Raw genomic sequence first — 72,089 nt, forward strand, 5'->3', positions numbered from 1 at the left:
AGTTTCATCTTTCACTGCGGGAAGAGCATATTTCATCTCATCTGGTAGGGGCATAATCAACTAATCAACGAACACAGAAACGTTTTGAAAAGGAATGGCTATTGGCGGACTTTCGTATTTTTACATGAAGACATATTGTAGCTTAATTTGTCTTAATCTTGTCTGTTTGGATTAAATGCTTTAAGGTTTCTAAAATTTAAATTATTTTAAAGATTTCAATATATAAATTCATCTTTTAGTTGATTTTCTGTACGATGATTATTTTTTCAGTTTAGCATTTTGTAAAACAGAAGGCGCTGTATTTCAAAAATGTGATTGTTTAGTCCTCGTCGTTTTGTGTTTTCGGCATTGTCATTTGATTTAAAGTTGTAAGTTTTGATATTTTTTAAATGATTGATAGATAAATCAGATGTAAACTGTCTCGTAAAAATGTTTTTAACTACGTGAACATATTAAATTTGAGGATGTAATGCTAAATTTACAGCTGGAAAATATTTGTGCTGAAATATTTTCTGTGAAAATATTTGTTTTATTCTATGAAATGTTCATATAGCAAGGTGAACAAGAAATTCAATCAATTTATATTCCCGAGTAGTTAATGAAAGTTTCTTAATTAGTTAATCAAGTTTTCTTCTATTTAGGAGCAGTGTTCAAATTTCCAATGGAAAGAGCCATGCTCTGAAGAAAAGGCGCCATTTCGAAATAAACTGAGGATATCGAGGTGGAGCGTTTTTCTGTTACAACGTATACAGAATTTTGCTGTACTTTTATGTCATTTGACTTTTCAAAATGAAGTTAGTCAGGTAAGTTATAATTGCAGATGTTCTAAAGATTAACCAAATAATGAAATAAAGTTGACTGAATGGTGAGAAAAAAAAAAAAAAAAAAAAAAATATATATATATATATATATATATATATATATATACACACTGCATGCATTTTCTTCTACCCCCACAAAAAAAAAACAAAAAAACTGTGCCTCCTGGGAAACCCCCCCCGCACAGTTTGGGAATAGTATTAGGCATATAGTGAAAGGAAGTCACAGGCTTTTGCTACACCTGCCAAAGAAAAAAGAAAAACAACTCTGGGCATATCAGTGAAATTATTTAGCTTTTGGAGTTTTGCTGCCCTTGATTATAGAATTTTATAAATTTCTTTGTAGTCACCAGCTAGTGTAGGTTCTTGGCATTATCTGATAAATTTCCTTTATTAGTTCTGATAATTACAGGCTTGCCCTGGGACAACTAATGAAACTGTTATAGGGACTTACGTTGTACGAGAACTTTTGGAATAAAGTACAACTCATAGGAAAACAAATAAATTAATGACATATGAAATGGCTAAAACATAATATTGCAAATGTTAACATTGCTGATGCAATTAATGTAGTTCATGAGCACATAAAGCCGGATAAAGTATTTGTAAATTTAGTAGTTGAGCCAATTGCTGTTGTTGAGTCAGATGACAAGATCATTTGTTCATTTCTGTAGCATTATAGCCTTTGGAAGTAGTGATTCCAGTGGTTCTTATTTAGCTCTAGGATTGTAGATTTGAATTTGAGATTTTCATAGAGCAATGCACATTGTTGGTTACTCAGAGGATAGTTTTCACAGAGCAGTTGACGGTTTGCAAGGCAGCAGAGTCTGGCCTGGCAAGGTTTCTCAGCAGAATGCTAGGCTTAGTGCTACCACATGGGACAATGTGATTAGGCTCAGAGGTTTGAGGATGAGCATTCCTTTATATTTCAAAACAGTACTTACATTATTTTGCCGTCGAATTACAGGGATATGAGCCATCAGGGCAGTGCACTTTGATATATTTAAATATTAGCATCAATTCCATAGCCATGTGAAAACTGAAAAAATTAACATGATGGGACACAGCACATAAAAAAAAAAAGCAGTCATAAACTAGTGGCTCCCTCTAGTTATCATTGAGAATGGTGCAATTAGCACTCCCAGTAAATATGTGGCATGCAAAATTTGTTGCACAGCATACATTTTTCAGAACACAGGTACACACAAATTATATCTGTAGTGGTCATCCTTTCTTGAAGAATAGTCTGTGCATTGTTTTATGAGATTTCAATACATACTACTTCAATTAATAGTTTTACTATCACAACTAATACTAAGCTGTATATTATTTTTTGCTAGGTTACATATTTAAGTGTTTTTGGCTATAGTTACAATGCTTCCCAAAAGTTAACTGCAGGGGTCTCTTGTTCTATCCTCTGTAGTTCATTTTTGTTGGTAATATCGTGTTTACCAATAACAGCATTTTATCTGGCAACATAAATTTTCAGTAATTATTATCCAGTGATTTTGGAGGAGTATCCAAGCTTATGGTAATTAATTATAGAGAAGTCATACATTCACAAACACAGTGGGGGACTTCTATAAGCTGAAGCCGCCTCTGTAGTCAGGTGGATGTAGGGGGAGACTGTCTTTTTCAAGTGTTTTTTCTCCAAAACATAATTTTAAATAAATAACTTAAAACTGAAAATATTTCTCAATTAATTTTTTTTTTTAATCTATAAATCATTTTCTAGTAAACATGTTACCCTATAGTAACATTATCTCATTTCATCCAACCATCATGTTTTATTTATTTTTTTTTTCACAATACTGTATTTCATTACAGTTGACCCTTGAACAACTTTGGGTTAGGGGTGTCGACACCCGGCGCAGTCGAAAATCTGCATATAACTTTTGACTCTCCAAAAATTAATAGCCTACTGTTGACCGGAAGCCTTACCGATAACATAAACAGTCGATTAACACATATTTTGTGTGTTATATGTATTATATACTGTATTTTTGCAATAAAATAAGCTAGAGAAAAGAAAATGTTATTATGAAAATCATAAGGAAGAGAAAATACATTTTCAGTACTGTACTGTATTTATCGATACCGTAAGTTTATGTTGTGTGTTTACAAGATGAATCGTCTGTCTGTCAGTACCTAAATCAATATTGTCTTATATGATACAAAACACTGTAGAAGTCTAACACTAGGCATCAAAAATGAAAAGTTAATGTGAAAAAGAAATTCATATTTATTTACAGGTATAATGATTCATGCATTGATAATGAAGAAGCAGCAGTATAATTGGTTTATGGTAGCCTAGCCTATACACTATGACACAAAAACGTCTCATACATTCTTGCCGTACAGTTATTAGATTTTCACACAAAGACACACACACATACACAACAAATAAGTTATTAGCTGTACAGCATGATGATTATTTACTATTCATTAAGTGGAAGTGGATCATCATAAAGGTCTTCATCCTAGTCGTCTTCACGTTGAGGAGTAGCCAGGTGGGCAGGAGCAGCAGTGCGTAGCACACGCTTCTTGATTAGACCAGGGTTCGAGCCCATGGCCACCAAATACAGAGGATGTGGAAAGGTCAGAGAATGACCATCACATATCCCCGGAGCAATATGGCCTTAGTTGCTAATGCTCCTAAAAACCAAATAACAACAACACATTGAGGAGGAGGAAGAGGGGTTGGTCTTGCTGTCTCATGGGTGGCAGAAGCGGAAGAGGTGGAAGGAGAGGCAGGCACACTGTGTAACTTCACAGAAATACATCATAATTTCTGTGTGACTTTTTTGCTTTTTCATTTCTCTAAAAATGTTTCTATACGGTACCAATCCTTCCACCGTTTGCTTTAGTTTCAGTGCCGTATCATAGAAGGGTCCATGTCGTAAAAGAAGTCAAAAGCAAAAGTCTTGAATAATCGGAATCCTTCTGCCAGATTGTCTAATGTCAGTTTGTTTTCTGGCACTGCTTCTTCCTCATCATCTGGCCCTGGTTCGGAAGCACTCATCTCCATCAAGTCGTCTTCTGTTAATTCTTCTGGTGTGGTGTCTATTAGCTCTTGAATTTCTCCAAGATCCATATCTTGAAACCCTTCACTCCCACCTTTTTTTGCCATATCCACAATCTCTTTCATGATTTCCTTGATTGGCTCTGTCGTAAATCCTGTGAAGTCATACACAACATCTGGACACAGTTTTCTCTAGCAGGAATTTATTGTTTCGGGCTTGATGGCTTTCACAGTTTTTTCTGTAACAATGATGGCATGTTTGTTGTTTTGGTTTTTAGGAGCATTAGCAACTAAGGCCATATTGTTCCAGGGATATGCGGTGGTCATTCCCTGACCTTTCCGCATCCTCCGTATTTGGTGGTGACGGGCTCGAACCCCGGTATAATCAAGAAGCGTGTGCTATGCACTGTTGCTCCTTCCCACCTGGCTACGGAGGCGCCAGAAAGTTGCGGAGACAGAAGATACTTGTTAACCGACTTGAATTTCTGCAGCTTGTAGTTTTCAGAAAATACAAGTGAAGGAGGGCTATTCCAGAAAACAGAAGTTGAAGTGTGAAGGAAAAAGAAAAGTTGGTTCTGTGGGTTTGAAGTTGGACAGTAAACAGATGCGGACTGGTTGTGGCACATGTTTGGAAAAGAGAGAGAGGATAAATTATAAGATGCCAATTCCGAAGAGCAGTGCTCATGGAAGTATCTATAGAAAAATGATACAGCAGAAACAGACTATCTATAAGACAAAACATGGGGAGAATGTAAAAGATGGGTCATTAATTAACCTGACTACCCTCTTTTGAATGGAATCTAGAATCTTGAGTGAGGTTTTGGGTGCACCACCCCAGATGTGGGAACAGTATTTCACAGTAGGGTTGATTTTGCAGTTGGATAGCAAGTTCCTCTCACCGTTCACTGATTTGATGATAGATGGCCCTCTATCTTCTATTTTATCAACTAATGCTGGATTTCCTCAAGGTTCTGTACTTTCACTTCCTCTTTTCCTCCTGTACGTTAATGCCCTTGCATTTTGCTGATTACAGAATATTCCACTTTCCAGGCCAACAAACTCTGCTCTGCACAAACAACTGTGACTTGAATATTCACTACTAGTTCCTTAAATTCTGAATTCTCTAGTGGGGGAAAACATTTAACTTCAATCTCTCAAAAATGGAAGACTGCTGCACAAATTGGAGCAGTGTGGCATTGGAGGCAAATTGCTGCTATGGATAGGGGGATGGTTGAGTGGCAGAAGATAAAGAGTGGTAATCAATGGACACTGCTCAACGTGGACTAATGTTATTAGTGGAGTTCCTCAGGGTTCAGTGTTGGGTCCGTTGTTGTTTTCGGTGTTTATGAATGATATTGATGATGGGATATCAAGTTTAATGTCCAAGTTTGCAGATGATACAAAGGTTGGCAGGGTTGTTAAGGACACTACTGATGCTATGCTGCTGCAACAGGATCTGGAAAGGTTGAACAGATGGGCTGAGAGGTGGCAAATGAAGTTTAACATTGACAAATGTAAAGTACTACATATGGGATACAGTAACCTCAGAGCAACGTATCAACTCTGCGGTACTACACTGACAGTGGTGGAGAATGAAAAGGACCTGGGGGTAATTGTGCAGGCAGATATGAAGTTCTCCGAGCAGTGCAGACGAGCTGCAAGAGTAGCTCATGGTGTCTTGTCAATGATATACAGGAATTTTTCTAGCAGGGATAAGGAGGTGATTATTCCCTTGTATAAGGCAATGGTTAGGCCACATCTTGAGTACTGTATACAGGTCTGGAGGCCTCATTTCAAGAAGGATGTAGAGCTGCTGGAACGGGTACAGAGAAGGACAATAAGATTAGTGAATGGAACAAAGGGTTGCTCTTACGAAGAAAGGCTTAAGTTTTGCAAATTACAGAGTCTGGAGACTAGGCACCGGCAAGGTGATCTGATAGAGGTGTATAAGGCTTTGAATGGTTTGAGCATGCTCAATGCCAATGGGATTCTTCATCTTGCTCAGAATAATCACCTCAGAGGGCATAAATTCAAATTGAGGAAGGACGGATGTCGGATAGATGTGCGGAAATTTGCCTTTGGCCAGCAGGTGGTTGGTTGGTGGAAACGACTTCCATCACTTGTTGTTGAAGTTGATAGCCTAAACAAATTTAAAGCTCAACTGGACAGGTATTTCGAACGAACAGAGGGGTGAAATGGGAGTGGTGTGTTTTTTTTTTTTTTTTTTTTTTTTTGGCTGATGCCGAATAAGCTTGCTTTCTTGCATCATATGCCTCTACTAATGCTAATGCTAAAAACCCAGTGTAACTAAGTGGTCAAACACAAGAGTGCAGTAATGCAGACTTGTTCAGACTGTGGTTCAAGCTTCACTGCTAAATATGGTTAATGGTTGTATTCTTTGTCAAAATATTAAAGAATTTGTACTTACTGTGGATTTCTGCATCCCCTGATACCATCATGTATTTTGATTCTCTGCCAATAATCTCATCAGTTCATCTAACATCCATTTAAGTCCAAAACTTGAATGGTATCTCTTAGTTGGAATAAGAAGCTTAGTAGTTTCTATGAAAATACTTCCTTGAGTGTTTCCCATTTAGAATTTGTAGTTGGTATCATCACATGTTGGGCCCACTGAAAAGAATTTAAAACTGTCTAAAACCATTACAGTCACCTTTACAATAACAATATCCCTTTCCTTTGCCTTCAACAGCAGTTACATCTTTAATGTAACAAAACAGGTTACATCTTTAAGTATATCCCGCATCAATACACTATGACCACTGCTGCCTAGTGATTCCCCTATCTGGAATGTGTACTGCTGATAATCAGATCAAGAGCATTGTTTTCTCTTGTTGCCCCTCTAACAACCTGGCATAGAAAAAAGTCATTTAATAAATTGAGAAATGCTCTGCTACTGTATAAGTAACCACCCACAAGTTACAGTCAGTATCTGGAAAGCTAAAATTCCCATCTGTAGGACATTGATTTAGCTCTCCATTTATCTGTGTACCTGTTCATTACAGTCATCGTAGAGTATATAACATACTCTACTCATTTTTGTTATCCCAGAGCTTGTATAACACTAAACTGACTCATTATTACACTGGCCACCCACATTAACCAAGAGCATAACACCCTTTCCCCCTTCTGTGTCAGGCGCACTATAGCCTCAGCAGCTTATGCACCATTAAACCTCCATAACACACACACACACACACACATACACCCTTCTGTGTCCTTTATGTACACATTGTGCCCACCTGTTAAAATTCTGCATCCCGTATGTCTGAGTGGCACACTTTTTGATATCTCTATAATGTCTGCATTTAATGACTTAACCAGCACTTCAAGTTTATCAAAATTACAGTATATTCCAAAGTTGGTGTACAATGCAAATATATGTGTGCCTGTTTTTGCTACTAGTAACCCTAACACAGCTCATATATATATTTGCTTAAGTAGTATGAGTTCCCAGAGCAGACCCTGTGATACCCCACACCACCATAGTTTTCTGGCTACTTATCCCAATAGAAGTAGTATAAGAATCAATTGCACCTCTACTTGCAACTCCCCCCCCCCAAAAATACTGTCTAAATAGCATCAGCAAATATTCTTACACTCTTAAGCGTATCTCATCCCTGTAAAAACTTTCTCCTGATAACAAGCACAGATGATGCTGTGACTTCTACCCTATGAGCCTTTAAAAAATTGTTTCCCAAGGTTTTCACTTTTGTTTAAAACGTTGGTCTCATTTTACATCTACAAAGATGCAAAGGTCATCTGAATGAAAATTGCATCAGTTAAATAAAAGCTGTAACAAGGAAAGTGTATGTAAATTGTCAGTGTGGTCCCCAGTAAGTTTGACACACTTTCTACAATGCTACACTAGTTCTGGTTTTCTTGAGAGAAGTTTGGTGCTGGAGCCATTCATGCACTGCCATCTTGACATCTTCACCTGATGAGATATCCTCTTATTACATCTTTTAGTGGTTAAAATAAAAAAAAAATGACATAGAACTGTGTTGAATATGGAGGAAGCGGTAATACTTAATCTTCATCTTCTGTATCTAATTCATTATAGAATTGGTGGTCTGAGGATGGTTGTTATGCTGCAAGAATGCACCTGAATACAGCGAAGCACAACATTTTTCTTTCATTGCTGACTTTGATTGGTCCAAAAACAAGTTTTGGTATTTATCACTTTTTATTGTTCCTTTCTTCATACATATATGGTCTCAGATACTGGGTAATATTTTCTCAGCTGACACTTGGGAACATGCATTTTTTGGTCAAACAGGTGCCTCCGTGGGCAGGAGCAGCAGTGCGTAGCACACGCTTCTTAATTAGACCGGGGTTCGAGCCTGTGACCACCAAATACGGAGGATGCGGAAAGGTCAGGGAATGACCACCGCATATCCTCAGAGCAATATGGCCTTAGTTCCTAATGCTCCTAAAAACCAAAATAACATAACAATAACTTTGGTCAAATTGAGCTCGTATGGCACTTTTGTTTACAACATTGGTCTCGTTTTGCATCTACAAAGATACAAAGGTCATCTGAATGAAAACTATCAGTTAAATAAAAGCTGTGTTTCACAAAGAACAAGGAAAGTATGTATGTAAATTGTCAGTGTGGTCCCCAGTAAGTTTGACACACTTCCTACAATGCTACACTAGTGTTTGGTTTTCTTGAGAGAAGTCTTGTGTTTGGTGCTGGAGCCATTCATGCACTGCTATCTTGACATCTTCACCTGATGAGATATCCTCTTATTACATCTTTTAGTGGTTAAAATAAAAAAAATGACATAGAACTGTGTTGAATATGGAGGAAGAGGTAATACTTAACCTTCATCTTCTATATTTATATATCTGATATCTGAACTCCTTATCTGATTCATTATAGAATTGGTAGTCTGAGGATGGTTGTTATGCTGCAAGCATGCACCTGAATACAGCAAAGCACAACATTTTTCTTTACTTGCTGACTTTGATTGGCCCAAAAACAAGTTTCATTTGTCACTTTTTATTGTTTCTCTCTTCATGCATGTATGGTCTCAGATACTGGGTAACATTTTCCGCTGACACTTGGGTACATGCATTCTTTGGTCAGATTGAGTTTGTATGGCACTACTGTGAATGTGTACATTTTCTTTGTTTAATAATGCACTTAGATTTCATCTTCAGTCACCAAATGTTCTTAAGTGTCTCCTGAGAGAGCCACCTTAGAACATATGGTGACTGAAGATTTTTGTTTCGTTTTTTTTTTTTTTTTTCCAACTTGCTGATGTATATAATTATCATTTAAAATAACATTTTAATATATAACAATGTGATATGATTGCTGTAAATTTATTAAATCTAAATTTGCAGTTATATTGGCATTGATATTAGGCATTACAAAGCTTAAGTCCAGATTTGGTTATAACTGTTCTTAAATAATTTATTAATTTCAGTTCTGAAAATGCTCTTTCTCTCCTGCATTAATTATTAGTGGCATATGATGTAAGAAAGCAAAGCTTATAAAGCATCAACAAAAAAAAAAAAAATAATAAATACTCCCGTATCACTTCTCCACTCTCCAATAACATTGGTTGGCATCAATTTCCTCCTTGAAATAATGTTCAAAAGCTCAGATATGTACTTAAAAGTTCTCATTACCCTCATAATCCATTGTTAAAGCTTCATTTCTTACATTCTTATTTAGACTTTTTTCTGAAAACTTGGGAGCAGTCTCTGATGAACATGGTGAAAGGTTTCACCAAGATGTTTTTTCTCAAATGGAAAAAAGATACTAGTAAAAATGAAGTCCAAATATGTTGGCAGACTACTGTTGGAATCTCATACGGGAAACACCAGTGGACAGTTATAAAAGGCAAAAAACGACAAAATAAGTGTTTTGTTATTGTAAATAGAATAAGGTTAATAGACCCATTGTCCAATACTTAGTATGTAAAATCTTTTTAAAATATATAAAATCTTTTTACTAGAAACTTAAGTTTTGACTTTAATCCCTTTTCCCTTGAAATTGGTGGGTGTTACAGCAATATGGTTGAATATCTGAATTCAGCAAAGTCAAATCTACAAGAATCACCCTGAATTTTAACAGGGAGCAAGATTTTTTTTTTTTTTTTTGCTGACCAGTGTAATTTGTCTAGTCCTTTGAATTTATTCGACCTGCACAATATCGGGTGGATGTTTGTTCCAACAGTCAACCACCCACTGGGTGAAGGCAAACCTCACATCTATCCTGCAACCATCCTTCCTCAATTTGAAATTTTGCCCCTCATGTGTTATAGTGTGAGCAAGATGAAGAATGCCATCAGTGGATTGAATGGTTTTAATGGTTTGAATCAATCCATTCAAAGCCTTAAACTCGATCAGATCAACTCACAGGTGTCTAGCCTCGAGATACTGCAATTTGCAGAACTGAACTTTGGTAAGACCACCCTTTCATTCCCTTCACCAATCTCATCATTCTCTGCATGCAATACACAAAATATGGCCTAACCATTGTCTGGGATAATCACTTCCTTGTCCCTGCTATCAAAGTTCCTATATATTATAGACAAACTCCATGGGCTGTCATTTGCAGCCTGTCTGCAGTTCTCAGAGAATTTTATATCTATCTGCACAATTACCCCCAAGTCTTTCATTTTTCACTCCACTGAGTGTGAAATTAAAGTACCACACAGTTGGTACATTAATCTGGGATTACTGCTATCCATATGTAGTACCTTGAATTTATCAGTATTAAAATTCAACTGCCATTTCTCAGCCCATCAGCCTAATATGTTTGGAACTTAGATATCATTAATAAATATAAAAAACAACAATGGCCCAGCACTGAACCCTGGGGGACTCTACCAATAATATTAGTCCATGAAGAGCATTTTTCTTAATAACCACTCTCTGTCTTCTCCCACACAACCATCCCTTTATCCAGAGCAGTAACTTGCACTTAATGCCACAATTCTCCAATTTGTACAGCAGTCTTATATTGAATAGTAGTATCAAAAGCTTTCCTGAAATCCAAATATATCAAAATTGTTTTTGCATCCAGTTCCTTTGTTACTGCATTTATGATATCCAATCAGATTGGTCAGACAAGATCACCCCTTAACAAATCCATGCTGTGACTTGCAGTATAAGCTCATTCCTGTGTAGATGATTCTGCATTACTTCTTTAACCAGACTCCATTGTTTTCCCCGGAACAGAAGCTAACAGTTTAGTAATTACTCATATCATCCTTTGAACTCTCTTTGTGAATCGGGGATGCATTCACACATCTCCAGTCCATAGGGACCTCTCCTGTATCCAAAGTGTCTAATAATAATGGCTAAGGGTTTGCTTACCTCCTCTAATATACTTGGATATAACCCATCCACCTCGGGTACCATTTTTACATTGAGCTTTAACAATTCCTCTTCCACTTTCCTGTTTTCACAAAACCATTTAGCTCTCTTTTAGATTCTAATGAACTTCTGGAATTCCCCATGTGTGAATATAGGTGCAGAATACCTATTCAGTTTGTCAGCAACCTGGGCAGGATCACCAACAATTAAATCATTGTATCATGAAGTGAGTCAACATGATTCAATCCCTTCCTTCTATTGGTAATATAAGTAAAGAATACTGTTGCATTTCTTGGCATTCTTTGCCAGAGACTCCTCACAGTCTGTCTTAGCTTGCCTAACCTCCTCTGTGATGATTACAGACTAGTTTATATCTACCATAGGCTTCTATATCTCCAGATAATTTATGCATCCTATGCATTTTTCTTCTCAGCCACACATCAGTTCATCTGACATTCATTTAGGTCTAAGCCTGGAATGGTATTTCTTAGTTGGTATTGAAAGCCTAGTAGCTTCTACGATTACTTCCATGGATGCTTTCCAATTAGCATTTGCTGTTAGCAACATCATCAGTTAGTCCCGTTGTATAGAATTTAAAAATTGTCTGAAGTCATTGTAGTTACTGAAGCATTATCCTTTGCCTTGTTCCTTGACAGCAGTTGCCTTTAAGCCCCACATCAGCAAACTTGAGATATCTGTTCCAACGCCTTAGTCGCTAATGCGCCACTAAAATCCAAACCAAACCAAATCTGTTCCAACTGTGGATCTCAAGATCATACCAATCAGAACTGTCCAGCCGAGCAACCGAAGTGTCCAAATTGTAAGGGGATCATTCCGCCTATTCTAAGAACTGCGAATTCTGGAAAAGCGAAAAGCAGATTCAACGATATAAAGTAGAACACTCCGTCACATACTTACCAAGAAGCTAAGAGAACTGTACTGCCGACTATTTTAAACAGATCTTCCTATGCACAGGTCATAAAGAATCGGCGTACAATAGAGACGCAAACAGATTTCACGATTCCCCCAAAGAAGTCTATTTCGGATTGGGCACGAGGTCTACTTATCACATCCCAGCCAAAACAAAAAGAGAAAGTCACAAACACACCACTATCTATACCTCCAAATGCAAAACACTCAGAAACAAAAGCCACAGAAAAACGTAATATCATAAGCCAGAAGCCAGCGGAACAAATGGATACAGAATTAACAAATCAAGCAGAGGAATCAGTACTAGAGATTTTCGCGGAAGAAGAGATGGATACCGGCAAACCATATTTTCCAAAGGAAAAACATAAACTCGAAAAGCTTAAAGCAACAGCTAAGAAACAGTCTGACACTTTCTCCAAAACCAAATAGTGGGGGTTATAATTCCAATGGAACTGCAGAGGTTTCCGTAATAATATACATGATATATATGATCTGATTGCACAGCATACCCCGCTGTGTCTTTGCCTGCAAGAAACATATCTCAGACCTCAAGACTCTCCCACAGTAAAGAACTATATCACATACCGTAAAGACAGAGTAACAGGCGGCACGACCCATGGTGGTGTGGCAATTTTGGTAAATTCACACATTCCTTCCCAAGTTCTTCCACTAAACACAACCCTTGAGGCGGTTGCAGTACGCATAGCCATTAAATCTCTCATAACCATTATAACAATTTACGTTCCCCCAAACCAAGAATTACAACAACAAGACTTGGAAGATATATTAACTCAGTTACCTCCACCCTTCTGTGTACTGGGAGACCTCAACGGACACAGTCCTATGTGGGGAAACACAGCCGTAGACCGGAGAGGAAAACAGATCGAAAAATGGATAGAACAGAATACTTAACCCTGTTGAATGATGGCACACATACATACATGCATCTTCCATCCGGAAGCAGCACAGCTATCGACCTATCATTATGCTCCCCAACATTATTTCCAATACTTGATTGGTCTGTACACAGAGATCCTCTCAGCAGCGATCACTATCCAATAATCATTTCCATGATATCAGGAACCACATGTCAGTCACGTAGAAATCCCAAATGGAAAGTAAATGAAGCGGATTGGGAAAAGTATAAATCCATTGTAAAATTAGATGCAGATATTATCAAGCAAAAACCGTTAGATGCAGCAGTACAATATGTAACAAATAAACTAATCCAAGCTGCTGAGCAGACTATTCCAAAAACATCACCACACCTTCCAACACATCCAAAACCATGGTGGAATGAAGAATGTTCACACGCTAAAAGAGAGAGATAAAACATGGAATAATTTCCGAAGATGTCCCACTACAGAGAACCTAGTATTATTCAAAAAGGCACGAGCGCGAGCCAGGTATGTTAGAAGAGCCAGTAGCAAAGCATCCTGGATAAAATTTGCATCCACTTTAACAAGTTCCACACCATCTCAAACTGTCTGGAATAAAATCAGCAAAATGAATGGCAGATACCAGATTAATCCACCTCCAATCCTAAACTGGAATGGACAAATCACAGCACAGCCTTCAGAAATAGCCAATGCACTGGGCGAAACCTTTGCCAAAATATCAGCAACCACATCATATACTCCTGATTTTCAAATATACAAGGCAAGAATAGAAAAACACAAACTGAATTTTTCCACAAGAAATGACGAACAGTACAACCTTCTGTTAACTTTCCATGAATTAAGAACAGCTCTGTCGCACACAAAGCAAAGTGCTGTAGGACCAGACCAAATTCACTACATGATGATAAAGGAACTTGACCACCAATCCCAAATGGCATTACTTGAACTGTTCAACAAAATCTTTCTAGAAAACCAGTTTCCAGATAGTTGGCATCATGCAATAATTCTGGCCTTCCCAAAACAGGGAAAGGATCTTTCTAATCCATGCAACTACCGTCCAATTGCTTTAACAAGTTGCCTAGGCAAAGTTATGGAAAAAATCATCAACGCTCGTTTAATGTGGTATTTGAACAGTAATAATCTTCTCAACTCGGCACAGCATGGTTTCAGGAAAAATCGCTCAACACTAGACCCACTTATAAAATTAGAAAACAGTATACGGAACGCCTTCATCCGAAAGGAACATCACGTCATGATCTGCTTTGATATAGAAAAGGCTTACGATACGGCATGGCGTTATGGAATCCTTCAAAACCTATACCTCCTTGGTTTACGTGGACATCTTCCTAAATATATCCAAAATTTCTTGCAACACAGGACATTCCAAGTTAGGCTGCAGACAATCCTTTCAAAGGTTTTCATCCAAGAAGAAGGAGTGCCTCAGGGGTCTGTGCTTAGCACGACCCTGTTCGCTATTAAAATAAATACAATAACCGAGCAAATTCCAAGAATCGTTGACGCAGCTTTATACGTTGACGATTTCAGCATTTCCTATCACTCTCAGAATATGCAAAGTATAGAACGGCAGCTACAAGGAACAGTAAACAAAATAAGCAAATGGCTTCCGGATTTCCACACAAAAAACTGCGTGTATACACTTCTGTAGAAAACGAAACCTACACCCTGATCCTGAATTGAAACTTGACGGACATATTATCCCAGTAGTACCAAGCATAAGATTCTTAGGACTTCTTTTGGATAAGAAACTAACATTCCTTGATCACATTAAACAACTCAGGCTTTCTTGCTTAAGGAAATTAAACATTCTCAAAGTTCTTTCCGCAACAACTTGGGGAGCAGATCGATATACACTTCTCAAACTTTATCGATCTATAGTTCGTTCCAAACTAGATTATGGAGCAGCTGTTTACGACTCGGCTAAACCAAGTGCTTTGAGATGGTTAGACCCCATACACCACAGTGCACTCCGTATAGCACTCGGCGCTTTTCGAACTTCACCTATACAAAGCCTTTATGCAGAAGCCCATGAACCTTCATTACAGCTTAGACGACAGAACTTGTTATTGCACTATGCCGTCAAGATAAAATCTACCAGTGATCATCCAAATAGAGATTTTCTGTTTTCATATAACTGGGAAAACATATACCAAGCCCATCCATGGATGAATCGACCTGCCAACATCCGTCTGAAAGATTTACTACTAAGCCGAGAGCTTGATTATGACAACATAGCTACCGCAATTACACAGACCATTCCACCATGGTGCATAGTTCAACCCATATATGATATGTATTTTCAAACCTGGGGGGAAAACACTATCCAGAAAAAACTACCAGCAGTTATATGCAGCATACAAAGAACAATATCCACATCACACTTTCATATATACGGATGGGTCTAAATCAGAGACTTGTGTAGGCGCTGCAATTCATTTTGAGGATCGTACCTTCATCCAACAACTCCCAAAAGAATGCAGTATTTTTACTGCTGAATTACAAGCCATTTCAATGGCTATAAACCAAATCAAACATAAACAGATAGCAAACAGCATTATTTTCACGGACTCGCTTAGCTCTGTTACTGCCTTGCAGAACGCAAATACCAAAGGACACCCAATCCTACAACATATCCAACTTTCAGTATCAAAGGTATTACAAAGAAATCACAATATCAGAATCTGCTGGATCCCAGGCCACACAGGAATAACTGGAAACGAAAGAGCAGACAAAGCAGCAAAAGAAGCTTCCACATCTGATTATGCTTTTCATACAATGCCATATACAGATTACAAGTCCTTGATCCACCAAAGCAGTATAAAACAATGAGATCAGACTAACAACAAACTTCGCCTAATAAAAGAAACACTTCGACCATGGTCTACTAGCTTCCGATCGAATAGACAGGAAGAAGTGATCCTCGCTCGATTGCGAATCGGGCATACACATATGACTCACTGTTATCTACTCAGAGGTGAAGACCCCCCCCCCTCAATGCCAAAACTGTCAAGTTCCGCTGACTATACAACACTTCATGGTAAACTGTCCAAAATTTCATAGAGAACGCAAAGAGCCTTTCAATCAATAATGAATAAACAAAACAATCTAAAGCTTAAAACGATTTTAGATGACCGGCCAAATATAACCGAAGTTTTCTACTTCCTTAAGTTAACTGGATACTTTCAAAACATATAAAATTAATAGTACACCTTTTATAGAGAAGCTATACAAATATATATAGCAAAGTCTTGGTTCTGCCATAAACCACAAGTAAAGTAAAAAAAATGCTGATATACAAAACTCTCCTACCTAGGCTAGGCGCATTATAGCCTAAGCTGCTCTTGCGCCAATAGCTTGTAAATAACAACAACAACAGCAAACTTGATCACTGTCACCCAAAGGGTCCTTTACTTGCAGGTTCTTAATATATGGAGGGTCACTGCTGATAATCAGATCAAGGGTATTGCTTCCTCTTGTTGCCTCTCTAACATGCTGCCATAGAAAATTGATGCAGTAAATCCGGAAAAATCTTGCTAGTATGTGAGCAACTAACTCACAAGTTCGTCACAACCCATATGTCCTCTCCCCGCCAAGCCACAGCACTCCCACTTCTTTGAACCTGTTACTTTTCTGTTCTAGTCTGAAGCATGATTAAAGATAAGTTAACATAAATATATTTTTAATGCAACCTCAATATTGGAAATAATTGTATTTCTTCAACTTTTTTTCTTGTAAATTTCAATATACTCTGCTATTGAATTTTGTTTAACTTTCAGAATTAAAAAATTTTCACTCTGCTCTTTAAAACATGTATTCAGTATCTTAATTTATTGATAGTGTTCACATGAAAAGCAGAATACACATTCCCTGAAAAAAAGGAAAAAAAAAAAAAAAAAAAAAAAGCATTTTCTCCACATATTTAGATAATTATCAGAGAACTTTCTTGTCTGTGTTCTCTTTTCCTTTTCTTGCTTCTAAATATGTTGGTTCAAAATCTTCATAGGATTCTTTTAACAGATTTCTTATTTAAATTAACTCATGAAAATCTCTGCATGAGTTATATTTCAGTGAAAATCTCTTTATTCATTCAAGCTCAACAAATGAAGCATAACATTGATTCATTTTTTTTTTAAATCCATCTAATTATATTAATTATTTACAAATTTGCACCTTTTCTTTTGGTGTCTTGATTCAGTGATATCAGATGTATAATGCATTTACAGTTTTAAAGCAAAGAGGAAATTGAGTAGTACGTAGATTTTAATACTTTCCTCCTGAAATAGGTTTGTATGATATTTGCTGTCTTCAAATTGAGCTGAAAAAATTATACAAATTTTTCAAAAGATTAAAGAATCATGAACACACTCAGATGCTTTTATGCCTTTTTCCTCTTGCTAAATTAAGGATAAGCATAGCACATGGTGTGTATATGACTTGCATGCTGACTTCTAATGACTTTTTGAGCTCCATTATACAAATCAGATGTTTGCTGTAGGGAAGAGTGTGATGAATCTCCCAAGGAAAGAACAAAAAGAGCACTTCAACCAGTGCTGCTTTTGTTCTTCTTTCCTTGGGAAATTTATTGCTTTCTTCTATTTATGTGTTCAGATAGTATTATCATATGATGTGTCACTTTGAAATAATTACAAAAAATTGTGCTTCACTCTAAACTCAAGGCACCTCCGTAGCCAGGTGGGAAGGAGCAGCAGTGCGTAGCACACGCCTCTTGATTAGACTGGGGTTCGAGCCTGTCACCACCAAATACAGAGGATATGGAAAGGTCAGGGAATGACCACCGCATATCCCGGAGCAATATGGCCTTAGTTGCTAATGCTCCTAAAACCAAACAAACAAACAAACTCTAAACTCACAATAAAATCACTTCAATCTGTGAAACCATTGTATTTAACTAAGATTGCATGCCAAAGCAAGTGCTTCACATATTGTGAGGCATTCTTCTAATGTCACATACCATGATGTTATAAAATAACCTCACATTTACAACAGGCCAGTGTAAATGTCAGTTTCTATTGTTGCAAACAGTTGGCAGAGCGTCAACTATAATACACAGAACATATTAATATTCTTTCTTCGTATCGGTTTTGTCTGTTGTCAGTTATTTTCTAGGTTTCTGTTTCTTTCCACTTCACTGATTCCCAAGCTCACCTTTATTTCTTGCATATAGAGTACCTCAATTCCTTATACGGAAAGGGATCTCAGTTGTCATCCATGTTATAGGACCATTTACATCAGTGGCTGAAAGCCATGCATTATTTACAGTGGGGTCTAGGCTATCTTCATCAAACTTTCTCTCATCTTGAGGACATTTCTCCGTAGATTTTGCTGAATTAAACAACATTCAGCAATTCTGAATTAGAGAATAGGTTACAAATTCACCTATTCTCTAATTCAGTTTTTGCTGAATTAGAGAATAGGTGAATTTGTAACCCATCTGAAAGTACAGTCAGTTCTGCTACAAAGTGCCAAAGCATTATGGCACTTTGTGCATTAAAAACAACAGGGCTTATGGGAAAAATAGGGATAGGGGAAGAGCACTAAAAAAAACAAAAAAAAATGTTCAGTCTGGTAAGTAAAACACTAAAAAAAAGTGTTTGTGGGAAAAATAGGGATGGGGCAGAGCACTAAAAAAACAAAAAAAATGTTCTGTCTGGTAAGTAAAACACTGAAAAAAGTTAGAAACCCAATAAAATTGCTACAACAGGTTTAAAGTCTTAAATTTCTAATAAATAAATATTACAGTAAATATAGCATTGTAATACATACTAATTGATATTTCTGTTCACTGACTTTTTTTTTGGATTGTAAAATTTAAAACAGTAAAAACAATAAAAAATCAATAACGATGAACACAGCATACACAAATTGCACAAGTGAGATACGCAGCAACAATTTCGCGCATTAAAAATAGGAAGCTTAAAAAATGGGAATGAACAGAAGATTCTGAAAATTTATTTGTTTTTTATATGATTAAAGATTTTGTGGAAGGGGAAACACATTTCACCATATAAACGTAAAAACCCACAGAATTCCAGCTATTGGCATTATGGGGAATGCAATAAGATCGACTTTACTATCCGTTTATAATTATATTGCACTAATGAAAAAGCCCAATAAACTGGGACCTGCAAATTCTTTTATGGTAGTGACCTCCAGAAATGTATGCCTCTGCTCATGCTTCACGAAATTTCTGTTCGAACTGAAAAATGTGAGCTCCTGAAAACATGAGTCGGCCCGCAATATCTTGTGATACAGTGAATGACAACAGTGTGTCCGAACAATACAACTACAATAAATAGGAAATATAGCTCTGACACCTTTGATGTTTGACATTTTTTAAGCTTCATAAACTTATATGTATTGCTGGGCAGGTCGCTACGTTCAGCTTGGCGCTGGATTTTGCATTCACCTGGTGTTACCCTCAGGCAAAATCGCACATGAGGCAATGCGAAAATCACATTACACTCGCATTGTTCCCTAATATATCAGTCACATTGGAGCAAATGCGCATTGTAGCAGAACTGACTGTATCTTTAAAATATATTAAAGTAAAAAAATATACTGTATTTGTGTCTTTAACTTAAAGGATTATTAACTTTTGAGGAATTTTGTAGATGAGTTTTAATTTTATTTTATTAAAAGCTTGAATTAGAATTTACACTTGGCATAAATCCTGGTGCAACAATTACTGTTATAACAAAAATATTTGCAAGTTCTGAACAACTTGGTTCTCCTATGAATCACACCCTTACAAAATGTGCTACTTGTGATGCATATCTGGAATGCCACAAAATACAGCAAAGGATGTGTTTGTTTGTTATTTGGTTTTTTAGGAGCATTAGCAACTAAGGCCATATGCGGTGGTCATTCCCTGACCTTTCCGTATTTGGTGGTCATGGTGTGTGTGTGTGTGTGTGTGTGTGTGTGTGTGTGTGTGTGTGTGTGTGTGTGTGTGTGTGTGTGTGTGTGTGTGTGTGTGTGTTGTGCAAAGAGTATGAGGAAATTAGGTGCAAACTTGGTGTTTTCACAGATATTTGAGACTTTGAAAGAATTAAAATGGAATGGGGGCACATCAAGCTCCCAGCTGCTAACTCAACACCAGAGCCTTCACTTGTGCATCAAGCAGCACAGCAGTAATTACCAGGGCAGAATGCACTGGTCCCACAGGAGGTAGTTATTGTTGGTGATGCCATTGCCAGGGAAAATTTGCAAAAGGATAGGTGGAATAGGATCAGGGTATGTCTGCCAGGGGCAAAAGTAGATGACATTGTAGAGCAGATATGTTTTAAGGGCACAAGAGATCTGAGGACTTAGTTAACAAATACAGGGCAAGTTTGGGAAAAATTCACAAGTTAAGATTACATTTGGAAATAACTGCAATTCTGCCTAAACACAATAGGAGAAACTGTGCAAGGTTCAGGGAGCAGAATTTTTTTCAGCGCGGTCTGTGATTGTTAACAGGAGAGGCTGTTTTTACAGGGACAGGATACACTTAAATATAAGGGGTGCAAGAATTGCTGGTGCTATCGAGGCAGTGTTAGGTGGATCAGAAAACTGATAAGTTTGAAGAGATATACAGACTAATAGAGTAACTAGAGCTGCAAGCAGAGCTGAAAGTGATTCTTGCACTGCTTTTACTGGAACATGCAGCAGCCTGGAAAGGTGTCAGGGATTTCAAGCTCTGCTGTGGGTCATTACAAAACAAATAAATACCTGGACTGTATTAAAGTAACTAACAGTAAGAATGGTGCATGTACACTAATGCTGAGAGCACAGTAAATAAATTTGATGATTTTTACATGCTGATTCAGTCAAATGCAAATGCTACTGTGGGAATATTGGAGACATGGTGTCACTCAGATATAAGGGATGCAGAATTTGAATGTGGGGAGTATAATAGGTATAGAAAGGATAGACAGAACAGGAGAGGAGACATGCTCTTAGTTAAGAAGCATATTAAATCTAAGACATCTAAGTGCATCTAGTCAACATGGGTGGCCAGTGCAGTTTTTTTTTTGTTAGCTGGCGCATCAGCTTCTGTGGCCATAATGCACTCCCAAAGTTTTTGCATTTTACTCTGATCCAAGCCTGAGGCAGGATTTGAACCTGCAACCTTTGGATTGCCAGGCAGGCACTTTACCCACCTGACTAGCCTGGTCGGTGGCCAGTGCAATGTTGAATTCAGTATGGTGTGACATAAGTAATGGGAAAACAAAAATGAGAGTTGGAGTGTTATTGTTATTTTTTTAGTTTTTAGGAGCATTAGCAACAAAGGTCATATTGCCCCGGGGATATGTGGTGATCATTCCCTGACCTTTCCGCATCCTTAAAGGTGGCTCCAGGGAAATAATAGGATCGCTGGTTAAAAAGTAATCCAGGACCATCTAGACAGGAATGCAATTATACTGCAATCTCAGCATGAATTTGTTAAAGACAATCTTGTTTGACCAATGTGATTGGATATGAATGATGCAGTAACAAAGGAACTGGATGCAAAAAATAATTTTGATATCATATACAGTGTACTTGGATTTCAGGAAGATTTTTGAATACTGTTGCACATAAAAGACTGCTGTACAAACTGGAGCAATGTGGCATTAAGGGCAAGTTAATGCTCTAGATCAGTGGTTCCCAACCTACTGAGATCTACGGACCCCTTCAAAATTAAAAAAAGATTTGAAGACCTATATATATGCATATGTGTATGTGTGTGTGTGTGTGTGTATATATATATGCATATGTGTATGTGTGTGTGTGTGTGTGTATATATATATATATATATATATATATATATATATATATATGAAGAGTGGGTTTTTTTAAAAGAATATTCAGTTTTATTTTTAAAACAACTGAACTTTATTTTTACATAAATATATAATAATAACTTTATTTATCATCAATTTGTTATACATAGAACGAATAATTTGACCAGTTCCAGAGGATCCTGAAACGGACCCCTCTGGAACTGCTCTACGGGCCCCAGTTTGGGAAACGCTGCTCTAGTTAATGGGGTAGTTGAGTATAAGAAGAGATAGAGTGGTTATAAATGGACACTGCTATTCAGCGACTAATATTTTTAGTGGAGTCCCCCAGGGTTCATTGCTGGCCCATTGTTGTTTTCTGTATTTATTAATGACATTGATGAAGATATATTTGCAGATAATACAAAGGTTGGTAGGGTGTTAATGACAGTAATCAAGGTAAGCTACTTCAACAAGATCTAAAAAAATTAGGCAGATTGGCTAGGAAATGGCTGTCCCTGTTTAACATTGACAAATGTAAGATACTGCATATGAGTAGCAGTAATTCTGGATTAACATAAAACTCTGTAGTAGTAAAACTCACGGTAGTGGAAAATGAAAAAGACATGGGGTAATTGTACTTTTGGATATGATGTTCTCTGAGTAATGCAGACAGGCTGCCAGGACAGCTTATGGAATTTTTGTCAATGATATCTATGGAATTTTTGGTCCACTTGATATCGATGGTTCGACTGTTGATGATCCTGCTCAGATAGCAAACAAACTGAATGAGTATTTTGCATCTACATTCACACATGAGGAGTTATTAAGGTTTGAAAATGCCAAAAGGTTAACAAATTGTAGCAGGGTGCTTAATGATTTTGTAATAACTGAGAGCAAAGTAGAGGAGAAATTGTTGAAGTTAAACATAAGAAAGGCACCTGGGGTGGATGGGATCTATCCAGTTATATTAAAGGAGGCAGCAAAGGAAGTAAGCAAACCCTTAGCCATAATTATGAGAGCATCCTTGGACTCGGGGGAGGTCCTCACGGACACGAGATGTGCAAATGTATCCCCAATTCACAAAGGGGGATCGAAGGGTGACATGAGTAATTACAGACCAGTTAGTTTAACTTCTATTCTGGGTAAAATGATGGAGTCACTGGTTAAAGGGTGCCTCCGTAGCCAGATGGGCAGGAGCAGCAGTGCGCAGCACATGCTTCTTGATTAGATCGGGGTTCAAGCCCGTGACCACCACATATCCCCGGAGCAATATGGCCTTAGTTGCTAATGCTCCTAAAAACCAAAATAATAACAACAACAACAACACTGGTTAAAGATGCATTGCAGGATCATCTAGACAAGACTGCAGCAATAATTCAGACACAGCATGGGTTTGTTAAGGGAAAGTCTTGTCTGACAAATTTGATAGGATATTATGATGTGTTTACAAAGGAACTGGATGCAAAAAATTATTTTGATATCAAAAGCTTTCCTGAAATCCAAGTATATGATATCAAAATTATTTTTTGCATCCAGTTCCTTTGTAACCACATCATATTATCCTATCAAATTTGTCAGACAAGACTTTCCCTTAACAAACCCATGCTGTGTCTGAATTATTGCTGCAATCTTTAACCAGTGTTGTTGTTATTTTGGTTTTTAGGAGCATTAGCAACTAAGGCCATATTGCTACGGGGCTACTGTATAAATGGTATTAAGGGTAAGTTGCTACAATGGATAAAAGGATGGGTGAGTGGGAGAAGACGGAGGGTGGTAATCAATGGGTGCTGCTCTTCGTGGACTAATGTTATTAGTGGAGTCCCACAGGGTTCGGTGTTGGATCCACTGTTGTTTTGTATATTTATCAATGATATTGATGAAGGTATGTCAGGCTTAGTGTCGAAGTTTGCAAATGATACAAAGGTTGGCAGGGTTGTTAATGACAGTAATGGCAGTGTGCTACTGCAACAGGATCTAGAAAATTTGGGCAGATAGGCTGAGAAGTGGCAACTGAAGTTTAACCTTGACAAATGCAAAGTACTGCATATGGGTAGAAGTAACCCAAGAGAAACGTACCAACTGTGTGTACTACACTTAAGTGGTAGAAAATGAAAAGACCTTTTGCAGATTGCTGGTGCAGTCAGATATGAAGTTTTCTGAGCAATGCAGACCGGCTGCCAGGGCAGGTCATGGGGTTTTGTCAATGATATAGGAATTTTGCTAGCAGGGCAAAGGAGGTGATTGTCCCTCTGTATAAGGCACTGGTCAGGCCACGCCCTTGAGTATTGCGTACAGGTCTGGAGGCCTCATTTTAGGAAGGATGTAGATTTGCTTGAGCGTGTATAGAGAAGGGCAACAAGATTGGTGAGGGGAATGAAGGGATACTCTTACCAAGAGAGGCTTAAGTTCTGCAAATTGCAATGGCTGGAGACTAGGCACCTGCACGGTGATCTGATTGAGGTGTATACTTTGTAAGGCCTTGAATGGGTTGAGCACGCTGATTTCTGAAGGAATTCTTCCACTTGTTCAGATTATGAACCTAAGGGGACATAAATTCAAATTAAGAAAAGACAGATGTGGAATAGATGTGCGGAAATTTGCCTTTAGCCAGCAGGTGGTTAATTGCTAGAACAAACTTCCATCTGTCATTGTGGAAGTTGATAGGTTAAATAAATTTTAAGAGGAACTGGATAAACATTTAGAGGGAATGGTTATGTGATTTTTTTTTTTTTTTTTTTTTTTGGCTGATGCTGAATAAGCTCATACACTTGCTTTCTTGCATCACATGTCACTACTACTATATACAGGAATTTTTCTAACAGGGATAAGGAAGTGATTATCGCATTGTCTAAGTCAGTGTGATTAGGTCTCATCTTGAGTACTGCATACAGGTCTGTAGGCCTCATTTTAAGATGGATGTAGAGCTGCTGTCACAGGTGCAGAGAAAGGTAACGAGTGAAAGGAACATAAGGGGTGGTCTTACCAAGAAAGGCTTCGTTTCTGCAACTTGCAGCTGGAGATCACGAACCTGTGACGTGATCTGACTGGGGTGTTTAAAACTTTGAATGGATTGAGCAAGCCAATGCTGATATCATTCAGCATTGATATCAGCCTCTTACTCAGATTACACACATGAGGGGCATAAACCCAAATTGAGGAAGGATGGTTGCAGGACAGATGTGCAGAGGTTTGCCTTTAGGCAGCAGATAGTTGATTGTTGGAACAAACTTCCACCTGTTCTTATGGAAGTGGATAGTGGGAATAAATTTAAGGAAGAACAAATTATCGGAGGGTGCGGACTGATGATATGGGAGGTTTTTTTTTTTTTTTTTTGTCCGAAGCTTTATAAACTTGCTTTCTTGCATCATGTGCCACTACTACCAATAATAATAATAAAAACTCTTGTTAATAGTGAAACTTCGTGAAAATCATGAATAAAGCGCAATTTCATCAGTAGTCTAAAACTAATTATCCTTTAGCTCGGTTTATCCCATATTAACCTTGTGGGTAGCACACTGATTACAATAGCCATTATTCTACATCACATATAAAAGGACTGGATTTGAATGTCATTGAGATGAGAGGAATTTATGAGAATCCCCCCCCCCCACACCATGGCTTAGTTATTTGGCCTCAGGTTAGGGTTACGTGGTTTTTATCATTTGGGGTTGTTTTTCCCATCCAGGAAGTGGGCAGAACAACTAAAGAATACATGAAATTACAGGCTTTATCCACTAGCATTTCTTTACCTTAAGTCCCTTGTCACTTTAACACACACAACTTGCAGACGTACCCCATATTGTAAATACAGTTATGAGGGGAATAAAGTAAATGGGCAACATCATTTACTTTAATTAGGAAATGATGCCAAAAAAAAAAATTGGTATCATGCCCCTAAGTTTTCAACATCCTTCACGGATTGTATTCAATTTGTTTTTTTTCTTTTTTATATATATATACACCAATGAGCCAAAACATTATGACCAGCGAGTCGTTATGCAAATCAAAGCAACTGTGGTGCATGTGCTGGTTGGGTCATGGTATAAAAAACACCTGATATTGAGCTCTGTTAATCAGTGTTACTCTTATTCTTCAGATGGGAAAGCCAGCGGATTTAAGCGAGTTTGACAAAGGCCAAATTGTAATGGCCAGATGACTGGCACAGAGCATATCTGAAACGGCACAGCTGGTGGGATGCTCACAGTCAGCCGTGGTTAGAACCTACCGAAAGTGGTCCGAGGAGGGGGAACCCACGAACCGCCGGCAAGGTGTTGGACAACCACGGCTCATCAATGCTCGAGGTGAGCGAAGGCTCTCCCAGATGGTACATGGCAACAGAAGGGGGGTGCCCGGGCCCAACTTGTCGGTAATTGGAATGCTGGTGACGGAGTAATGTGTCACAACACACAGTACATCGAACCCTGTTGAAAATGAGGCTGCGTAGCATAGGCTGCTCCAAGTGCCCATGCTAACCATGGTTCACCTGCGACAGCGCCTACAATGGGCACGTGAGCATCAAAACTGGACCTTGAGTGATTGGAAGAATGTCATCTGTTCCGATGAATAACGTTTCCTGTTGCACTGTGTGGATGGCTGGATATGTGTGCATTGTTTACCTGGGGGAAGTGATGCTGCCTGGGTGCACCGTGGGACAAAACACTCCAGTGGTAGCGTTGTCATGCTTTGGGCGATGTTCTGCTGGGATACCCTGGGTCCAGTCATCCATGTGCTGGGCACTGACGTCTATCAACTACCTAAACATCATTGCTGACCAGGTACAGCCTTTCATGGCAAGGGTCTTCCCCTCTGACAGTGCTATCTTTCAGCAGGATAATGCACCATGCCATACTGCCCAGATTGTTCTAGACTGGTTTGCGGAACATGAGGAAGACTTCCAGGTATTGTCCTGGCCTCAATTCCTCAGTCTTCAATCCCATTGAGCATCTGTGGTTTGTGTTGGAACAGCAACTCCGATCTGTGGCATCTCAACTACAGACCTTACAGGAGTTATGTGTTGGTACCCACAAGACACAATTAGAAATCTTGTAGCATCCATGCCTCGCCAGGTACGAGCTGTTCTGGCTGCACGTGGAGGACCAACATCATATTAGGTAGGTGGTCATAATGTTTTGGCTCATCGATCTATATACAGAGCAATTCACTACCAGTGCGACAAACTTGCAGGAGGTGTAGGGCGCACAAAGACAAATCGGAATTACATAGCATTGCAGGGTCCGAAATGCCTTCGTCATGCGGTAGAGGATGTTGAACAGGAGGTCGCATGAACAGCGATCCTGCTGGAAGTCAGCATTTGCAAACTGTTTCTATTGAAGAAACCAAGTAGCAAAAGTCCTCCGGAGTGGATAATCCACAGGCTCCAATGATTGGACGCATTGCAGATGGGATGAACTCATTTGGTTTGTTGACAGTATCCTCCATACAGTGGATTGGGAAATACCCAATTGTTGGCCTATCACTCGAGTACTCGTATTCGGATTGCCTTCTGTAAGACGTAGGACATTCTCCTCGTTGTCTGGCGTCTTCGTCGTTCGCTCTCGATTCATGATACCTCTCATGAAACAACCAGTCTCACGTAACCTGTGCCATGTGCGAAAATCGTATGATGAGGAGCACACCTGTGCAGGAAACATTCCTAGTACAAGCGCAGAGCAGCACGCCTGTTACAGTCCGCAGCTCCATACGCGAGGTGCATGTCGGCCAGTACAATGTTTGAATACTTGTCCATCGTACTGCCTCGGGAACCAGTTAGCAAATGCTGACTTCCAGCAGGATCGCTGTTCACGGGACCTCCGTGTTCAATGTCCTCTACTGCATGACGAAGGCATTTCGGACCCTGCAATGCTATGTGATTCCGATTCATCTTTGTGCCCCCTACACACCTCCTGCAAGTTTGTTGCACTGGTAGTGAATCACCCTGTATATATCAACGGTGGTGGTACAGAAATTCAATTTTTTTTTTTTTTTTGCCATTACAAAAGATTCATATTTTCACATTCCCATAAGTGGTTCACTTATTCAACATAAAAAGTATTGGAATTAGTACCGTAATTCAACTCTTTTTTTTTTTTTTTTTTTTTTTCTCTGAACTCAAATTTTTGATTGTATACTAAAGTTGAATTTTCGTAGTAAGTGAAAAATATTAACACTTAAAGACAAAAATTGCTGTATTAGTGTGTGAAAATTAATTAGTTATACCGACTATACTGTGTTTCTGAATACTGTATGTTGTTTATTAAAATTTTATATACTAACTGTATTTGTTATAAATAAAACATGCTTTCAAAACTATAATCTCTATACCAATATATATATTTTGTTATTTTATTTATTTATTGATTTCAAATCATTGGTTAATTAAAGTAAAATGGAAATTACTATTTTTAGGTATTAGAAAAGTAAAATGCAGTAAAACCTATTTGAATAAATAATGGTTCTTTTAATAAAACTTTTATACTGCTCTTGCAGTCACTGGCTAAATGGGAGGTTGGAGGGGTAGAATCCTAAAAAATTTTAGTGAGATTTTAAGGAGATCAATAGTCTTCCCTTATATGAAGTAAATAAAGTGATTGGAAAAAAAATGTTAGTGAGATTTTATGCAAGGTGGTAAGTCTTCTTTCAGACAAAGTTTATCCTCAATAAATAACCGACTGAAAGAGAATTTTCAGAAATGAAAAACTCCAAGAAAACTAACGAGTTTTAGTTCTGTAATTTTGTTAAAATATTTAGATTTCCCCCCCCCCAATTAAAAGGACCGTGATTTGTGGAAAAGTTTGTAAGTCCAAGATTATGAATTTATAAACTGAATGTCCTCTGTCAAACTTTTTTCCAAAATCAAAAGAACAAAAATATATACCTCAGAGGTTTGTTGCAGCTGGATTTTACTTTATTTAATCTTTTGTGAATAATACAAAGTTCATACATTCAAAATTTGTCAACCTTAAATCCATTTACAGGTTTCTCATGAAATTAAGTCACGAAACAGTAACCATTGAACTGAAAAATGGAACTCAAGTTCATGGTACAATAACAGGTAATTCAATTTTATAATTTTTGTATAGTAAATTTTTGATTATTAAGTCTAAACAGTTTAAAAATATTGATGATAGTATTGGTATCTTATCTTGCACCTGTTTAGTGGGGGAAATGTTTAGCCTAGCGTTCACTTTGGTTGATTGTATTGTTAGAGTACTGATATATACAACTAAAAAGTTGTGTAGGTTGTTAAAGTAAAAATTAAACTAAAGGAAAAACTTCTGACAAATATAGACAAGGTAGAAAAAAGTTTCTTTGCCATGTACAAGTTAAAGGATTATAGGTCAACACAGAAAATGCTACCCATATACAGGTGTACTTGGTTATAACAAGCATCAAGGAACTGACAAAATTTCTTGTTATAACTGTTACTCACTATATCAGTGATGAGTTAAATCTACCTCCTATTTTTTTTAATTCTCAATAACTTGATAAAAAGATATTCAAAAAACAAAAGAAATATTAGAGAGGGAAAAAAAAATTAATATATACTTACATATTATTTATATTAATATGCTTGTATTTGATTTTTAAATCAATCCAGCCAACCATTGTTACGTACAAAATCGTTGCATCCAAATTGTTTAGCAAATTTTTCCACTTGGGCCTCAAGATTGCTGAAGATCCAGCACTTCTTTGTGTAGTGAACCATTGAAGCAATGCTTCATCGACACTTGTAACCTCACACTTTCTAAATTTTTTTTTTTTTTTTTTTTATATCGGTTATGTTCTTTTAGAGTGCCGATATGTGAACACGTTTATTCTTCCACAATGTCATTACTGTTGAAGGGACAAAGAAACTTTTTACACACTTCAACATTTTTTGCACAACATTCTAACTCACGAATAATTTTGTGACTTTCTTTTGTTAATAGACATGTTTCCAAAGGAAGGGTTCGTTTCTGACTGATTTTATTTAAAATGACAGTAAAGTTATCTGCATACAAAGTTCTTAGACTCCCATTGACAAAATTCTTAGAAGTCCCGAAATAAATTTATGGTTCAGTGAATGCAAGACAATCTGTAAATAGGGTAATGTGACAACCAGAATGCCAATGCACTATTGTATAGCCCCATCCCCAAAATGACATGGTCATAAACCGGCCGCTAATCCGATGCAATGCGGGTGGTCATAAAAAGCCAAGTTGCCCGTTTCATTTTTGTCTATGCCAAGAATTGGGTTTTTTCGACCCCGGGCAGTTAAGATTGTTTGCATACTTACCAAAATTTGTACAGTATATCCGTGTAGTACACTCGTTATAACAGTGTACTACACGGATGGGAATTGTATGGGAATAAGCATAAGTTACAATCATTATGGCTTTTTTCTCATTACAGCCATGATCTTGTCCATGCTCATTATAACCAAGTTCGACTGTATTTAAATACAAGGATTTGTTTTGTCTTGCCTAATTTCACATCATGTTCCCTTCCAAATATATATGCTGAGCCCATCAGTTCTGCAGTTCGTTAGAAGTATATCTGAAATTCTTTATTTCCTGATAATATCAACATCTGTGGCAATTTTTACTGAATCTTCAGGACATCTTAAATCTCCTTTGAGCTTCAGTTTCAGCTTTGGAAATAGGTTGTGGTGAGCAACGTCCAGAGAGTAAAGGAGTTGTGAACCACAGGCATTTATTTGATTGGCCAGAAACTGTCAACCATTGCTATGTGAGCATGAAAATTGTCTTGATGAATTGTTTCAGGTATTTTTGGCAGGTGTTTTCCTGCAGGTGGTATAACCAGAGGTATATTGCTAAAAAAAATAGTACATCAACGCTCGTTCTCCAGAAGACTATATGATAACACCACATCGACCTTACAGTAACTGAATCAGGCTTGAGACTCGCGGTTCATAGAACAAGTTCTAGCATTTGGCTCATGGTGAATCAAAATGCAGTGTTTGCGCACATCACAGTATATCTCATTCGTTGGATCTCTTTATCTAACACATTGCACTTTAGTAAGAAACGTTCAAGTTTCATTGCGAAATTTATATTTTTGTTTTTAAATAAATTCTTAAAGAAATCTATTAATTTTAAAGATTACTATTAATATATATTTTTAGTAGCAATGGGTAAAATAGATATTTCTCCCTTTGATTATGCCATAGTTTCGTAATATTAGGTGTATAAATTTAATGATTTTCTACTATGACATTTAGAAAAAAGTACCGGAACGTCATTCCAGTGCATTCCGGCCCAAATACACCACTGGTATAACATACCTCCTTTATAATATTGATATACCTCATTAGCATTAGCATTAGTAGAGGCATTTGATGCAAGAAAGCAAGCTTATGCAGCATCAGCCAAAAAAAAAAAAAAAAAAAACCCACTTCCACTTCACCCCTCTGTTTGTTCAAAATACCTGTCCAGCTGAGCCTTAAACTTATTTAGGCTATCAACCTCCACCACAAGGGATGGAAGTCTGTTCCACCAACCAACCACCTGCTGACTAAAGGCAAATTTCCGCACGTCTATCCTACATCTGTCTTTTCTCAATTTGAATTTATGCCCTCTCAGGTGATTTTTCTGAGCTAGAGGAAGAATCCCATCAGCATTGAGCATGCTTAAACCATTCAAGGCTTTATACACCTCTATCAGATCACCTCGCTGGTGCCTAGTCTCCAGACACTGTAATTTGCAAAACTTAAGCCTTTCTTCGTAAGAGCACCCCTTTGTTCCATTCACTAATCTTGTTGCCCTTCTCTGTATTCGTTCCAGCAGCTCTATATCCTTCTTGAAATGAGGCCTCCAGACCTGTATACAGTACTCTAGGTGTGGCCTGACCATTGCCTTATACAATGGAATAATCACCTCCTTATCCCTGCTGGAAAAATTCCTGTATATCATTGACAATACTCCATGAGCTACTCTTGCAGCCCGTCTGCACTACTCAGAGAACTTCATATCTGCCTGCACAACCACCCCCAAGTCCCTTTCATTCTCTACCACTGTCAGTGTAGTACCACAGAGTTGATACGTTGCTCTGGGGTTGCTGTTTCCCATGTGTAGTACTTTACATTTGTCAATGTTAAACTTCATTTGCCACCTCTCAGCCCATCTGCTCAACCTTTCCAGATCCTGTTGCAGCAGCATAGTGTCAGTAGTGTCCTTGACAACCCTGCCAACCTTTGTATCGTCTGCAAACTTGGACATTAAGCTTGATATACCATCATCAATATCATTTATAAATACAGAAAACAATAATGGACCCAACACTGAGCCCTGAGGGACTCCACTAATAACATTAGTCCACGATGAGCAGTGTCCATTGAAATCACTTCTAAGGTGTCATTCAATGACACCTTAGAAGTGATTTCAGTAAATATTAACAAATGCACCACTGAATAGCAATGCTCCAGTCCGAGTAAATATAAATTGTTGTTGTGATGTTTTCTGCCAAACTGAAGCTATTTATACATATACTTTGTGTAATTTATTCTATTGATTTAGCTTTAATAGTCCCTTTAAAAGAATCCAAAACACTCATGAATTCTTAGAAGGAAGTTAAGACATCAAATGTGAATGGACTTTCAAATCCATTATGCAGCAGTACTACAGCTGTGGGAGTAGCTACCTGTAAATCTGTGATCAGTAAAAAGCTTCTTACTGATCACAGAGATTTAAGGGCTGATTTCTCAAGGCAGGAAAAACACTGATGTTGCACAAGACCAACAAACTTGGACTCCGTTGTTCCCTTGCCACAGTGATCAAGTACCAGGCCACAGGTCTAATAGAGAATATCGTACTAATGGAGCTTGGGCAGAATAGTACGGTCCTAGCACTGCTAACCAAAACTGGAAACCACATGATAAAGCACCCAGCATTACCTTGTTATCATAAAGGACAAAATTAAAAACAGGTCAAGCTGGAACAGGCATATCCTTCTCTATATATGTTTCATTAATCCCTCCTTTGAGGGTAAATGCTGAGAAGACAAAAAAAAAATTAACCCATCACATGCCACAATTAGCAATCACTATATTGTATGCAAGAACTGCAGTCAGTATCGCTCCCTTTCCCAGTGGGTTAATCTCTTTTTTTTTTTTTTTTTTTTTTTTAATGGATAGTTTTATCTGCCTACTGAGCTTCAGTTCAGGCAGGCTGTTGACACGTGACATCAGCTCAATCCAGTAGGCTGCCTGGAAACCACTCCAATGACCATCATATTTCCTGATTACTTAAAAAAATAATAATAATCTTAACATTGGAGGTATCATATTTCTAAACAGCAAAGTGAACAATAGGTAATAGTCACTAGTGCCACTCTTAAAAGTTCTAGTAATATAGAACTTGAGTAATGGGACCAAATGGGGTAGGGGTAAAATTTTTGGGGAAAATCACAGCCATCAAGATTGTTTAAGATATTTACAGAAATAAAGGGATAATGTTTTATAATTTCTTAAATTATTTTTTAAATAGGAGTTGATGTTGCAATGAACACACATTTGAAAGCTGTCAAAATGACAGTAAAGAACCGTGATCCAGTTCAACTAGAAACCTTGAGTATCCGAGGCAACAATATTCGCTATTACATCTTACCAGACAGTTTGCCACTGGAAACCTTGCTGATTGATGACACACCTAAAGCTAAAGCAAAGAAAAAGGAAGCTGGTAAGAATGCTAAACCATAAATGTTACTGTTGAATATAAATGTTGAATATTTTGCAGGTAGCTATACACTAGTAATTATATATGCATAGAAATTTCTCTATTAAGATAAAAGTATGATTTGCAGATTTGGCAAATTGCAGAATTTTCATCCCATTTTGTTTGCTGTTCTGGCACACTGATACCTCTTACAGAGGAATTAATGTATCAGGAGAGTCTGAGAAATGACTGCTTGATATTCTCATAAGGAATTTAATGTAATAACTGAAATAGTCATGCAAATACCACATTATTTTTAAAGAATGAGCTAATAGCTAAAGCAATATGACCAGATTTTATGATTACTGAAATTAGAAATGTCATTAGACTCTATAGGGAAATTAAAGTACAAGCATGAAGTAACTGTGATGTTAAAAGAGGGTCAACTTCTTGACTAAATGTGTGCAAAATCTCTTGGAACCTTATCTGCTTGTGTTTTGCAGCCAGCAGATTGTAAATGCCAGTAGATATTGCAAGTGTCTTTGTACTCACAACAGAACAAACTTTGTGATTCCACAAGTTGCTTGGGTGTTATTCTGCTTTTAGACAAATGTCATGAAAACTAGTTTGTTTATATAAAAGATGGGGCACTACTATAATAGCCTGTTTTGGGACTTATTGGTCTCTCATCAGACTTAAAACACTAGGAGAGCTCAGTCCCTTCCAATATTTTAGAAATGTATTTTAAACAGTTATTTCACTTGGTATAGTTTTTTATGAAAACCCCAAATATGAGAGGTATTAGAACCTACAGTACTTAGTACTGTGCATGGAGTGAAGGTTGAGAAGATGAAAGAGGATATGTGTTGCCATTAGACTTGAACTTCTGTAGATTGTAATTTTCAGGAAATACGTATGAAGGAAGGTTGTTCCAGAGAAAGGAAGTTAGCATTAGCATTAGTTGAGGTATATGATGCAGGAAAGCATCATATGCCTCAAAGTTAAATGAATAAACAGTATGGTACAGTACAGTATCAAGTTAAATAAATTATAAATGTATGTTTAAAATCCATTTCTAAAATACTGTGCTTGTATTTTAAATTGATAGTTTTCTCATCTTTCCTATTGAATGTATTCAAAATAAGTTTTGAATACATTCAATACATACAACTCCAGTTTATATTCATATGAAAAAAACCGGATATGCTTGCACTTTTTTTTCAAGAATGAACTGCAATTTTAAGTGAGATTTTGCTTTATATTAAATAACTGTAGTCTATGCAGAGTTCATCATAAATCTGTGTGACTTAAGCAGGTAACTGTAGTTTGATTCTCATTAGATTAGAGATTTCAGCTATAGAGAGAATTTATCTTACAGACATTGTTTTATATGACACACTTTAACCCTTTGCTGCACAATTTCACACTTCCCTTGATATTCAATTTTGCCAAGTAAGAGATTTGTATTTATTCTACTGGCACCTATTAAGTAGGTTTTTTTTTTGGTTTTTTTTTTAGCAAATTATCTAAAAAGAGCATCAAAATCTCATCTCATATAGGCACTCTGATAAAGAAATTATTACAAATTTTTGAATTTACTGCTTCAAGTTTTAATTTTGGTCTGCTAAATCAAGGATTTCAAAACTGAACTGTTTTTACCGTTAAAAATTTTTCTCTCTATAAATAATCCTAATGCCACTTTTTTTTTAAAGTTATTTTATTTAGACTTATTGACTAAATGTACTGTACAGTTAGGTAATGTTTCAGGAGCCTTGTTTGGTCTGATGATGGGTTCCAGCAAGGTTCCTGAAACATTACCTAATTGTATAGTGCATTTAGTCAATAAGGCTAAATAAACTAACTTAAACAAGGTGTCTTTTGCCATATTTCAAAAAATAATGCAATTAATTGCAAGAGAACCTGAGATGACTATTATCACAGGCCCTCTCCTGTTAGCTTATGTAAGCCCACCCAAGAATTTGTGAATATTAGATTTTGAGTAGCACTTTTTTTTTTTTTTTTTTTTATCTGGACCACATGGGAGAATAGTGAAATTAATGCTGAACTGTAAAGGATTAAATTTGAGTAGATAAATGAAGTTATTTAAAGTCACTGTTTCTGATTGTGACTATCCTCTTTTCTGTGCCAAAGTAGCATTTATAAGCTGTAATATCCACAAGTGGAAAAAAACCGCCATGCAATTGAAACTAGCATTCAGAATCACTTGTGTATTTTGCTCTTTGTTCTGAATTGGAAATCAAGGTACTGTGCAGTCCGTAACTGGCTAACATCTGAGTTAGCTCTTTTTATGTGCTGGAACTTATTCACTTAACTCTGTATAAGTTTTTTCATTTTGTATAATAGCCTGATACACAGGATTATACCAGATTAAGTAGAAGTTAAAGAAGTTCTCTTCATGGAATGAGAATCTGTTCTATTTCAACAGGTAGAAATATACAGATTTTTATACATTTAGATATTTTGCAAAGTTTCTTTTTACTCCCTCTTCCTTGACTGCAAAGATATATTTTGATTACAAAGATAGAATACAGGGGTGTCCATGATTTCCTTTTTTAATTATCTTCGGAAATATTTGATTGATTGCTGTGATTGTAGCAGCAAACAGTGTGGTAACTCACTAAGTTTTATTTGACACCTCAGCAGTGACTGTGAGTGCGCACAGCCACTCAATCTCATTTAACATGGCACTAGCAAATTCAGTACATCTGGGACAGTCTTCAGGTTTGATTTTGTGTTTGAGTTAGATCTTGTATGCATGCAGTCTCAGTAGTTTATGAAGCACATTCTGAATGGTGGTCTTTGGAATGCCAAGCTCCGGGCTGCGACGAGCAATGGATTTCTTTGGACTACATAAGCAAGACTGTCTCAAGCACTCCACATTCTCTTCAGGCGTTGGTGGTCGGCCTGGAGATTTCTTAATGTCTATACCAACATACATTAGTTTAATCAGTTTAAGGAAACCGGCAGTGTAGACATTAAGAAATCTCCAGGCCGACCACCGTTTGAAGAGAATGTGGAGTGCTTGAGATAGTCTTGCTTACGTAGTCCAAAGAAATTCATCACTCATCGCAGCCTGAAGCTTGGCATTCCAAAGACCATCATTCAGAATGTGCTTCATAAATGACTGAGACTGCATGCATACAAGATTCAATTCTCATTTAACATGGCTAGTGCCATGTTAAATGAGATTGAGTAGTGCACACTCACGGTGTAGCCAAGGTCATTGTTGAAGTCAGGTAAAACTCAGTGAATTACCACACTGTTTGCTGCTATGATCACAGCAATCGATCAGATATTTCCAAAGATAATTAAAAGGGAAATCACTGACGCCTTTTTGATGACCCTGTATAAAGGATTATTTCTAAATTAGGGTTATATAAAACTTGAATAATTAGTAAAATTTCTGCAAATTAATTTTATTTTCAGGAACTTTTTGAAAAATTAATCTGCTGCTACTGTCAGATTAGTGGCAGATTAATTTTTGTTGCAGATTATAAAATTCAGTGATTTTGTTGTTTTATACAGTCTTTTTCCTCTTAAAATCATATGCATTTTCAAAATCACTGAATCCTAAATACAGGTTCTCATTATGTTTCCTTTGATTTTTTATAATTTGTCTTAGTGTGAATATTTGATCCTTGGCATCCAGTGCCTTTCCAAGATACTTGCACAGATTTTACCTGGTACAAGGGACTGCCCCAAAAGTCCCCCCCCCCCATAATTCATACAGAACATTTTCCAGTTGCCCTAGGATCTTTAAGCAAAAATAAAGTCATTCCAGAGAAATAAATACATTATACATTTTATTGAGTGTGGAATCTGGGTTACAATCTCTTTGCATAACAAGATGTCAAACAATTTATCTGGAAAGTTTCAGGTATATGACAAGCCAGTTTTCTGAACACTACATTAAACCCTTTGGACTGTATGTACAGTGCTCTTGAACATTGATAGGAAGCAGAAATTGGGAACAAGAACTCAGCACTAAGGATTGGTCTTATGTCCAACTTAGACAAATATTATTATCAATGGTTCCTAAGTTTCTAATATCTTTTTAAATTGTGTAGCATTACTTGAACAAGTGAATCTGCCATACATTTAAAAATCTGAGGAGCTTACTAGTAAGTAAATGTATGCTGAATTGTGTGAATAGCCAAGCAATATATGGAGAAGGGGAGGGGAATATCAAATCTAAAAATGTCTGGATTTTGGATACCAGATTTGAAAAGTTGTAATTCCACACCAAGGTGGGAAATCTCTCTGTAATTTCCATATTCAGCTTTTTTTTTTTTTTTTATATATATATATATATATATATATATATATTAGTTAAGTTAATGAAATAACATTCTGAAGCCTATCCTTTGAGAACCACAGTAACACTGTTTTTCCTTAGCTTTCAGCATTTTGTGTATAACCTGCTGCTTTTCCATAGTTGACATTTTTCATGATCTTTCCTAATAAATCAGTAATTGACATTCTATTGCTGATTTAATTTAATTTAAAATTAATTTAATTTTAAAATAATTTAATCTTTACAACAAGTTACTCTGTTATTGCACTACGTACAGATGGCCTCTCCAAGAGGTTGATTGAATGTGTAAAAGATGAAACTGCTATGACAGCCTGTTTTAGGACTAAATGATCCTTCAGTAGATCTCTATGGTCACTTTAATCTTGGTCTGATCTGGTATCCAAAAACAGTTGTTTTTGGATACCAGATCAAAATCAGTTTTCAGAATTTTAATATAGCTAAAGCTATCTGTGGAAACTAGTGCAATACCAGGCAAGTTTGTTATACTCTGAGAATTAAGACTATTGCATTATATATGCAGTTTAAATTCTGCTGTCCACAAAATCAGATGAAAGAACAAAACAGGTCTGAACTTATTTATAGGTGTAAGCAATTCAGTTGTTTGCATTCCTCTAAAACCCACTCAACCAGTATGTAAACCAGAAAATTTTAAAACTTGGCAACTCCCACTCCCCCAAGGGTACTGGATTTTAAAGAGATTAGTATTTGTGTACAAAGTTTTCATTTTTACAAAACTTCATGAAGAACGTTACTCCCCAGGGCACACAATGGCTGACTGAAATGCCTTTCAGCACATTTAACAAATTTTGACATCACTAGTCAATCAGTCAGGAACCTATCAGTGAGGCAGTCATGCACATCACAGAAATTATCATCCATTCAACTGCAGTTGCAATTCCAAAAATATCCATCCAGTTTCTACCATTTCCTAAACAATGGTGGAATTCAGAATACATAGCAACAAAAAAAAAAAAAAAAAAAAGACAAAACAAAGCCTTTGAGGGCATTCCAACAATATTCCATCACAGCTAATCTCATAGCCTTTAAGCACATGTGCACAAGTGACCAGCTCTAAATGGGTAGTCTGGGATAAAATCTGAAAAATGAAGAGAAAACACACATCAGACTCAACTGCAATAGACAGTGCTCTTGAGGAAACATTTTCCAACATCATCTTACTCCCCAGAGCTTCTGGCTCTTAAACATAAAACTGAAAAACAGGCCGTTAATTTTACATCAAAGGGTATTTACCCCACGTAATGGGCTATTTATACTATACAAGCTGAAAACAGCTTCACACTTATCAAAGCAACTGTTGTTGGACCAAATGACATTGATTATGAAATGAATAAACATCTGTCACCAAAATCCATGGGCCACCTGCTATTCCTGGAATAGAATTTTCCTCGGAGAGCAGTTTCCAGACACATGGTGAAGCAATTATTATTGTTTTGCTAAGCCAGGAAAGGATCCTAAATTTTCAAAAAATTACTGTCCTATTGCTCTGACTAGTTGTTTGTGCAAAATATTGGAGAGGATGGCCAATGCACATCTTTTATGGTACTTAGAATCAGATGGCCTTCTCTCCTGCTTTCATTGCAGCTTCCGAAGGAACAGGTCCTCTCTGGACTACTTAATTAAAATGGAAACATCTATTCATGATATGTTCCTATAAAGAGAACACCTAGTGTTCATCTTCTTTGAGATTTTAAAAGATCTTTATAACCCTTTCTTCCCGTTTTTATTAAAAACTTTTTATCCCTTTGTTTTTTTCCCCCAAGGATCCACTGTCTCTTGGTCCTTTTGGAGGGACTACTGCAAGGATCTGCCTTAAGTGTTATGCTTTTTGCCATTAAAGTAAACTCTATTACTGAACAACTTCCTCCAACCAAAAACTGTGCACTCTGTGTTGATGACTTCAGTATGCTTTCTCAATCATGCAACATGAGGATTATTGAGATTCAACTGCAAGAAGTCATTTACTATCTTAACTCCTGGGCCATGGCAAATGGTTTCAGGTTCTCACCAAAGAAGATTTGCATCCATTTTTGTCACAAGCATAACCTTCACCCCAAACCTGAATTAAGACTTAGACAAAGCACCATCCCCGTAATATCTGAGACGAAATTCTTGGGACTCATAGTTGATAAAAGTTGACATTTCTCCAACATATTCATCAACTAAGCACAAGGTGCACAAGAGGGCTGAACATACTCCATGATCTCTTTTTGGGTACAGACTGGTGGTGCACTTTACTGTGTCTGTATTATACACTTATACGGTCAAAATTAGATTGATTCTCAGGTATATGCATCTGCCAGAAATAGCCTACTTCGGTGGCTTGACCACATTCACCATCAAGCCATCCATATTTCTACTGTTGCAATCAGAACATCACCTGTCTAATGTCAAAGCAAATGAACCATCATTATTGCTTTGACAGAAACAGTTGTCTCTACAGTATGCCTGTAAGCTAACTTCCTGCCAGGCCACCCCACATGGATATCCATTTTTGACCCATGATGGGAAAATCTTTATAAGATGTCAGACTGCCAACCATTCATTCAGTGCCGACTGGACTAGCCGGGTGGGTAAAGTGCCTGCCTGGCAACCCAAAGGTCGCGGGTTCGAATCCCGCCTCGGGCTTGGATCAAAGTACTGCAAAAACCTTGGGAGGTGCATTATGGCCACAGAAGCCGATGTGCCAACAACTACCAAAAAAAAAATCCATTCAGCATCAGTGTTCAAGAGCTACTCAGAATGCTTAACATCGTGTTAGACAAGGTTGCTCGATCATCAAAACAGTCCCTTCCATCCATACAGGCGAACAGGTGCAGCACTGTTGAAGAGTTGACTACCCAATACAACATGGGCCAACCCGGAACAATATCTGGCATGACCATGCATCGCATGTATGGGCTATACCAGCAGAGGACTGCTATGGCATCCTCTCCTAACCAAGGTTCATCAGCGTAAAAGACTCACCTGGTACAAAGAGCATGCAAGTTGGACTTTAGAAGTCTGGAAGAAAGTGTGCTGGTCAGATGAGTCGTGTTATTTACTCCACATGGTGGATGGTTGTGTACGGATTTGGCATCAACAACATGAGGCTCTTGATCCATCATGCATGGTATCAAAAGTGCAGGCTGTTGCAAGTGGTTGTATGGTGTGGAGCATGTTTCACTGGCAGGAATTTGGACCCCTGGTGCATGTGGAACAACGTCAGTGGTCTCTGCTATCGTCAACTGCTTGCTGACTGTGTACATCCCGCTATGTTACTTTTTCCCGAATGGCGATGGTGTCTTCCAAGATGACAATGCACCGAGCCATTGGGCACTTGTTGTGCAGGAATGGTTTGAGGAACACAATTCTGACTTCCAGCATATTGATTGGCCTCTGAACTCCCTCGATATCAATCTCGTAGAGCACTTGTGGGACACTATGGAAAGGCATAGCAGGTGTCTGGATACACCAATCACCTCCATACCTGCATTGCTGACCGCATTACACACAGCTTGGTTGGCCATACCGACATCTTGTTGAATCAATGCCACATTGGACAGCTGAGGGCAAAAGGAGGACCTACAAAGTATTAGGTAGGTGGTCATAATTCAGTGATCACTCAGTGTATACATCATGTTTCAAAAATGATGGTCAATAATTTAAAGGTGAAAAGTACAAACTAAAATAAACAAAAAAGTCCCAGTGAACATTGAGCCGCAAATGAACCATTTTTGAGATAATGCACATTTTCTGTTAAGATCTGCCACTGACTATGGGAGCACTAGTTTAGCAAAAAGCTGTGAATCCTTTGCTAAGGGTGGTTTTATTAAACATAAGATAATACATTTTTAATTTTTGTTTTCAACACCACAGGATTTTACAGATGTTACAAAATGTGTTCAAAATGCTGTCCTTGCATTCGTATGCAGCTTTGTAGTCTTCTCTGCATTGAGTTGCGAATCCTCTCAGGCATTCTTGGGTCATTTCTGATTTGCTGAAACGCTCCTTCAACCTGATGCTGCAATTCCTCATCTGTGTTAATGTCAGAAGTGTACACCAAGCTTTTTACATGACTCCAGATACAAAAATCCATAGGATTTAAGTCTAGTGATATGGGAGGCCATATTAGGCATCATCAGTCATTATCAATCCACTACAGCAGTGCTTCTGAAAGTGGGTGATATTGCCCCCTGGGGGGGCATTTGAATTATCCATGGGGGCGACAGGGGGCGATTTTTAAAGACAGGGAAATTCCACTTACAAATGTACTTGCTTGTGCAACGGATGGAGAACCATCAATGATTGGGCGTTACTATGGTTTTATGGCTTATTTAAAAAATGCTGTGCCAAATATTATTACTGTTCATTGTGTCATTCACCATCAGCATTTAGTTGCAAAAAAACTTGGTGATCAACTGCACAATTCTCTACAAACTGTTATTACTGCTATAAACAAAATTAAAGCACATTCTTTGAATGATCGTATGTTTCGAAAGCTTTGTGATCAAAACAGTGAAGGTTTTGAACAATTGCTACTTCACTCTGAGGTTCGGTGGCTGTCAAAAGGCAACTGTCTCAACAGATTTTATGAACTCTTTGATACTGTTGTCAAGATTTTTGAAGATAGGAACAATGACCTTAGTAATGACCTCAAGAAAATGAAAACTGATATTGCTTATCTTGCAGATTTATTTACTAGTTTCAACTCAATGAACTTACATTTACAAGAACAAGATGTAACTCTTATTAAGGCGAAAACTCAAATTTCAGCATTTATTTCAAAATTAAAGCTTTTTGCGCAACGTAGGACTACGTGAATTGTATCAATTTCCAAATCTGTTGGAAATAGAGAAAAATGAAAAAATAGCTGATGAAGCTACTAACTTTTTGTAATCATCTAGAAATTTTGCACAGAGATATGCAGGAAAGGTTCGAAGATCTACTTAATTTGAAAATTCCAGATTGGGTTATAAATCCTTTTTTAAATAATGATGATGGTGAACGTTTTGTAGAAGAAGAATTGATTGAGTTACAAACTGAAGCCAAAATTTCAAAATTCATATCAGGAATTTTGGTTACAAAAGAAAATCCCTGACCATTATCCTGCATTGTGGTAGGGAATTGTAAAAAAATTACTTATTTCTTTTCCAACATCATATCTAGTCGAAACCGGTTTCTGTGCTGTATCTCAATTGCTGACAAAACAAAGAAATTGTCTGGATGTTGTTAAACGTGGCGATTTACGACTTCTACTTACAGATATTAAACCTAATATTGATAAGCTAATAAATCTCCACCAAGCTCATCCATTGCATTAAATATTAAAATATAATTAACTATTTCCATTAATATCATGACTTATTTATGTAATTAACTTTAATTTTTATGACTATAACTGACTTTATTTATGTAGTTGTAATTTTTTACGAAGAAGGAATAAAGTGCAGTAAATAGTTTTCTTTATAATTCACACACATACATACAGGGCTGCATTTACGTTTTTGGAGGCAAACAGACAAATATTCATTTCAGTTATTTAGCTTCACTTTATATTGGTTGGCTAAAAAAAAGCCCTGGCGAGGGCTTTTTTTTAGGGGGGCGGTGATCCAAAAAAAGTTTGGGAAGCACTGCACTACAGGATGAAGGCCTCTCCAGCAACTTTCCAGTTTCTTCTGTTTTGTGCAATGGCCATATATTTACTACCCACAAACTCATGAATTTCATCTGTCCATCTTCGTTGTTGTCTTCCAGGTTTTCTTCTAGCTTACCTCTACTTATCCACCGTTGACCATACCTTCTAGTTAGATACCGAGTCACAACTCGAGCAAAATGTGCAGGTGCACCATCATGCATAAACCACATGTTCTGGCATTGCTGAAGTGGAACATTATCATCATCAAGGAGGTCTGGAAGAACATTCTGCAGGAACTGAGGGTACAGCTCCTGTTAGCCTGTCTGGCAGAAAGTGTGGTCCAATTAGACAGTCTCCTAGTAGTCCTGCCCTGACATTCAACGAGAAACATTGCTGATGTCGTGACTCGTGAATTGAATTAGGATTTTCGTCGGACCAAATGTGACAGTTAAGAAAATTAAAAATACCATCACGTGTAAACCCAGCTTCGTCAATGAACAAAATGTTGTTTAAAAATTGGGGGTTCAGGACGCTGTTGTTGAATCCACTGGCAGAAGTTCACTCTTGGCGGGTAGTCTGTATTGCTGAGACCTTGTGTACGCCAGATATGGTAGGGGTACAGTAATTGGTGATGTAAAATTTGCCACATACTGGTATGACTCAGTACACTCTCTTGCAAAGCAACCGTCCTTGTTGAAATTCCTGGATTTTGTTCTGTTCTTTCTAACACCCTTTCCTCAACAGTAGGTGTTATGCTTCTGGGCCCACCTGCTCGTACTCCATGTGCAACATGCCCATGTTCTCTGAGGTGTTGATGTGCACCTGTTGGGCTGCCTTTGGCGAGGGGATTGCCTCTTGGTACAAATGTGTAGCCTCGAGTGCATGGAAGGTATCCTGAAGGAATTTCTGAATATTTAGATTATGTTTGCAAGTTGCAGTATGATGAGAAACCCAATTATAATTTATGCTGTGATATTTTAAAAACTGCTATTAAGCGGTCTCATTTTAAAGTGGATGGGGTATTAGAATTTGATGAGAAAGAGAATACATCCCCTCTCAAAAGTCCTCCTAAAGTGAGTATATCATAAATAAGAAATCAACACCATATTTCTTTGTATTGAAAGCTTAGCATAGTAATATAATTCATTTGTTATTTTGAGCTTTTATTTGGTTATTTGTCTATAGTTAGATATGGATGTTTCTTCTAAGCCTTTTGAAAATAATTTTAGGCACAGAAAAACAAACAAGTTGCTGAACAAAGATATAAAAGAGTATTTCTTTAACTTATAAGCTGGTGGCAAATTTGTCTCATTTGTTAATCATACAGTCCAATCTGATCCAGTCCTACATTGAGTAGTTGAATATATATATGTTAAGTAAACCCTTGTAATATTCTTAACACACATATAGTGCCAAAATTTTATATACAGGATGATTCAAAATTGAATGTCAAATTCTACAGTAGGTTCCAGACAACAAAAGGAGTTGAAAATGGTTTTAGGAGAGTTTTTTTTTTTTTTTTTTTTTTTTTTCAGAAATCTTTGAGAAGTGATGATAAAGTTCCATGATGTCACTTTAGGTATTAGAGAAATGGATGTAAAATGACATAATTCACTGAAATAACAAAACACTTATGACACAGTTGATACAAATCGACGTAGCCGAGTGGTTCAATAAAGAGTGCAGTAGCGAGCACTCTGAGTGGACTGGGGTTCAGGCCCATGACTGCTAAATACGATTAATGTTTGTTTTGATAATTTATTGTAAACTCCTCTGAGCTGGTGGTTATGCCGGAGTATAAACAAGAAATTCAGTAAATAAATTTTTTAAAAAAACATGAAATTCCTATTGATTTAGAGGGTAATGCTTCCCACATTCAGCCTTTAGGAAGATGATGATGATCTTTTTAGTTTATTGATTTACAGGGTAATGCTTCCCGTATTTCTGTTGGAATGTGGGGAAAAAAGATGAAATGAAGGCTTAAAAAGATTTGGCTGTCTTCATTCATATAGTTGTAAGTTCCCCCTCCCCTCCTCAAGTGATATGAATTGTGGAAACACTCATACAGCTAAACCCCCCAAATTCAACAGTATATTATCTGGCACCATCCATTTTACAGCTGTGTTTAGGAAAATAGACAAATCCAGCCAATCACCTAAGAATTTGAAAATTTAGTTGTTGGATTAGCCATCTGCCAAAGCAGCACGTTATAGCTGAATGGTGTATATTTCACCTCAAAAAAATGTTTTTACCATGTGCAAATGAAACCAAGAAATTTATTGGGTCGTGGTATTGTCTAATTGCAGTTTGTGAAAAAATTAGCAACTCATTGATAACAAGTAATGGATTATTCATTTTTCATTTTCGTGATTGTGTTTATGTGCCTTTGTATGTTACATTTCCTTTTTAACATACAAAGTCATGTCAAAAGGTTATGAGACTAATTCAGTAATACAAAAATAGAATTACTTATACACTGTTGCAGTGTATTCCCTTCATCAGTGGTAATCACTAGGTAAAGAGTTAAGTATGTATTATATTGTTTTTTTTTTTTTTTTTTTGATTTGGTAGTTGTTGGCGCAATGCTTTTTTCTATGGCCATATTGCACCTCCCAAGGATTTTGCAGTACTTTGATCCAAGCCTGAGGCCGGAAATGAACCCGCGACCTTTGGGTTGCTGGGCAGGTACTTTACCCACTCGGCTAGCCCGGTCGGTGTATTATATTGTAGAAGAGGAAATAATTTTATTTGTACTGTTACATTGCCTCTACTTATCTTTCTTGCTAAAAAGAGGCTATATTTATACAGTACTGTGGACATTCACGAAAATTTTTTCATTAATCCCTTCACGAAATTTTTCATCAAGTTTGATATGCAGGGGTGGAAGAACCTTGTTTGATTGCACTAAAGGAATATATTTTACTTACATTATCCTGGTATGAACTTGTCCCAGTGTTTGCACAATATAATGTTCTTCTGTTGCACAGCTGTCCAACAAACACAAAAAACAACGATGTTTTGTGAACCCCCTCCTGCAAACCAATAACCTTAAGATCACTGCATATGTTCCAACCATAATCCTGCTATTTTATAGCATGTAGAACCTTTGACATGCTTTCATGACTTTCTTTAAGTCCAACTGAATGAAACACAGAAACTCATGAAAATTCATTGCCATTATGAAGCAAAACTGCTTTTAAACTTAATTTTGAGGCATCTATGAATAAACGGCATTCATCTGACTTATGCACAACACCTAGTTCTTTCAGAAGTCCAGTAATGTCCAATACACTGTCCTCCGTAGCAAAATATTTCAAAAACTTTTCCTACTGCAAGGGGTGCAGGCCACTTCCTCCTACTCTCGAGGGGCTGTTTATATTTGGAGGATAGACTTACAACACTGAGAACATGTCACAATCAGTTAATACTTTGAGAACCTTGCCAGATCCTACAAAAATCCTCACTAAAAATGCTAAGTGTACTCTTTCAAATTGTAAATTGTATCGGAATTTGAACCTAAGAACCATAGATAGAAGTCTGGTTATGTTTATCACAAGAAAACTGAGGCCAGAATCGATTGCTAAGATTAAGAGAATTAACTTATATCTATTAAAATAAATCAGTGTCATACATTACTGGCTAGATTATGTGAAATTGGTATATTTTGGTAAAACTTAACTCCCTCTATGTATAACTGTGGTGTGACGTGAAACTATCATCGTGATTTTTGAAATCTACACGTTATCAGAAGTGCCATGTGATTGCTTCTTTTTCCCAAGTATTGTTATATTCACTTGCCAATCCATTGGCATTTTATTGTACTTTGCAGGACAGCAATGCCTCAAAGACTTGTGGGGCAGCACAGAATTAGACGCCTCCGTGGGCAGGAGCGGCAGTGCGTAGCACACGCTTCTGATTAGACCGGGGTTTGAGCCCGTGACCACCAAATATGGAGGATGTAGTAAGGTCAGGGAATGACCACCGCATATCCCCGGAGCAATATGGCCTTAGTTGCTAATGCTCCTAAAAACCAAATAACAACATTGCCGTTGTCTTTACCATGCATGAAGTCATGTCCACATACTCTTCGTTGCTGTAATCTCTTTCCATGTTAACTATCCTTTGGCAAGTACTAGTATGCCTGCTACGTTTCAGAGCATTGAGAGAGGGGGAAGGGAGAGAATGAGCATAACCTAACCTAAACCAAACAAATCAGTGGTGGATCCCAACTAAAAATGTGCAATATCTCAAAAACGATTCACTTAAGGACCCATGTTTACTAGACTTTTTTTGCATATTGTAGTCTGTACAGTTCACCTTTAAATTATTAACCATCACTTTTGAAACACCCTCTATATATATATAATAGATAATTTACTTTTACTCTTATACTGCATTTTATTTTATGTATATATAGTAAAGCATCTGTTATCCGGAATAATCAATGTCAGAGCTCTTCCGGATAGCAAAATTTTCCGGATGATCAAACGAAAGGTAAAATTAAATAATTCTGTTAAAATGTATTAAAGTAAAAGAAAGCTATTAAATTGCGTGAAAAAAAAAAATAATTTATTTAATTAAAAAATAATAACTTGTACATAAAAATTCACACATTTACGTATATATGTATGTATATTCAGATAGGTATTTTACTGCGAATTTTATGTGGAAAAAAATTTAAAGTAATTTTTTAAAATAATGTTTGTTTGTTTTTTGTGACTTTTTTTTTTTTTGCTGCGAACTCTCTCAAGTTGTTAATAATATCGATTTGATTATATTGCATTCTTCCTGGTTTTCTGCCCATTTTAGTGCCGTTTCTTTTCATTGACATTTAACCGTAAAAAAAAAAACTGAGAAAAATAATAAACCACACAGTTTCAGGCCAGTATTATTCTTACTGAATCTGGAGGTAAACTAAACATAATATGAAATGAAGAGAGCAAAATGTGTAACTTTTTTTCTGAGAAAACCTCATTAGTTCTAATCCAACATTTTTCCAGAAGGCGCCTCCGTAGCCAGGTGGGAAGGAGCAGCAGTGTATAGCACATGCTTCTTGATTAGACCAGGGTTCGAGCCCGTCACCACCAAATACGGACGATGCGGAAAGGTCAGGAAATGACCACAGCATATTCCCGGAGCAATATGGCCTTAGTTGCTAATGCTCCTAAAAACCAAAAAAAAAAACAATTTTTCCAGATATATGACATAAAATAACAGACAGATATACTCTCATAGCATAATAAACATCTGTTTCAAATACTACCATTCATAAAAGAAAGAAGGAAAATCACCCTTTCAAATTATTCCAGATTACTGTTGTCCAAAGTTCTCTTCAGTACGAGCCTTACAACTTGCTCCAGAGCCCTCTACAAACTGATTTCTGGATAACCGACATTCTACTGTATAACATTTTGACAAGGAAACCATTTTAAAGGTTACCAAAATCCCAATCTTTGTTGAAATTTTAATTTTTTTCGTGTTGCATTATAGCTCCCAGTTGTTTTTGCACCAGTGAAATCATAATTAAATCAAATCAAATCTGGCAAGTTCCAGTTGTAAAACAAATTATGTTAAAATTTTTCCATATCAGATTTCTAAAAATTGGTATGTCTATCTTAGGGAAACTTTAAAATGTGAAATTCATAGTTTGTTTAATGGATAACTTCTTTAAAATTATCTAAAGTTTACCATTATTTTTAGTAGTATAAATTAATAGCCTAAAAGTGGATAAAATGAATGATGAAATGATATTTTTGCGTATATGAAAGTATCATTTCAAAAATGAAATCTAATTTTATTTTCATTTAACAGCTGTGGGGCGAGGGAGAGGTAGAGGTCGTGGTCGAGCCAGAGGTAGAGGACGTGGCCGAGGAAGAAGGTGAAGATTTATAAGGAAAAGCAACATAAACTTCAAATACTTTAGTTATTCCCAGGAAATCCTGTATGATAAATTATTAAGAATATAATTTGTGTCCAAAGTTATAAATCAGTTATATCACTTTAATATTGTTCAAGTCATTTAATTCCAAGCTTGAGAGACATGAATTAATCACAAATATTATTTTAGGATATGAGAAAAATTTTAATAAATGTTCGATGTTTTTTTTTTATTATTATTTTATTGAGGCAGTATTTCAAATCAAGCCCTAAGACTTGAATTAATTACACGAGTGCTATTTTTAGATGTGAGAAAATCGAAGTTTTTTTTTTTTTTTCTTTTCTTTCTTTTTATTGTCAATGTTTTAAAACAAAAATAGCAAAATTTAAATCGTCAAAGTACATTTTTTTTTTTTTTTCCTGAAATAACATGGTATATGTGTGCATAAAAATTGAATAATTTTTATGCACACATATACTTTGGTATAGGTGTGCATAAAAAAGAATTTGGTATAGGTGTGCATAAAAATTGAATAATTTTTATGCACACCTATACCAAATTCTTCCTCAGCATGAGGTAGCAGGAATGGATCATTTGTTTTTCTGTAACTTATACTGAAGGTGAATTTCAGTTTCAAGTTTGAACCATTTGCATCATTCTTTTCTCTCTATCCGAATAAATGTTTTAGTTCAGAGAAACTAGTGTATAGTTTGCATCTTTAGTAGCAGCAATACATATTTTAAAACAATTTCAGCTGAAGAACATTACAGCATATACATATGAAGTATCTGAATCTGTATGTTGGCATAATACTTTAACAATCCATATAATTGAATTGTCTTGATAAATTACCGCCAGCATGCATAATTGTTCATTTGACCTTTATTCTGGCCCATGGTCAGCCCATTTGTATCTGCAGTAATTTTGACTTTTTTTGTTTTAAGCCAAAGTGAACAAAGGCCATGATAAAAATAAAATTTGCCATAACGTAGTTTCTTTATCACATTCCTATCTCTTTTGTTTCTGTTGTGGCTCTCATTGAAGAAAATCCTTTAGAATCACAATGAAATTTTCACTTTGTTAATATTTTCTAATAACTTTCATTGTAATGTGCTTTTGTTAGTTTTCATTTTTATTAAACTGTGCACAATTAAATCTTTTAAGCTAGTGTTATTTCATCTCCAAGCAAGAAGTTGGACACATCAGCATCAACTTATTCTATAAAATTGATTATGAAACAAACATAAAAATGAAACAGACCACCTCTTTTGTTAAATATTCTAAGATATATATCATTACTCAATTAAGAGAAAGGGATGTAAGAATTATAAAAAAAAAAAAAAAAAAAAAAAAAAAAATACATTCAGACTTCTAACAAACTTCCATATAGCGAATTTTTTTTTATTTCCCCCTGGTCATTACATCGAAAATAGTTTCCATAATGAAGAAAATTTCAAGAGACCTGGGTAAGCATTGTTTGCACTTCTGGCCTTTAGGCAATAGAGCTGATGTGTAGATAGCACGAATTAAGAGCTAAAACATTCCACAATTTAGTGGTGCCCGTAAAACCTATACAGCTGTCTCTACTTTACCGAGAAGTTGCGCTGGTCAACTGCTATCTATGTGTCTATGGCCATTTGCAAAGATTAAGGCATATTCCTGACATGGAGATTGGCTCTGGTCAGCCTGTTTCCTACTGTAAGCACCCAATTAGAGAATTAGGAGAGAGAGAGTGATTTTTCTTTATCCTGGAAATTCATCTATTGTTTGGCAGAAATGAGTCGTTCACACTTTCACTATTCACCAGTCTCTGCTTTCATAAAGGTGACTATGGTGGTTTGAGACAGAATTTAAATTCTATATGGTGGGACCAACCGATGATGTTACCAACAACAAATTCAAAATGGGAAGCATTCAAAGAATTAAGCTTGGAAGCTACTAGACTTTTCATACCAACTAAAAAATATTGTTCAAGATTTAGGTCTAATGGATGTCAGATGAACTAATTAGACATGTGACAGAGAAGAAAAATGCATGGGATACATATAAAATAACAGGTGACACAGAAGCCTATGACAGATAAGCTGATCTGTAACCAAGTCACAAAGGAGGTTAGGCAGGCAAAGGCAGATTGCAAGAAATCTTTGGCAAAGGATGCAAAGAAAAACAGAAAAGAGTTCTTTACTTATGTAAACTCTAGAAGGAAGGGAATGAATCAGATTGGTCCACTTGATAACGATGGTCCAACTGTTGATGATCCTGCTCAAGTAGCTAACAAACTAAATGAATATTTTGCATCTACATCCACACATGAGGAGTTATTCAGGAAGGGGAATGCCAGAGGCGTATTAAACTCTGGCAGTAAGCTAGATAATCTTGTAATAACTGAGAGTAAAGTGGAGGAGAAATTGTTGAAGATAAACATAAGAAATGTATCTGGAGTGGATGGAATCTATCCAATTATATTAAAGGAAGCGGCTGAGAAAGTAAGCAAACCCTTAGCCATAATTATGAGAGCTTCTTTGAACTCAGGGGAGGTACCCATGGACTGGAGGCCTCATTTTAAGAAGGATGTAGAGCTGTTCGAACGAGTACAGAGAAGGGCAACAAGATTAGTGAGTCCAAAGGGAGACACTGGTAATTATAGACCTGTTAGTTTAACTTCTGTTCCAGGAAAATTAATGGAGGCACTAGTTAAAGAAGCACTGCAGGATCATCTAGACAAGATTTCAGTTATAGCTCGGACACAGCATGGGCTTGTTAAGGGAAACTCTTGTCTGACCAATTTGATTGGATACTATGATATAGTCACAAAGGAAATGGATGCAAAGAATAAATTTAATATTATATATTTGGATCTTAAAAAGGCCTTTGATACTGTTGCACATGGAAGACTGCTGCACAAATTGGAGCAGTGTGGCATTGGAGGCAAATTGCTGCTACAGATAAAGGGACGGTTGAGTGGGAGAGGACAGAGAGTGGTAATCAATGGACACTGCCCTTTGTGGACTAATGTTATTAGTAGAGTCCCTCAGGGTTCAGTGTTGGGTCCATTGTTGTTTTCTGTATTTATAAAAGATGTTGATGATGGTATATCAGGTATGTCCAAGTTTGATGATACAAAGGTTGTCAGGGTTGTTAATGACAGTATGCTGCTGCAACAGGATCTATAAAAGGTGAGCAGATGGGCTTGAGAGGTGGCAAATGAAGTTTAACATTGATAAATGTAAAGTACTACATATGGAAGCAGTAACCCCAGAGTAACGTATCAACTCTGTGGTACTACACTGACAGTGGTAGAGAATGAAAAGGACCTGGGGGTAATTGTGCAGGCAGATATCAAGTTTTCTGAGCAGTGCAGATGGTCTGCAAAAGTAGCTCATGGTGTCTTGTCAATGATATACAGGAATTTTTCTAGCAGGGATAAGGAGGTGATTATCCCCTTGTATAAGGCAGTGGTCATGCCACACCTTGAGTACTGTATACAGGTCTGAAGGCCTCATTTTAAGAAGGATGTAGAGCTGCTGGAACGAGTACAGAGAAGGCAACAAGATTAGTGAATGGAACAAAGGGTTGCTCTTATGAAGAAAGGCTTAAGTTTTGCAAATTACAGTGTCTGGAGACTAGGCACCTACGAGGTGATCTGATTGAGGTGTATAAAGCCTTGAATGGTTTGAACATGCTCAATGCTGATGGGATTCTTCCTCTTGCTCAGAATAATCGTGAGAGGAATAAATTCAAGAGGGAATAAATTCAAATTGACAAAAAAACAGTTGTGGGAAAAATGTGCGGAAGTTTGCCTTTAGCCAGCGGGTGGTTGATTGCCGGAACAAACTTCCATCTGTTGTTGTAGAAGTTGATAGCTTAAATAGATTTAAGGCAGAACTTGACAAACATTTGGAGCGAGCGGATGGGTGAAATAAGGACTGTTTTTTTTTTTTTTTTTTGGCTGATGCTATATAAGCTTGCTTTCTTGCATCATGTGCCTTTGCTAATGCTAAAATGCTAATATGGTAGGTACAAGTGGTCCCTGAATCAGTGTTTCTTTAGCTGCTGTGCAAGTACAATGTTTAATAGAAAATCCTTGAGTGTAGTGGAAAAAGTGGAAGTGCTTAATAGTGTAGATCAGGGCATTAAAAAAAAAAAGAAATCTCCCTAAAATTTGGTATCCCTGCCAGTAATGTGTCAAACATTCCGAAAAACAGTTTTCGATTCTCAACCTGAGGAAATGGCCCCCAGTCGGAAGAGTGCAAAATTATGCCTCTATGAAGATGTAGATGAAGCCATATTTAAGTGGGTGAAGTTGATTCAAGACCAAAACATCAGGGCCATTAATAAAAGAAAAGGCTATGGAGTACGCATATTTTCTGGGGCATAAAGCAATCCAAGCCAGTTCTGGTTGGCTGGACATTAAAAAGTGCCATGACTTACTCGAAAAAGTTATTTCTGGTGCAAGTGGAGTTGTAATCAAAGAAGACTGTACCCATTGGAAAGAAACAGTTTTGAAAAAAATGATGAAGAACTACAAGCCCAAAGGCATATTCAACGTTGATGAAACAGGTCTATTTTTTAAATGTTTGCCGAACAAGACACTGACTTTTAAATGTGATAAATGTTTAGGTGGTAAAAATAGTAAGGAGAGAATTAGTCTTGTTTGGTGCAAATATGACTGGTAATGAAAAACTGAAGATTTTGGTAATAGGCAAAAGCAAACAATACCAATGTTTCAAAGGAGTAAAGTCGTTAAGAGTTGGACTACAACTAAAACAAAAAACTTGGGTGACAAGTGAAATTTTTGAACAGTGGATTTCAAATTTCAATAGATAGATGACGAAAGAAAACAGAAAAATCACATTGATTGTGGACAACTGCCCTGCCAAACTTCACTCGGTAATTTTGAAACTTGTTTTCTTCCCTCCAAATACCTCATCTGAACTGCAGTCAGTGGACCAAGGCATTAATTATCAAGAATTTGAAAGTGCACTACCGAAGGTGCATACTGAAAAAAAAATTGTACTGAGAATAGAAACCAACCAACCTATAGATTCAGATGTGCATATCAGAGTTGGCAAAAGTGTGGAGTCAAGATGTGATAGAAACAACGATTAAGAATTGTTTCGCAGGTTTTGCTGAAATGTCATTTACCAGCAATAAAACGTTACGAAATTTATTCATTCCCACTTATTTCTGATTTATTTCCCATCTTTTATTATATTTCTGAATGTTGAATTACAGTATTTTTCATTGTTGGAAAGGTCAAATTTCTGTTTAACAATTTTTTCAACCGAATGATCGATTTCATTATATAGAGGTCTGATTGCATAAACAACTGAGGAATGAATGCATAAACAACTGATTGAACCAATGCCTGAGGGAGAAAAATCAAAATTAGGTAGAGTTTGAGAATAATGGAAATTCTATTACAGCAAAATCTTGTTATGTGACTGAATTTAATGTTTACACAATTCTCATAAAAACAACATTAACACCTCCATTCTCCATATGAGCAGAATCTCCAATATAATTTTTGCTCCTAATATAACATCATTTAACAGCTTTTACAGCATCAGCAAAAAAAAAGCCACTTTCCATTTTGCCTATTCATTCCCTCCAATAGTTTGTCTAGTTCTTCCTTGAATTTATTTAAGCTATCAAACAGGAAGTTTGTTCCAGCAATCAACTACTCACTGGCTAATGGAAAACTTCCACATGTCTATTGTCATCAGATGCTACAATTTGCAGAATTTAAGCCTTTCTTGGTAAGGGCACCCCTTTCACACTGAGAAGGTCAACAAGATTGTTGCCCTTCTCTATACTTGTTCCAGCAGCTTCACATATAGTAGTAGTAGTAGTGGCATGTGATGCAAGAAAGCAAGTGTATGAGCTTATGCAGCACCAGCCAAAAAAAAAAAATCACACCATTCCCTCCAAATGCCTGTCCAGTTCCTCCTTAAATTTATTCAACCTATCAACTTCCACAACGACAGATGGAAGTTTGTTCCAGCAATTAACCACCCGCTGGCTAAAGGCAAATTTCCGGACATCTATTCTACATCTGTCCTTTCTTAATTTGAATTTATGCTCCCTTAGGTTTGTAATCTGAACATGTGGAAGGATTCCATCAGAATTCAGCGTGCTGAACCCATTCAAGGCCTTATACACCTCAATCAGATCATCGTGCAGGTGCCTAGTCTCCAACCACTACAATTTGCAGAACTTAAGCCTCTCTTGGTAAGAGGATCCCTTCATTCCCCCTCACCAATCTTGTTGCCCTTCTCTGTACACGCTCAAGCAAATCTACATCCTTCCTAAAATGAGGCCTCCAGACCTGTACGCAGTACTCAAGGCGTGGCCTGACCATTGCCTTATACAGAGGGACAATCACCTCCTTTTCCCTGCTAGCAAAATTCCTATATATCATTGACAAAACCCCATGACCTGCCCTGGCAGCCTGTCTGCATTGCTCAGAAAACTTCATATCTGACTGCACAATTACTCCCAGGTCTTTTTCATTTTCTACTACCTTAAGTGTAGTACCACACAGTTGGTAAGTTTCTCTGGGGTTACTTCTACCCATATGCACTACTTTGCATTTGTCAAGGTTAAACTTCAGTTGCCAGTTCTTAGCCCATCTGCCCAAATTATCTAGATCCTGTTGCAGTAGCACACTGCCATTACTGTCATTAACAACCCTGCCAACCTTTGTGTCATCTGTAAACTTCAACATTAAGCCTGATATACCTTCATCAATATCATTGATAAATAAACAAAACAACAGTGGACCCAACACCGAATCCTGTGGGACTCCACTAATAACATTAGTCCACGAAGAGCAGCACCCATTGATTACCACCGTCTCTCTTCTCCCACTTAACCATCCTTTTATCCATTGTAGCAACTGACCCTTAATACCATTCTACTCTGATATTATATACTTGGATCTTAGAAAGGCTTTTGATACTGTTGCACATGGAAGACTGCTGCACAAATTGGAGCAGTGTGGCATTGGAGGCAAGTTGCTGCTATGGATAAAGGGGTGGTTGAGGGGGAGAAGACAGAGAGTGGTAATCAATGGACACTGCTCATCGTGGACTAATGTTTTTAGTGGAGTCCCTCAGGGTTCAGTATTGGGGCCTTTATTGTTTTCTGTATTTATAAATGATATTGATGATGGTATATCAGGCTTAATGTCCAAGTTTGCAGACGATACGAAGGTTGGCAGGGTTGTCAAGGACACTACTGACACTATGCTGCTGCAACAGGATTTGGAAAGGTTGAGCAGATGGGCTTCGAGGTGGCAAATGAAGTTTAACATTGACAAATGTAAAGTACTACATATGGGAAACAGCAACCCCAGAGCAACGTATCAACTCTGTGGTACTACACTGACAGTGGTAGAGAATGAAAGGGACCTGGGGGTGGTGGTGCAGGCAGATATGAAGTTCTCTGAGCAGTGCAGACGAGCTGCAAGAGTAGCTCATGGTGTATTGTCAATGATATATAGGAATTTTTCTAGCAGGGATAAGGAGGTGATTATTCCCTTGTATAAGGCAATGGTCAGGCCACACCTAGAGTACTGTATACAGGCCTGGAGGCCTCATTTCAGGAAGGATGTAGAGCTGCTGGAACGAGTACAGAGAAGGGCAACTAGATTGGTGAATGTGACAAAGGGGTTCTCTTACGAAGAAAGGCTTAAGTTTTGCAAATTACAGTGTCTGGAAACTAGGCACCAGCGGGGTGATCTGATAGAGGTGTACAAAGCCTTGAATGGTTTGAGCATGCTCAATGCTGATGGGATTCTTCCTCTAGCTCAGAACAATCACCTGAGAGGGCATAAATTCAAATTGAGGAAAGACAGATGTAGGATAGATGTGCGGAAATTTGCCTTTAGCCAGCGGGTGGTTGGTGGGTGGAACAGACTTCCATCCCTTGTCGTGGAAGTTGATAGCCTAAATAAGTTTAAGGCTCAGCTGGACAGGTATTTCGAACGAACAGAGGGGTGAAGTGGAAGTGGTTATTTTTATTTATTTATGTTACTTTTTTTTTTTTTTTTTTTTTGGCTGATGCTGCATAAGCTTGCTTTCTTGCATCAAATGCCTCTACTAATGCTAATGCTAATGCTAATACTCCAATTTGTACAATAGTCTTCCATGCACAACAGTGTCAAAAGCTTTCCTGAAATCCAAATATATAATATCAAAATTGTTTTTTGCATCCAGTTCCTTTTATAACCACAACATAATATCCTATCAAATTTGTTAAACAAGACTTTCCCTTAACAAACCCATGCTGTGTCTGAATTATTGCTGCAGTCTTGTCTAGATGATCCTGTAATGCATCTTTAACCAGTGACTCCATTATTTTACCCAGAACAGAAATTAAACTAACTGGTCTGTAATTACTCATGTCACCCTTCGATCCCCCTTTGTGAATTGGGGATACATTTGCACATCTCCAGTCCATGGGAACCTCCCCTGAGTCCAAGGATGCTCTCATAATTATGGCTAAGGGTTTGCTTAGTTGCTTTGCTGCCTCCTTTAATATAACTGGATAGATCCCATTCACCCCAGGTGCTTTTCTTATGTTTAACTTCAACAATATCTCCTCCACTTTGCTCTCAGTTATTACAAAATCATTAAGTACCCTGCTACAATTTGATAACCTTCTGCCATTTTCAAACCTTAATAATTCCTCATGTGTGAATGTAGATGCAAAATACTCAGTCAGTTTGTTTGCTATCTGAGCAGGATCATCAACAGTCAAACCATCGATGTCAAGTGGACCAATCAGATTCATCCCCTTCCTTTTAGAGTTTATATAAGTAAAGAAATCCTTGCTGTTTTTCTTAGCATCTTTTGCCAAGGATTTCTCGTAATCTGCCTTCGTCTGCTTAACCTCCTTTGTGACCTGATTACAGACTAGCTTATATCTGCCATAGGCTTCTGAGTCGCTTGATAATTTATATGCATCCCATGCATTTTTCTTCTCTGTTACGAGGCTCATTAGTTCATTAGATAACCATTTAGGCATAAACCTTTAAAAATATTTCTTAATAGGTATGAAACTTTTAGTAGCATCCATGATTAATTCCTTGAATGCTTTCCACTTAAAATTTACTGTTGGTAACATCGTCAGTTGATCCCACTGTACAGAATTTAAAAACTTTCTGAGACCACTGTACTCACCTTTACGGAAGCAAAAATCCTTTCCTTTACCCCTGATGGTAATTAAATCTTTAAGTAAATCCCACATCAGTACACTGATCACTGCCACCTAGTGGTTCCTTTATCTGAAAATTCTTAATACACGACTGATCACTGCTGATAACCAGATCAAGAGTATTACTCTCTCTGGTTGCCTTTCGAACATGCTGCTGCAGAAAACAATCATCCAATAAATCCACAAAAGTCTGACTAGAGTGTGAGTGACCAACCCAGAAGTTCCAGTCAATATCTGGGAAGTTAAAATCCCCCATTATAAGACATTCTGATTTACTAGCCCACTCTGTTTCTCTGTACAATTGTTCATTGTACTCATTCAAGTCATTAGGCCTATAACACTCCTACTCTTATTTTTGCTTTCGCAGCGCTTATGTCACACCAAACTGACTCAACAGTGCACTGTTCATCTATATCAACTGGGTGCGCTTCTTTTGATTTTGTTTTTCTTAATTAACAGCATAACACCTCCTCCCTTTCTATCCTTTCTGTACACATTGTACTCCCCAAATTCCAATTCTGCATTCCTTATATAGGCGCCTCCGTAGCCAGGTGGGAAGGAGCAGCGGTGCATAGCACAGGCTTCTTGATTAGACCGGGGTTCGAGCCCGTCGCCACCAAATACGGAGGATGTGGAAAGGTCAGGGAATGACCACCGCATATCCCGGAGCAATATGGCCTTAGTTGCTAATGCTCCTAAAAACCAAATAACTAACTATAACTAGCATTCCTTATATCTATGTGACACCACGTCTCTGCTATCCCAACAATATCCGGCTTTGATGTCTTGACCAACACTTCAAATTCATCAAATTTATTTACTGTACTTCTAGCATTGGTATACATGCACCTATTCCTATTCCCCCTAACACATCCCATATACCAACCTATTTCACGATGACTGCCATCCATCCCTGAAAACCCCAACACCCCTCGCTCCAGGTCGCTACTTATTCTAATAGAAGTTGTGCAAGAATCACCTTCACCTCTGCCTGTGGCTACTATTAAACTATTAGTCCTTGTATCCCCCCCCCAAGCTAGCAGTTTTCCGACCCACCCAACACTGCCTTGATAGCATCAACAAATATTCTTGCACCCTTTCTATTTAAGTGTATCCCATCCCTGTAGAAGCAGTCTCTCCTGTTAACAAGTACAGACCAGGCTGAAAAAAATTCTGTCCCTTGAGCCTTGCACAGTCTTTCCAGGGCCGAATTGATCGACAAGGCTCTCATCATATATACTCCCTTCTATCGTGTCTGGGCAGAATTGCAGAAACTTTCAAATTCAACCCTAATTTCCGGTTTTTTTCAGCAGTGACCTGTACTTGTTAAGTAATTCTGCCAGTCTCCTACTCTTAATATCATTAGTGCCAACGTGTACAACTATATCACCTTTTGTGCCCTTAAAAGATGATATCTGCTCTACAACGTCATCAACCTTTGCCCCTGGCAGACATACCTTGGTCCTGTTCCACCTATCCTTTTTACAAAGCATGTTCCCCGATTCCCTTACAATAGAGTCACCAACAACTACTAGTTCCTGTGGGACCAGCGCAGTCTGCCTTGGGGGTTGCCTCTGTGTTGCGTGATGACCAAGTGCAAGCTCTGGCGTTGATGTGAGCAGCTGAGAGCTTGATGGGCCCTCAATTTAGATCCTTCGAGGGCATCCATCCTGTCTTTCAAGCTCTCATATAGGCCCATAACGACGCTGAGTTGTCGCCTGATTTCCTTACATCGCGCACACACAAAGACATCCCCCATGGCAATATCATGTTCCGTTCCAGAGAGTTCGGCAAACAGTTCACAAGTTGCACATTTTTTTAGGCTGTGATGCGTTGGAGAATGCCCCCCCCCCTCAGTTCTCCCCCGAGTCACAGCACTCCTGCTATTTTGTGCCCGTTGCTTTGCTGCTCTAGTTTGGGGCATGATATTTTAAATTAATAAGATCAATAAATTAAATTAATTAAATGTCAATACTACGCTATCTAACAGAAACAGTGAAGTGTATTACGCTATATAATTATACGTTAGAGCTACCTAGTTACCTCAATTAAAAATTTGAATTCCTTACCACTATATACAAAAACAATGGCTGCAAGATTCAAATGAAATAACGGTTTTACATATATTAACTAGTAATCCACAAAAACTCTTTATCTAAATTAAAATAAAAATAACCAGCGTAACTATAACTATAAGACTATATAAAGTACAATATAAAATAACAATTATGTAAATAAAAAGGCAAACACTTATCGCTTTTTCGGAGCCTGTAATTCACAGCTGTAATTTTTAAAGAGAGTCAGCGCTCTCTATATAACAGAAGATTCTTTCAAACTGTAAAACTGGTCGTCAATTAGAGAAGCTAAATAGCTCTTGTGCTCAGTTGTCCAGCATTACAGATGTAGATGAGCTATTCCATGGCAGCAACAATAATAATCTTTGATTTTGCACTTCTGTTTTATCAAAAGAAAGCAAAATGTAGAGATTTATGTTTATCTAGATTTCTCAAATAACCAGCTCCTGTTTCATTCCAGAATGAATTTGAATTAAACAGCTTGCATTTAACTGTAATTGGAACTATCAAATTTTAAATGGACAGGAAAAAACACATTTTATATGCTTTTTTTTTTTTTTTTTTTTAAATAGGCAAGAAATAGTGTAAAATTCTGAACTTTAAATTCATTCTTTAACAGTATGATGGAAACAAATATGAATAATATAATTTTTGAATTGCAACCATATTTTGTTGCTGTACAAGAACATCCAGTCGAGAATAAACCGTTGAGCAGATGTGCTGAAAGTTGAAAGTTTTACGCAAATTAATGTACGGTGCTGTGTGTGTATAGATTGCAATCCTTCTCCCCACAAACTGTAGATTCCACTTATGCAGCCAGTGAACTAGGTACAAGTATGCCAATAATGAGTTTTATTTTGGCAATAAATGAATTTACATACACTGTGTGTGTTCCAAAAGAAATTTAATTTCTGAGCTGTTGTTGCTTGAAAAGGCAGTATTCAGTATTATTATTTTCACTTAATTTTTTGATAATTATTGTGCTGAACGTGTAATTATCAAATATCTGGAATTTTTGATTATCCAGCAACCCTAAAGTCTCATGAGAGCCAATAAACAGAAGATTACTAAATACCACAGTATATCCTTGTTAATTCAATATCAGATTATTCAAAATGTAATGTATTTAGAAATGGCTACTGTTCCCTGGCCAATGATAATTTTATATGCATTTTAGTACAGATTATTTTAAAATCTAAAAGGGAAATTAAATCTGAATTGGGTCCCATGACTTGTCAATAACTTGTCCATGAAAAGGCTACTTAAACCAACTACCAGAAAACATTTTTATAATGAAATTGAATTAATTGACAGTTAGAATAAAAAAGTTTGCTACTATACTGCATATAGTATCATTATATGGGGGGGATACTGGTCTCAAAAAAAAGTCATTATACATGTTGAGCATAGCCTCTTTTTTGTTTGTAGCTGTGAGCAAAGTGAGTTTTCTACTTGGTGCATCAGTCTCATATCGTGGAGGCACTTTTGCCACAAGTTGCCTTGGTACTGCACTACTCTAAAGAAAAAACAAAACACTACTACAATGGAGAAGTATATTTCTGTGTATACTGCTGTCCAGACCCGGGTTTTGCCTATCTCTGGGTAGTGGCATACACTTTAAATAAAATAAGTGGCAAATGCTGCATGACGACTTTTTTTTTGCAGCTTAAGGCTTTTGCACCAAACTTAATGCCGAGTGGTCAGGAGCGAGAGTGCATAGCACACGTTCCTTGAGTGGACCGGGGTTCAAGCCCATGACTACTAAATATGATAAATATTTGTATTGACGATTTATTGTAAACTCTACTAACTTGGTTGTCGTGTCGGAGTATAAACAGAAAATTTAATGATGTCTATTCTTAAATAATTCACAACCACAGGAATTTGAAATCTTTTCACAATTTCTCAAATGTAAAAAACAAAGATTGCGGAGTTTTGCATTTATTGCTATTTCAGCAAAAACAAAACTCAGCTGTCAAATGTACAGATCATATACATCCAGCTGGATGTATATGAGCTGAACATTAAAACAAATGCTGTGTTGATTATTATGTATAATTGTACATGCCACACAGAGAGAGAGAGAGTGAGAAAGTGAGTATCCATATTTTGGGATATTTCCTGTTTAAAATTTGTAATCCATGCAAAAAAAAAGTTGACATTTCTCTTCTAGCACTACTGCTTATTCAATAAGCTTCATAACATAGATTAACTACTCTTGCTTCCTACAGCTGTGTAAGCTGATAGAATGCTTGTGTGAATTGGTAACCAGTTTGACATTACAATAGAAAGAGAGATCAGTGTGTATGGTTGTACAGCTGTAAAAATTACATTTGATTACAGTTGTGAGATTTTACCTTGGTTTGTATGTTGGGTGTTTTTTTTTTTTTTTTTTTTTTTGCACATAAATTAAATCACCAGGAAAATATTTAAGCATGAAGCTGCTTCAAGAATTTTTCCTCTTGTTTTGAGTATTACTTTGCCAAGCCAAGTTAAAAGACAAAAGATATAAGAATATGGTAAGCTCCAAATATATGATAGTGCTAAACATGATGGCAGGGTAGTTTCCTATTATGTGTTTTACTGGAGAGAGTCATTGAGTGTTGCTACACCTACCTGCCTATCATTTTTTTTTTTTTTTTTTTTTTTGAGTAATTTTTTAGACTGACATGCTATTTGATAAATGACTTCTTTTTATTTACTGAAAGTGTTACTATATTCAGTAAACATGTAAATTACCAAATGGAACTAAGCTTTATCTGTCTATGCCCATTCTCCCACCACATCTGCTACAGCAGTGTTTTACTTGATCATTGGTAACACAGCAAACTGTGAGGTTGGCAAGAAGAGTTAGTGGGTACCCTACTCCCACTGAGAGAATTAAGTTTATGAAATTTTAAGCAATTTAAAATTTTTACTTGTCCTAAAAATACTTTTCTGTACTGTTCCTGGAACTGAATTCAGTGATATTTAGAAATCATTTTCAGTAAATATATAAAATTTTCTGAATGTCATAATCAAAATAATTAAACAGTTATTGATTTTTATGATACCAGCCAATGCCAGTTCTGTTTCTCACCATTTTTCAAAATTCTATTGTAGTGGAAGTGGAAGTTGTTAAATTGCCTGTTTTGTCCTTCTTTAGGTATTGATCATTCAGATGAGAAGGTCCACAGCATATTACATGTCTGTGAATCACTCAATGATACAGTCAGCTCCGCTGAATCAAAGCTAATGGAACATTTTTAAGTTCACTTTGATGTGCAAATTCAGTCAGTCAGAAGATTCATAATTGGTCTCTTATCATTTGATTTCTTTTTAAAATTTCAGAAGTGTCCACTTAATTATTGATTCCTCTTTTCTCTTCTCCAGTTCACTTTTCTTTTGGACACCCGAATTGAATTTTCTGCCTGCATCATGATCCTTTCTAAAATTAGATATCGTCCTTAATCAAATTTAATTTTGTAAGTTTTCTAAATCTACTATTTTGACCCTAAATAAGTTGCCCTTATGGCTGACATAATGGTTACGATCACCTTTCTTTTACAGCATGTGGAAAAAGCCTGGGTTAGAACTCAGTTGAGATAGAGGCTTTTTAGTACTGCCACTGAATCCCCCCCCCCACACACACACACACCACCAGCTCCTGTTTTTCATCCAACAAATACAGACACAATATACTGATGCCTCATGGCATTTGCTGCCTTGGCACTTAAATATGCTCAGCACAATAACATTAAATAAAAGTGGCAAGTGCCATGAAGTTATGCATCATGATCCTTTCTAAAATTAGATATTGTCCTTAATCAAATTTAATTTTGTAAGTTTTCTAAATCTACTATTTTGACACAGGTCAACTAAATAAGTTGCCCTTGTGGCTGACATAATGGTTATGCTCCTTTCTAAAGCATGTAGAAATCAGAACCTGGGTATATCCAGGCCCAAGACTAATGAAAGTCCCAAATCCTGACAAAGGAGGGGGTGAACTTCTCATTCCAGGCAAGGGCACCTCCTTTTTTCCCTATTCCTTAACATTAATCCTTCCACAGGGGTCCACTAAACTAGGGCCAGCATTAGTTGCCTGTTTGTAGTAATATATACAGCTTTTTTCAATTAAAACCGCTGCATTGATCTCATTTATTTTTAGGCTATTTGGGCTGATATTTTTGAATTGTGTATTAAAATTTTCCTGAGTATTACCATTTAGTCTTTACAGTTTCTAAATTTAAATTTGTCTAATCAACTGTTTTTCTGGTTTTTTTTTTTTTTTTTTTCCCTGATGGAAAAGTTCTTCCCCATCCTTGTTTCAGTCTAAAAATGTTATTGATATATTTCTTAAACAAACTTACAGCAATTTATTTGAAGAAAAGAAAAATGTTATAAACATTTTTCTAATTTTTAAGAGTGAGGAGACACTGCATATAACAGTCCAGGTACACCTAAGTGGGTGTACTGAAGTATGAACTGTTGTGTGTATGTTTTTTTATTTAAATAAAATTTGATTAGATTTGTTTCTGAAGCACACAATGATGTTTTTAGACTAAACTGAGGACAGAGAACCACATTCCCATTAAAAAAAAAAAAAAAAAATTTTAGATATTGTGAGATCTAAATGGGTAATATTTGGACTAATTTTAAAATGCAATTCAAAAATTTCAGCCTAAATATGACTTTTTAGGATATATATATTTCATGATTTGTAAAATTTGGCACCCCGGCCAAGGGCCCCACTAGCCACCACACAGCAAGTATCACCTGTGAAACAGGCACAGCAGTTGACCTTGAACCTTTCCATAGTTGCCTGCCAAATCACATTCCAGCACACTCATTCGTTTTGCAGTGAGACAAGCTTCATTACCTTGTGTTTTTGCAGTTTGCCAAGGAACTGACAGACAAAAGAATCAACGAATTAACCTCAGATTTAAAAAAAAAAAAATACCAACTAAAAGTTATGAGTTGTTACGTCAAGTTTATTGGGAAGATACTATGTTAAGAGCTTGTGTGTTTAAATGGCATAAAAGATTTTTAGAAGAGAGAATGTTATTATTATTATTATTATTATTAGCTATATGGTGCAAGGAAGCCTGAGGCTTATGCTGCACCAGCCAAAAAAAAAAAAAAAAAAATTCCCGAGTTACCCTGAGAGAGAGAGACAGTGGTAGAAAAGAATCACCAAGAAAGAGAAGAATGATGATATCCGGCTCAGGACCCTGGGTGTGCCAAGCCCATACTCACCAGATGTGAGCCCCCGAGGTTGACGATTATGAATGAACAGACCATCCAGTATCCAGGTAAGCGATCATTTAAGCATTAGAATGGTTGCATCAGAACTCAATCTCAATGTGGACAAAGAAACAGATATATTTTAACAGAAAATTTAGGCATGACTATAGTTGGATACTCCATCAAGACTGCTCAAGCACAGTGTTCTCTCTGTTCACCAGTTTATAGCCAAGAAACAAATCCCCATGCACCCAACTCATCAGACCTACCCCTTGTGACTTTTTTCTTCTCTAAACTGAAAAGTGTTAGCTGCTTGTAACTTTCTTCTCTTCCTTAAACCGAAAAGTGTACTTAAGAGGACCCGATTTCAGTCCATTGAAGACATTCAAAAGAAAATGCCCAAAGTATTAAAAGGACTTATAAAAGGTGACTTCCAGAAATGTTTCTGTGATTAGAAGAAATGTATGGAAGTGTGTGCAAGCCCAAAGCAATTATTTTTAAGGGGAAATTAATTATATCATTATATTTATATTATTGCAACAGTCTCATTATTTAATAGCCAAACCTCTTATACAGTAATTTCATGCTGAAACTTTTTTTTTTTTTTTAATATAGTTTAAAAAATAATGTTGCAGGATTTTGCACTGGGCACATTTTGGACTGCTGCTGATTACTGAAAGATCTATGTTAAATTAATTTCTGGACATTTTTGGACTTGGACTGTTGCCCATGTCCACTGCCATTGCCCTGAATGATGTCCAGTAGACTGTGCTGCCCTAGCCAAGTGCAAGGTTATAAAAAGTGGATAAGCCTCAGTGACCATGGTTTAATCTTATGTGACAACTAAATATGGTACTGTCCTTGTATTCCCTCATCTTTTATTGTATATTGCTGGCCTTCATTTTCTCTTTTGTGTAATAGCGAGTTTATTTTTTACAGTGCAAATTCATCATGAAATCAGAGCTAGTTCTCCTTTGCTATGGCCGTTTTACCCCCCCCCCCCCCTTTTTTTTTTTTTTTTAGCCCAAGTCTGTAACATCAAAGACATGTGTCAAATTTTTACCAGTGGCATAAGAAAAAGCCCAGATTAACTTATGTTTCTCTATTCTGTTGTGCAGGTCATTGTTAAAAATTTCAAAGCAGTAACTTTAATTCTGATTGAACTGTTTAAGATGTGAAAGTTGGTGTGCTTCATACCTACCATCAGAGCTAGTTCTTCCTTGTTATGAACATATTTAATGGCAAATTTTTGTGGCTCTCTATGCTTGTAAGCAATAGCAAAATGGTTACAAACCATTAAAATTTTAACCAACAATAAAAGAAGAAACCTAGCTTTTAATTTTTGTTCATTTCTGCAGAGTATCCTTTGAGCTGTTGGAAAAAATTCAACAGTACACTAGTCTGACATTCCAGATGGGGGGTCATTTTCATCTAAATGTCAAATGTGCTTTCCCATAGCTGATATGACTGCATTGCCACAGCAATGAAAAATAGCCAATAGTCAAAGGGGATAAACTCAGTATTTATTATCAAAATAAAATTGAAAGGAAAGTGAAACAAATTAAAAATAAAAGAATTTACTGGGTAATAATGTTTTATTTTATTCATTGTTGAACATTATTCTTCAAATATAAATGATTCTTATCACTTATTTTTTCGAATGCTTTCTTAAAGCATCACTGAAATGCAAAGAAACAAAAAACAAACAGAATAATAATAATATTTTTTTTTTAAAAAACACTTTTAACTAAATTCTTTTTACTTTGTGCATGGTTTTTTTTTTTTTTTTTGTTTCGTGATTGAAAATTTCTGAACTCACGCAGTTCACTGAAAATGAAACTATTTACCACAGAATTGGTGGGAACAGCAAAAACAAAAGTCTGGGCTACAAGAAGTGATGATGGGCAAGAGGACATAACAGTGAAGTTACTGGGTCCAGTGAGCTTAGCAGCATCACATTTTGACCTTGCAAAAATTGGATTATACAAATGTATAGTAACCATTCAATTCGAATGTGTATGCTTTCACATTCAAATTGAATGCTTTCAACATCCTGGTGTTTTTTTTTTTTTTTTTTTTTCCATGTTATTAAATTTTTTTTATCTAGTTGCATGTCATATTTTAATTTCAGTCAGCTTACATGGTTAATTTTTGCCATAAATAGCAACTGATAACATGTGCACTAAAAAAAAAAAAAAGAAAAAGATTATTCCACACAGCCAAGATTTCACAAATGTAATAAAAAATTTATTATTATTAGCCATATGGTGCAAGGAAGCCAGAGGCTTATGCTGCACCAGCCAAAAAAAATAATAAATTTTGAATTACCCTGAGAGAGAGAGAGAGTCAGAAGTAGAAAGGAATCACCAAGTAAGAGAAGAATGATGATATCTAGCTCAGGACCCTGGGTGTGCCAAGGATCCTGAGCTGGGTATCATTCTTCACTTTCTTGATGATTCTCTTATACTTCTGACTCTCTCAGGGTAATTCAAAAAAAAATTTTTTTTTTTTTTTTTTTGGTTTGTGCAGCATAAGCCTTTGGCTTATGCTTGCACCATATGGCTAATATTCTTTCAGATGTATTCAGGCACTGGACATTTTCTTCCTTGGTTGCTCTAAAGTGACATCAAGCTCGTCATCAACTCACACAGTGTAATTTAGCAAGAGCAGTTAATGCATAGTTGTGAAGTTTACAGAAAATGGTAATGCAAAAAAGATAACATTTCTCTTTTTTGCATGAATTAGAGGTATTAAACAGCAAATAATATCTAAATACACGGATACTTCCTCTTTAGCAGGCACATACAATTACAAACAACATAACACTTATTTTGTTGTCCATGGCTGGAAAATTTTCTAAAGTCCTCTTCAATTAATGCTGTAGTTGGCTGATCTCACCGACCAGGTGGGTAAAGTGCCTGCCTGGCAACCCAAAGGTCACAGGTTCGAATCCCGCCTCGGGCTTGGATCAGAGTAGTGTGAAAACCTTGGAAGGTGCATTATGGCCACAGAAGACGATGCGCAAACAACTAACAAAAAAAAAAGGGGGGAAAAAAAGCTGACTTCTAGTGGAGGGAATGGGACATTCCCCACAAGTTAATCCAGGTTTCTTAGCCCATAACATGCAAATTTTTCCACAGACACAAACATAATACATGTTTGTGTCTCTGGGCCACAACTTCAAATTAGGCGCCTCCGTAGCCAGGTGGGAAGGAGCAGCAGTGCGTAGCACACGCTTCTTGATTAGACCGGGGTTTGAGCCCGTCACCACCAAATACGGAGGATGCGTAAAGGTCAGGGATTGACCACTGCATATTCCCAGAGCAATATGGCCTTAGTTGCTAATGCTCCTAAAAACCAAATAACAACTTCAAATTAACTGTTTCACTTGTAAAATAAACTCAATAACAATAAGAAGCTGAGTCAAATAAACATCCAAGAATATATTTGGAAGTATAAGTTTTGCATGGTAGTCATATATTAGCAGTTAACTAATTAAAGTAACTTTCAGGCTGGCTGAAAACACTTTGCTGTATTTGTCGGGTACACTTTAAAAAAATTGTCTATAGTACTGAAACTAAAGTAGTTCAAACAGGGAATATCCAGGAAGGGCATAGCTGCCATGCTTCAGCCCCTCCTATGCATTATAGCCTCTGATACTAATGTGCCATAAAACTTTTAAACAACCAACCAATCAGCTGTGATTGAAAGTGAAACAATAAAGTGAGTAATTTTTTTCTAGGCAAAGGAAGTGGCTCAGATTTCCCCAAGAAATTTGGGAAAGTATGCTACTGTCTTGTTCTCTATGGCAGCTTAGTCTGATGACTGGAAGAATTTCTAATGTTCTCTTCAATCGAGACTGTAGTTAACCTTGGCAGAGGATGGGTTTAAGGTGGGTTTTGTGCTGACTTAAACTCCCTGTGAGTTTAAGTCAGCACAACGTTCAAATCATTCATATACACAGTATATGAATATGAGCGCAAAGTTCCGTTGCCGTTAAAAAATACTGTAGTAGTATTAGTAGTAGTAGTGGCATGTGATGGAAGAAAGCAAGTGTGTGAGCTTATGCAGCATCAGCCAAAAAAAAAAAAAAAAAAAAAATCACACCATTCCCTCCAAATGCTTTGTCCAGTTCCTCCTTAAATTTATTCAACCTATCAACTTCCACAACGACAGATGGAAGTTTGTTCCAGCAATTAACCACCCGCTGGCTAAAGGTAAATTTCCGCACATCTATTCTACATCTGTCCATTCTTAATTTGAATTTATGCCCCCTTAGGTTCGTAATCTGAACAAGTGGAAGGATCCCATCAGAATTCAGCGTGCTGAACCCATTCAAGGCCTTATACACCTCAATCAGATCACCGTGCAGGTGCCTAGTCTCCAGCCTGCAATTTGCAGAACTTAAGTCTCTCTTGATAAGAGGATCCCTTCATTCCCCTCACCAATCTTGTTGCCCTTCTCTGTACACGCTCAAGTAAATCTACATCCTTCCTAAAATGGGGAAGTACTGTACGCCTTGAGTACTGTATGCAGTACTCAAGGCGTGGCCTGACCATTGCCTTATACAGAGGGATAATCACCTCCTTTTCCCTGCTAGCAAAATTCCTATATATCATTGACAAAACCCCATGACCTGCCCTGGCAGCCTGTCTGCATTGCTCAGAAAACTTCATATCTGCCTGCACAATTACTCCCAGGTCTTTTTCATTTTCTACCACCTTAAGTGTAGTACCACACAGTTGGTACGTTTCTCTGGGGTTACTTCTACCCATATGCAGTACTTTGCATTTGTCAAGGTTAAACTTCAGTTGCCACTTCTTAGCCCATCTGCCCAGATTATCTAGATCCTGTTGCAGTAGCACACTGCCATTACTGTCATTAATAACCCTGCCAACCTTTGTATCATCTGCAAACTTCGACACTAAACCTGATATACCTTCATCAATATCATTGATAAATACACAAAACAACAGTGGACCCAACTCCGAACCCTGTGGGACTCCGCTAATAACATTAGTCCATGAAGAGCAGCACCCATTGATTACCACCCTCCGTCTTCTCCTACTCAACCATCCTTTTAACCATTGTAGCAATTTACCCTTAATACCATTCTGCTCAAATCTGTACAGTAGTCTTCCATGCGCAACAGTATCAAAAGCTTTCCTGAAATCCAAGTATATGATATCAAAATTATTTTTTGCATCCAGTTCCTTTGTAACCACATCATAATAACCAATCAAATTTGTCAGACAAGACTTTCCCTTAACAAACCCATGCTGTGTCTGAATTATTGCTGCAGTCTTGTCTAGATGATCCTGCAATGCATCTTTAACCAATGACTCCATTATTTTACCTGGAACAGAAGTTAAACTACCTGGTCTGTAATTACTCGTGTCACCCTTCGACCCCCCCTTTGTGAATTGGGGATACATTTGCACATATCCAGTCAGTGGGACCTCCCCTGAGTCCAAGGATACTCTCATAAATATGGCTGAGGGTTTGCTTAGTTGCTTTGCCGCCTCCTTTAATATAACTGGATAGATCCCATCCACCCCAGGTGCCTTCTTATGTTTAACTTGAACAATTTCTCCTTCACTTTGCTCTCAGTTGTTACAAAATCATTAAGCACCCTGCTACAATTTTATAATCTGGCATTTTAAAACCTTAATAACTCCTCATGTGTGAATGTAGATGCAAAATACTCATTCAGTTTGTTTGCTATCTGAGCAGGATCATCAACAGTTGAACCATTCATATCAAGTGGACCAATCAGATTCATCCCCTTCCTTTTAGAGTTTATATAAGAAAAGAAATCCTTGCTATTTTTTTTTTTAGCATCCTTTGCCAAAGATTTCTCATAATCTGCCTTCGCCTGCCTAACCTCCTTTGTGACTTGATTACAGACTAGCTTATATCTGCCATAGGGTTCTGTGTCACCTGATAATTTATATGCATCCCATGCATTTTTCTTCTTTGTCACAAGTCTCATTAGTTCATTTGATAACCATTTAGGCTTAAACCTTGAACAGTATTTCTTAATAGGTATGAAACTTTTAGTAGCATCCATGATTAATTCCTTGAATGCTTCCCACTTAGAATTTACTGTTGTTAACATCATCAGTTGATCCCACTGTACAGAATTTAAAAACTCTGAGACCACTGTACTCACCTTTACGGAAGCAAAAATCCTTTCCTTTACCCCTGATGGTAATTTTATCTTTAAGTAAATCCCACATCAGTACACTGTGATCACTGCTGCCTAGT

The 72,089-nt window shown here is 37.1% G+C and overlaps 1 protein-coding gene across 1 annotated transcript; it reads left to right on the forward strand.

Moving 5' to 3' along the window:
• Window positions 1–294: 294 nt before the first annotated feature.
• Window positions 295–49,431, forward strand: SmD1 (small ribonucleoprotein particle protein SmD1). The gene is made up of 5 exons (XM_090382496.1): window positions 295–368; window positions 642–803; window positions 28,780–28,856; window positions 33,289–33,480; window positions 49,239–49,431. The coding sequence occupies exons 2-5, from the start codon at window positions 790–792 to the stop codon at window positions 49,307–49,309; spliced, it is 354 nt and encodes a 117-aa protein (XP_090238622.1). The 5' UTR covers window positions 295–368; window positions 642–789; the 3' UTR covers window positions 49,310–49,431.
• The last annotated feature ends 22,658 nt before the right edge of the window (window positions 49,432–72,089 follow it).

The sequence above is a fragment of the Mastigoproctus giganteus genome, chromosome 10 (genome assembly GCF_048544385.1).
Source record: "Mastigoproctus giganteus isolate SK-2022 chromosome 10, ASM4854438v1, whole genome shotgun sequence".
NCBI lineage: Eukaryota > Metazoa > Arthropoda > Arachnida > Uropygi > Thelyphonidae > Mastigoproctus > Mastigoproctus giganteus.

Excerpts from the sequence above, each read along its gene's own strand:
- SmD1 (XM_090382496.1), top strand. Across the intron at positions 28,857-33,288 it reads AGTTCATGGTACAATAACAG|GAGTTGATGTTGCAATGAAC; the intron begins GTAATTCAATTT and ends TTTTTTAAATAG. Across the intron at positions 33,481-49,238 it reads AGCAAAGAAAAAGGAAGCTG|CTGTGGGGCGAGGGAGAGGT; the intron begins GTAAGAATGCTA and ends TTCATTTAACAG.